Here is a 72,089-nt window from a genome sequence, read left to right on the forward strand (position 1 = left end):
GTTGTTCAGGTGAGTTGTTTGTGTGGCTAGCACATTTGACTGAAGATGTGGGCTTTATATTAGCATTCAGTTGAATGCAGTTTATCCTCTTCTCTTCTAGTCTCCCTGCAAACATCCAGTTTCCTTCCCTGTATTAGGTAGAGCAGATTTGCTCTCTAAAACCTATCCAACAACTGGCCCGTTTTGCCTCTTCAATGATGCTTTAAGGTGATCTTCTCAAACAAAGCTGTCATCTCTTCTCCCACGTGGAGCATTCATTCTCCACCTTCTCACCCCTGCACCTCTGCAAGCAGTCTGCCTGGAACAGTCTTTCCAGAACAGATTTGCCAGAGGTTTGGAAATCGCAGTCTTCCCCTCTCTTTATCCCACCTCATCCTCTGTGAGTAGAAGGGAATCGTGTCAATAAATTTCCCTGCTGATATTAATTATGACATCACGACCATCTCTACCCCTGAAGTGGCCATAGTTGGCTTTTAAATGACACTTTTTTTTTTTGCATTCCACAAACATCTAGCAAGTGCTTACCTTGCCCTCCCACCCTCCCCACTTAGAGTTCTCTCCCTTCCCTGTGATGTGGAGGCACTTTATCTGGACCTCCCCTATGGGCTTGTATTATGGATATTTATTTACAGATCTATGACCATTACTGAACTGTAAACTCTGCAAAGGTGAGATCATCTTCCTTCCCTGAAATTCCAGCCTAGCCCAGTATCCGACACAGAATAGATTTTGAAAATATCTGATCTCTAACTGTGGATGAATGAATGAGTGTGAAGCTTTGGATGGCCCCTTAGTGATCCGGAGAGGCTGCCAGGGGAGGAACATTTGGTACCCCACCTCCCTGCTTCTGCTGAGTATGGGTTTCTGCTGGAATTAATAGGCAACCCCTTATTTACTGAAGACCTACTATGTGCAAGGCACAATGGGCGCTCCAGGACAGAGATCTTTTTACTCCATCTCCATCCCCACTCCAGCTTTTTGCCACACACACAAGTACCTTCCAGGGCACATCTTTCTATTTGTTTTTATAGAAAGGCTGGGACTTGGAGGAAAGTGATATCACTGGAAATACTCAGGGATGTCACGTCTACATCTGGGGTTTTGCACTGCCAATTCGCATTTTTGGAATGAGTTATTTCTGTGTACCTTCACAGCAGCCAGCACTGCAGTGTCTTGCATATATTATACACCCAACGAGTACTTGTCAATTGATTTTGTACAAGTATGTGACAGCATAAATATATTATGAAAAATGAGGAGTCTGAGCACCAAAAGAGTCAGGATTCCTTCTCCAAGAAAAACAAAACAAAAAACAAAACAAACAAAAAAACCCCACAGTGGTGGATGGAGCTTGGCTTAAAGTTCAAATGCTCCTGGACCCTGCCCTGCACTATCTCTAACCAGGGGAATTTGATAAGGTAGTTGAAGGGTGATATTACCTTTGCTCTCTCACTGTAATCAAAAGGACTCTTAGCTTTCAGGTGGACCCCACTGGCTACCTTGGTGCGGCGTTTTCAAGAGCACAGAATCATCCTTTTCACTATCGAAAGAATATGCTGTTTAATTTGAGGATCCTGTTGAACAAGGCAGCTCTTCGAAACGGTCACAGTTTCGCGGTTCGAAATTATCGGTAAGTGATGGCCAGAGATTTGAGTCTGACTTAGGAACCGTGGTGATAAATGAAACTCTATTCTGCAGAGAAGTGCAGCCTCCTAAGGCCTCTTTCTGCAGGGTATAGTGCCAGGTCCTACCCTTGTTGGAGACAGCTGTCTCTAATTCCAGCTGAGCTTTCATTTCTCAGTCCTCTGTAATCAGATTTCATGGGGTGCTGGGAGGTGACGGCGGGGTGGGGGGCGACTAACCGTGGCATGTATAACAGACTAAATGTTCTGGACATCTTCCAGTTGTGTACATTCTAAAGGAGCAACTGGCTGAAGGAAATGAGAGGAACTAATTTCCACAGGGCCTTCAGCTTGTATTTGGGTTTGCCTGAAAACAATATATCATTCTGGGGCATGGGGATTGATTCGATCTTTAAAAAAACCCCAAAAGAACGACTACATAAATATTTACAAAGCTGCATCCTCCTCACAGCCAATTGGCCATGCCTGCGGTCGAAGGTGGTGTGGAGTGTGTCCCTGGGGAAGAGGACAAGGGTGATGGGTTAATCGGGGAAGCAAGGCCATCAAATCTGGACATTGTTGCCAGAAAGCTTCTAGAGTAACTGCCTGTTAACAATCAGAATTTTCCCAGTGCCTCTTGACAACCGAAACCAACCTCAAAATGACCTCAATGACTCCTAAAGTTAGAAGCTTCTAGTCTGAAGTTTTCTCCCACTGTTAGGAAGTGGCCCTGTGATTGTGGCCCTGGGCCTCCCTTCTCTGGGTCGCCTGACAGCTCTGGACTCTCTGGGCTCTACCATTAGCACCACTCAGAAGCCAGAACAACATTGTAAATGATATTGTAAAGTTGGGACCTCAGAGCCACAGAATAATGCCTTCTCCTATTTTACAGATAAGGTAAATGAGGCCCAGAGAGATTATGGGGTTTACTAGTTAGTGCCAGAGTTAGACTATATAAACCAAGAATCTGGAGGAAAGCTCAGGTTTAGAGTCTAAAGAACTGGGTTCAAGGCCTGGCACTACCACTCGCTGGCTATATAACCTTGAGCAAGTCACTAAACTTTTCTGTGATGTTGCTTCACTTATAAAATGGGAGAAAGAGTAATACCTGTTCTGCCTACATCACAGGGTGGTTCAATCATTTATTTAATAAATACTTATTGAGCACCTACTTTGTGCCACGCCCTAAGCAAGGTGTTGGAGATACAGTGGTAAATAAGGTAAATAAGTTATTTCATTCCAGACACATGAAGTCACAGTCTAGCAATAATCAGTGAGATAATGTGTGTGAAAACTGTCAAGTGACAGGCAAATGTTCATTATTTTATCATTCCATCCCGCTGAGTTACATCAGATAAAAGTGCGATGAAATTTCATTCCACAGTTTTTAACAAAGACTCATCACTGAGCTGGAAATAATCAACTGAATGAATAACCAAAGCTTGGAGCTTAAACTTACACTCTTCTTTGAAAATCACAGTGATGACTGATTTTTTTTTTATCATTATTACAGGTTAAATTTTTGCAAGTAAAACCTCTTCTAAATATTTAGGCATTTTTTGGTATTTACTAAGATTCTATTTTCTCTATCCAGTAGCCAGACTATGATTCTGAAAATCCCGGCTAGCCATCTCTCACAGTGAATGGGGACTGAGGCAAAAGCATGGCTAAATCAGCCCAAATCCATACCTGCTATTTGAAAATATGAAAGCCTCGAATCACCCATGTCATTAGAAACTACAGAGCATGAGTCTCTGTTGAAAAATGGCATAACACTGAAATGGTGTCCTTTTCAGGTGGCGTGAGTATTTTTCTTTCCTGCTCTTTTCGTTAGCCACCCTAACCTGCCAGCTAGATGATTTCAGAATTGCTGATCTCCAATAAGACCTATAATCTTTGACGACCCCTTAACAATAGAGAAAATCTCCCCATTATCTCTGCCTGTATGGTACTTTTACTTTGATTTTCAGCTTTCTGCAGAGATTCAGATTCTTCTGCATCCCCCCACTCCCGCATTCCCCCCTCCCCACCCCTGTCTCTCTTGGGAAAGGCGGAGGGCGCTTGTTACATACCATGTGAGTGTAGCACTAGAGAGTAGTAGGAAATATGTGGTTAGGGTTTGGCAATGCCACAAAATAGGGACTGCACAGTTTTGAAGCGAGCAGCCATATCACATGGGCATGATAAAATGACTGCTCAAGTGAGGCTGAAGCCATCTACACAGGCTCCCGGATCAATCATTTTTAGTCAGTTTTTTTTCTTTTCTTTTTTTTTTTTTTTTTACAAAATCAATAGGACCAGACACCAAGACTGCCGAGAACACCCAATCCATAGGCTTTTCATCTCACAAACAAGGCTCTAGAGCCTGGCTGTGTTTGGATAATAGACAGTGTCCTATGATTTGTTCCTATTAAGGAAACCACTTATAGCTTTTAAAGAAACCACTAAAATAATATCTTTCTTTATCAGACAAGACCAATTTGTAAGTGCTGTTCAATTTCATCTCACAAATAGAAATTTCTTCAGAGAATACTGAGCTAAGCCACCCAATTCTGTGGAGGTTATGGATTGGAGCCGGAGGTGACTGGTTTTCAGGTATTTCATTCCAGGCCTCTCTAAGGGCTTACAGAACTCATTAAGTTCCCTTCATCCCACACACATGCCAATCTATACATACGTGGACATGCAGACGAAGCAATTACAGGCCACCCACGCTCTTGTGTAGAGGAGACAAAACAGTCCTCTTTGATTATTCACATTTTCCATCATAATTGAAAATGAGTGCCTTTTAAAAAACATATTTCTTGGGGCTTCCCTGGTGGCGCAGTGGTTAAGAATCCACCTGCCAATGCAAGGGACATGGGTTTGGGTCCTGGTCCGGGAAGATCCCACATGCCGCTGAGCAACTAAGCCCGTGCGCCACAACTACTGAGCCTGTGCTCTAGAGCCCGCGAGCCACAACTACTGAAGCCCACGTGCCACAACTACTGAAGCCCGCCCGCCTAGAGCCTGTGCTCCACAAGAGAAGCCACAGCAATGAGAAGCTCGCGCACCGCAACGAAGAGTAGCCACCGCTCGCCGCAACTAGAGAAAGCCCGTGCGCAGCAACGAAGACCCAACGCGGCCAAAAAAATAATTAATTAATTAAAACAAAACAACAACAACAACAAAACATATTTCTTCACTTCAGAAAACTATACAAGGCATGAGACCAGGAATGGAATGGGGTCATGATGTTTCCCTTGGCCAACAGTAGAATTGGGGTTTTATTTCTAGTTTGTTATTTTTAGTAATTTAGTAATTTAACTAAGATAAAAGAAGTAGAGGCGGCCACAGATTTTCGACAGTTTCACGTTTCCAGTCCTTTAATAGTAGGTCTGCACGAATCCTCATCCCACTCTTCAATTTTCAGATGAGGGCAAAGTTTCACAGTTTTAGAATATTGACTATCTAAGGTATCTTAGAAACCATCTAGTCACCCAGTTATCAACAGTAATTTATACCACATATGAGCACGTGGCAACGGTGACAAAGGTTGCAAGTATATTTTTATTAATAAATTATTATTATTGTTAATAATAGAGAAATTTGGAAATGATTTGTGCTTTTATTTTCCAAGTCAATAGGATCATATTCAAGGGTTTTGTGAAAAGAGTCACTCTCCCTGCCATGCGTTGCAATATACCTTTCTGAGATGGAAAGAAAGGGATGAAATTAAATTTAGGCCACTGAGAATTCAGATGGCTCCAGTATGGCCTGTGGGAAATCTTGTATTTATGAACTTCATGAGTGTTGTGGAAGACAAAGACATGAAGGATCACTGATTTGTAGTTCATTTTCTTACTTTTTCAGATGAGGAATTAATGCCAAAAATGGGAAATGATCTTCCCAAGGTCATAGTTGAACTAGGACTAGAATTTGAATATTTAAAACCACTGCTCTTTTCATTCCACTGCTTTGATGACTTCGATCCTTCCAAATTGATCAAATTGGCCAATCTACCCTTGCTCAATATCCCCCCATCCTCCCCCCCCCCTTTTTTTAAAAGATATAGCCAAAATATCTCAGTAAAGAAGAAAAAAAACACCAAGAAAATATGCCCTTTGTATCAGTCTGCAATGTTAAAGAAACACCAAAATCTCTGCCATAAGGCCCATTGGCCCTCTCTTATGCCTCTAGAAGCTAAAGCCTTGATCTCAAACTCTCCATGGGGATCAAAATATCATTTAACACTGAATTTTTTCCTACTCTGGCAAAGTCAGTTTCTGACTGACCACATTTTACTCGAATTAAGCATTTTCTCTTCCAACAAAATACAATTATACAAGGGAACACATCCAGGTCGCCCCCGCTACTCCAAACAATTTACTAGAGTTGGAAAATGCAGACTATAGCAATGAAAGGTTTCATTCTGCCAATAGAGAATACTCTTCCATTTTCTAGCTAGGAAGATATTTGGGTAAAGCTAACACAAGGGTCTACTATTACCTTGGCCTAACTTCTTAGCATTCAGTGAGTTGGGGTCAAGAAATCTCTGTAATTATTTTTTCAAGGGATAAAATTAATGTAACGAACGAGTCTTGCCTTTTTCAAAAGCTCTGGCTATAACCGACTGCCATGACAGTTTTGACAGAAAATCTGTATGTGGTTCCCATTGTTTTCTCCAATATTGTATTCTCCCCGTTATGTGTTGGCTGAAGGATGATAATGTGGTTTAGGTCTGGTTTACCAAGGAGACACACTTGAGTACAAAGAGACCGAGCATTTTATGGGAACACTAAAATAGTGATTCTGGCCTTGGTCTGACTCGTGAACTAGAGTAGGCTGCTTCCAACTGAAGCACTGGGTCTCTGTGAGAACTTAATAGCCCTTTAGGCCAGCGGTTTTACCTAGCTAACTCGCGAGTGAGTTTATCACCAGAAAGCAAGAAATGCTTGATACAGACAGAAAAAAAAGGGGTCTGTGGAGGAGGCATTTCAACATGGTACAATTGTGGAGGTTTTCTACTTTTCTCTAATTTTTAAGTAGCTTAGGAAAGAGGTGTGGCAACTCCATTTTGGAGCCAAGGGGAGGACTATGAGGAGACAGTAAACAGGATAGGAATTTAAACTGGAACCATTGTGTTTGCTTTCCTTCCAGTGATAAATTTTCCTGGTTAGCTCTTGATATCTATGAAAAACAACTCTTTTTCCCAAGACAACATTTCCTGCCCCGCCTCCTGGACAGAATTGAGAAAGGTGGTGGCTGCTCTAATGATTTTTCAATGGTGTAAACAGTACGACCCCCTTCACCAGGTGAGATACAGTTTTTTAAAAATTTTCCAGTTAATTACTCCAACCCTCACAGGCTAGTATGACAGATTTACAGGATCTACCTTTCCACTCTTTTTGTCCCCAAGAACCCAGGGGACTTACTCTGTCCAAAAGGGGTTCACGGAAAGAGGTAACCAAAATATTGGTATAGTTCATTATTAATGTACTTCGGATTTGGCCCTCATAGTGCTATGGGCAAAAACTTATCCCACCAGGTCCTCTCACCAGTTTTCCAGGTTTTTGCACTTGACACAGGCTGCTATACATAGGATCCAAGGTTATAATGCTTTTGTTTCACATGCATATGTCCAACCATTGTTCCTAGTAGTGCAAATACAATACTGGAGTGGTTGAGCCCTAGAGGATTTCAGCTTTAGCAACATACTAGACCACAGTCAAGTCTCCTCCATGACTCTTAGGTCTTGTGTTCAGCCTAGGCCACAGGCCATACTTGCTCTTGCCTCAACATTAATTCTGTTTGGGGGGGCTCTCGGTATCTTTTTTGTCTTCAGACTTTAGTCATGGCATTGAAAATCCATCATGGTGGATCTCTCTAAATTTATTCCCAGAAATCTGCTGAATTTCTTTTTTAAAAAAATTTATTTATTTATTTTATTTTTGGCTGCGTTGGGTCTTCGTTGCTGGGCACGGGCTTTTCTCTAGTTGCGGCGAGCGGGGGCTACTCTTCATTGCGGTGCGTGGGCTTCTCATTGTGGTGGCTTCTCTTGTTGCGGAGCATGGGCTCTAGGTGCACGGGCTTCAGTAGTTGTGGCACGAGGGCTCAGTAGTTGTGGCGCGCGGGCTCAGTAGTTGTGGCTCGCGGGCTCTAGAGCGCAGGCTCAGTAGTTGTGGTGTACGGGCTTAGTTGCTCCGCGGCATGTGGGATCTTCCTGGACCAGGGCTCGAACCCGTGTCCCCTGCACTGGCAGGTGGATTTTTAACCACTGTGCCACCAGGGAAGCCCTGCAGTACATTTCTTAAAGTTAAAAAAAAAATCATCATTATTACACATGCTTTTACTGAGACTCTTTGAGGGAATAAAATAAGCAGAGGACTTTTTTTCCCCTGAAAGTTAATAGAAAAGCCACAGGGTCCATTGTATCTGACCAGGGACAATAAAGAACAAATCTTCAAGAATAGATCTGAAGGGCAGTAGAGGGAAAAGAATGAAATTGTTTTCTATTGTAGGTACATAACAAATTGTTTGTACCACTGAATGATTTCAATGATAATAGCTAAAATTTATCAAATACTTATTATATGCCGGACACTGTCTGATTTCCATGTATTAAATCATTTCATCCTTACAACAACCCTATAAGATTATTATACTCATTTTCTAGGTGAGAAATTTAGGTACAGAGAGAGTTTAGGTAACTTGCCTAACTAATACATAACAAAGCCACTCATATGGTTATTTCCAGCAAAGAAGAATTCAGCCTCTTTCCTCAAGTTTTTCTTTTCTCTCAACATTCAGAATACTGGCTATCTAAAATGTAAACCACAGCCATATCAATTTTAAGGCATTAGCACTTTGCAGAGACACATGAGGCTACACATTTGCTATGTTGCTATGTGTTTGCTATGTTTTGTGTCAAGAATTAAACAATGAATTACCATAGGACATAGATTTTGTTTTCTTAAATATATAGTTCTTTTTCTTTTTTTCTTTTTTGTAGATGTGGACAACCACTACAAAATAAAGTACAGCTAAAGGGTCGTGACCTCCTCACTCTAAAGAACTTTACAGGAGAAGAAATTAAGTATATGCTATGGCTATCAGCAGATCTGAAATTCAGGATAAAACAGAAAGGAGAGGTATGTAGCATTTCCACATTACCTTCCACTGCTACCAATCAGCCTTTTTAAAGACAGCCTTTCCAGAGAAAGAGGGAAAAGAAAATACATTAAAATTCCTAAACAGTAGCTAAGTAATGAAACTACACAGGCAAGGTAATTGATTATCACTGAGTGTACAGGCATATAAAAAGCATAAAAATCAGTTATTCAATGACAAGTCATTGCATTTCTTTCATGTGGAATGTTGAAAGTCATTATTAACTGAATCAGAACCTAAGGAATCATTTCTCTGGAAAGATTTTATTTTTATACCTTCTTTCTTTTCTCTGTGTGTTTTCTATCAAATGAAAAATAAGGATGATACATTTTTTCTAGCAACAAATTTCAATTGTGGATGAATATCAGATATATCATCATTAGGATAATTTCAAAAAATTCAGGATGATGTGACAGTGTTAAAAAATTCAGATTAGCAAAGAAACAATTAAATGGTAACCAAGTAGGAGAAGAGATGGGATATGGTGCCTTGCTGGAAGCATTATTCTGCATTTTGAGCAATTTATGTTTGAAACACGCTTAATTAATACAGCAGCTTCATTTAGACTGCTTAATTGTGAAAGCGTTTTCGTATTCCAAGCTTGTTCAGAAGCATTTGAAAGAGCTGGTTTCAGGTTGAGAAAGTTTTACACAACCTTGATTTTCTTATCTAGTTCACTAGCTCTCCAAGTTCCTAAGAACGAACTGAAAATAGGAGTGACTCCAACTGCTATGGGTTCCTATAGAAGACCTTGAAATAAGGAGAAAATGTCCCCTGAGATCCCAGGCTTTTTGTTCTTCACACTTCGTGGTGAGAAAGGTTAGCTGGCAGGAATGTGTTTGTTCTAGAACTCATCCTATCAGGAAGTCCATCTACAGAAGAGGAAGGAGGTAGAGCTCCACCCCACACCCAAACTCTGCAGATTGTTTCCATATGACTTCTAGAAACAAAGTCTTTGCACTCTCACAAGGATGCATGATGAAAGTGTAGCTGAAACTCTGGAGCTTCATCTTTAGGAGTCTGAGTACCCCACGTTGTGACAGAGAAGCACATTCCTAGCTGAGAAAACACTTCTGAACCAAGCATCTTCAAGGTCATTGAACACTGGTAGAGGTTTCCACGGATTTAAGTAAGAAGATGGCTCCAGTATGAAATATTAATAAACTTTGGAACAAATGTTCAGGTTGAACCCAGAGCAACTAATACTACTTTCTCATTACGTGTCAGTAAGCTGTGGGAGTTCCTGTTCCCTTCCCCCATTTGTATACAACATGAAAAAAACACTTTAAATTCACTTTTTAAATAACATCTGAACACTTGTTTGGGAACAGTGTTAATTATTCTACATTTTCTGATAATGTAAAGAATAAGTATGAAACATAATCCTTGCTATTGGATATAAAATGTATATTTCATTTTAATTGTATTCTTGTCCTTGACTTTCAGTATTTGCCTTTACTGCAAGGAAAGTCCTTAGGCATGATTTTTGAAAAAAGGAGTACTCGAACAAGATTGTCCACAGAAACAGGTGAGTCCATAGACAAACTTGGACTTGTGTTGAAGAGGGGGCCAGAGGGTGAGGACCTGGGAGGAGTAGCCCAGTGGGGGGATTTGTTTGTCTCTCTGGCAACAACAAAGGGCAAACATTGTCACTGACAGTTAGCAGTGCAAGCCTCTGAATGCTTTCCAATTCTCATAGAAGCTGCAAGCAGAAGGATGAGTCTCATCTGTAGGGATTCCATGAGGACTTGGGTAGAAGTCCCAAATAATTCTTCATGTTCAGTACAGAATGTCAGTGGGCATCAATTCTCAGGCCTCCAACTCCTGTAAGCAAGAAATGTGTATTTTTCTAACATGTAAAGAACTTTTCCTTGTTTGTATCAATTTTGCTGGATGATGGAAACAATCTCTGCAACGCTAGGCAATCCTCAGTTGTTTAAGTGTTTACTGTGACAATTTAGGGTCTCTTCAACTTTTCCCCACAGTCATGGTTAAGTCCTGGAGAGTATCTCAATGTCCAGGCATCTAGAGCTATGGGGATCTGGTCACTGGTCATCAGGACATCATCATCACGTGTCTATGCTGAAATCTGCTGAGACTTCTGGACCTTGGACCAGACCTATTTGACCTTGACTGGCTCCCATTTACTGTGGAGTTTGCTTTACTTTGATCACAGGATCTGAGATATCTCTTGGTTTGGCTCTCTCAACCTCTTGGCAGCTCTGCACGCCACAGTGGGCACAGAGATATTGCAAGGCTCTCTCTACTCTATCGTTCCTTCCTCTTTCTGGGTGCTAGGGGGTTCTAGAACATTTGCTCCCTCCTAGAACGCTGTCTTAAAAGCAAGACACAGGTGTTCTCAGCTCTGGGGTTCCCCAAACTCATCTGAAATTTCCATCATGCTCCCCACCCTTCAGTCCTTGGCCTGGGGGACAGACGGCTGGGTACAGTGTCAAAAGTCCATCAATGTCTATTTCTGTTGCTTCTTCGCTCTTGCTCCTTTTCTTCCCCTTCTAGTTCCCAGGTGATAAAGCAAGAGGAAAAACTGGCTCTGACTATCCATGTATTCTTTCAAGTCTGTTGTTTGTGCCTGAAATCCTAAGCTGTTGAAACTCAAAATTTCTTTTTTCTCAAACTATGATCTCTGTAATGAGTTTCAAAAAGTCTGTTTTGAAACTCATAAGCCATACATCACCCCTTGTTTCTCTCTGCATTTCTGCTCCACCAGACCTCCCTTGAATCAATAATATGACTGCCCAAATGGGCAAATAGATAGGACTGAGGAAAAGGTACCACAAACAAAAACATGTTGGTTGATCCTTTGCATATCTTATCCTACTTACAAGCATCAGAGCTTTCTAGGGTTCAGAAGCAAACAACTACTTCATGTAATTCTTGCCTTGTAATGATCAGCAATGAGGTACCTCAAATACATAACAAAATGGAGTTCAGAGTGATCAAGTGACTTGCTAAGTTCATGCAATTAATACAAATTGGCACCAGGATTCAGATCTCAAGTTTACTGTTCTTACTAATGCACTCCCCTTGCCCTTTGAGAGAAGGAAGGAGGAAGAAGTGAAACATATAAGGTGTCATCTAATCTTTAAAGTCCTAGGAAGAAAACTGCTGAGAACATTTTGCTCTTTAAAGCTGGGTTCTTTAAAAGGTCACATTGACATCTGACGTTTAGTAAAGGAAAAATGAATATTGCATAAGCCAGTCAGTAATTCTGAAATTCTGCTCCTTTTCAACATTGGTTATCATCTTTTAAAATCATTAGTACTTAAGAGAGGTGTTCTTTTTTGAAGTCATCAAAAGAATCGATTAATATATAGAAATTTCTCAATTTTAAGTTTTTTTCAGATTATTTTTTCTTGGTTGTTAGTGTTGTCTACCACGTTTCTCTGTTCAAATGTTATTTTCGATTTAAACACCCCTGAATAAGTGATCAGTTTTACCATGCACATATCACGTGGTAGTTAAGCTACTAATAAAACTAAGAGTGAAGATTTAATAAGCTTTTGGGTACAGACCCTGTGCTAAGTGCTCTACATTAATTACATGGATTATTTCACTTAATCCTCATGACAACTCCATGAGGGTGAGACCACTGAGGAAAACAGGCTGAAATAGGTTCAGCAAAAGGCCCACAGACATATAGCTAATAAATGGCAGACCCAGGATTAGAAGCTATCATTAAATGTATTTCTTAAGTGTCTAATTTAATTCAGACATTTATTAGCCATGTTTTATTCCAATAAAGTTGTTTCTACGGGTGGCATTAAGCATTTTGTTAAATGATGGTTTTCTATAGAGAAATGCTCTGGGGCTTCCTTGGCGGTCCAGTGGTTAAGACTCCACGCTTCCACTGCAGGGGGCACAGGTCTGATCCCTGGTCGGGGGACTAAGATCCTGCATGCCGTGCGGCACAGCCAAAAAAAAAAAAATGCTCTGAAATCTGCACAAAATTACAAACTATAACAACAAATATACGAGAAAAGGAACATATGACCATAAAAAGTTATGGTTCACAGAGTATTCATCACTATCCTCAATAAATACCCATGGGTCTCATTGCATATGGCATCCTGCCAAACTCAACAGTAGGAGAATCAGTCAGAGTAAGCAGCTGATTTAAATGCGTACAGAAATGGTAAACCTCAACCCCCAACATGGCAGAGCATTTCTACTGTGTACATGTACATCTTAATGGTTGTCGGTTAGCACAATTTTTCATCAAAACCTGTTACCTTGGCATTTAGAATGAAAACAGGATGTAATTAAAACTGTCAATTGCTACCCCAGATTTGTGTCAGCCTCTGGGATGGGGTGATCCTCAGAGGACAGTCCTTGAGGCTTCCATCCCAAGCCTGAGTTGCAAAGATACAGCAGCATTTATACTTATCTCGGGGGACAAAATAAAATTCTCCACCCAATAAAATAGATAACTAATAAGAACCTACTGTATAGCATGGGGAACTCTACTCAATACTCTGTAATGACCTATATGGGAACAGAATCTAAAAAGGAGTGAATATACGTATATGTATAACTGATTCACTTTGCTGTAGAGCAGAAACTAACACAACATTGTAAATCAACTACACTCCAATAAAAATTAATTAAAAAAAATTCTTCACCCAAATCAAGCCATATTAATTGTCCATGTAATATTTTTATTAAAATGTAAGACACCTAAAGTGTGCAAATCATTAAGTGTACAGTTCAATGAATTATTACAGTAAACACATCCTTGTAACTAATACCCAGATAGAGAAACAGGATGTGAATAGCACCCAGAAGCCCTCCCTTGTATCTTCTTCCAGTTGCTACTGCCCCCGCCCAACCCCTGCTCTGCCCCAAAGGGTAACCATTATCCTGGCTTCTAACCTCACAGATTAGTTTTGCTGTTTTCAAACTTTATAGAAATGGAGTCATTCAGCATATGCTCTTTTGTGTCTGGCTTCTTTTGCTCAGCATTATGTTTGGGAGCTGTATCGATGTTGCTGTGTGTGTAGTTGTAGCTTATTCATTCCTCACCCACTCTTTGTGTATGCCTGCCTGCCAAGCTGCACAATTCTCCTGTGTGTCTACTGATGATTATACTCTTTTATTGCAAATTAATTGAGCAGATAGGTGGATACATTTATTAATCTTGGTAAGTGCAGTAGCTGATGGAAAAATGCACAGGGCATCCTACAAGATGGTTCTTTTCATTATTTAACACTGGTATTTGACTTTCAAGGTGAAATAGAAGCTAGTGCTTTCCAAGCTGTTTCAAATTCATCATCTTTACAGAGGTGGCAATATAAAAAACGTGATACTATGCTGCAAGAATGAAAGTGAAGCACAGAGAGGTTAATAGCTGCCTTAGTTCTACCAGCAAGAGCTCTCAGAGCCTTTACATTTCCAGAGCGTGAATTCTATTTATACCCCTTCTTCCAAAGCTTGCAGAGATCCGTGAGGAAAAGAAACAGTAAAATAAGATGTACTTTTATTTTCCCAGACAGAAATTAAGGTATTAACAGGTGAAATCCTTTGTTCAAAAATATCTGATGTGTACGCATAAACAAATGAAACAGATAAAAACAAACTCCTCTGGATGAAGAGTGAAGAGAGAGGAGAGACCCGTCCAGCTGTCCTCCTTTCCTCAGCAATGGCAGCTCCTGGTGGCTTCTCAGAACCTCTGACACCTTCCAGAACCACTTAATGCCATCCACGTCTGATAAACTGGTGAATGCTTGACCTGTACTTTTGGACTGGGGTCTGAGGCTTCTTTTCGATCGGTGACCAAAAATTGCAGAGGCAATTCCTTCTTAGAAGCAATGTCCTCCCGTTTAACCTCCTTCAAGAACTGCTGAAGGCTTTGTCGACTGAAAAAAATTGCACAACCTAAAAGTTGAGAATTCTGTTTTATTTGGTGGACTTGCTGAGGACTTAAGCCCGGGAGGCAGCCTCTCAGGTAGCTCTGAGGGACTGTTCTGAAGAGGTGAGGGAGGAACCAGGATATATAGGAGTGTTTGCAACAAAATCCAGGTAGTCAGAACATCAAAAAATTACCGTTAATGAAAGAAAACCAGACATCTCAAGTTACTGAGTTTAGCACTTTTCTATGTATGGGAAGAAGCAAGAATCTGGGCTCATGGAAATCATTCCTTTGATATGCACCTTAACTATCTAGGGCCAGTATCCCGTTCTTTCCCATCCTGAGTCCCCTCAGGGTGCACTGCTGGGGTGGCTGTAGTGACTGAGGGCTTGGCAGTGGGCAGCCCTTTTGTCTCCATCCGGAGTTCCCTCAGGACTCACCCTCGGGGCGGTGGTAGTGGCTGATGATAGCCCACAGCATCATTTGTGTGCTGATAGGGTAGGCAACATTTTTCATTCACAGCTTGACTGCTATTTCTTAACACTTTCTGTAACCTCTCTTCCTACCCCTACCTCATTAAGTCCAGGCTTGACGTGAATCTTCGTTATAGCACAAAGAGAAAAATGAAAAGGCAACAGACAAATTCTGGGTTGTCACAGCAAAATGACTTCTAGTCAAAGTAAGAGTATGACTTCAAGCAGACTTGCCAGGAGGCCTTAAACTTTCTCTGAAATCTTCCTCCACAGTCCCCAACCCTCAATGGCATTCATCCCTGTGCCAGGCACATAGTAGGTGCACCGTAAATACTTTCTTGATGAATGTGCAGTATTCATTTTTGTTTAGGTGACTTTCCCTGTTTAGAAATAGATTAAGGGCTCAAGAGTGATTAGTGATTATAATCGTCACTAAATCGCATTAGCTCACTTCACACGTAATAGAAAATTCCATTAACAAAATTAGGAGATGTTTGCAAGTGAAAAGAATGGGCCCTCTCTCCAGAGTCAAAATCCTTCCTGCATTTGTTCAGTAAGTATTTGTTGAATACTTACTACGTACCAGTATTTATTCTAGGTTCCTGAGATTGATATATCAGTGAAAAAAAGAGAGGTAAATCCCTGCCTTCATGGAGCTGACATTCTAGTTGGTACACAGACAATAAACAATAGACATAATACATTTTAAGTGGATGATATATCACGTTGGAAGGTGATAAGCGCTCTCAGCAAGGAGAAGACTGCCTGGAAGTGAGGGAGAAACATGTACTCCATTATTTGGACTTTGCCTTTTACTCTGAGTACAATAGGGAAATCTTTGGAGGGTTTTGAACAGAGGAGGAATGTGATCTAACTTGCATTTTAAATGGATCTCTCTGACTGCTCTGTTGAAAATAAACTTCGGGGCTGGGGGTGCAGATGAGATAGAAGCAGGGAAAGCTGTCACTAGGTAGCTATAGTACATAGAGGCTGGGGCCAGGGTGGTGGCAGAAGAAGGGGTAGGAGGGCCAGATTCAGGATATGTTTCGAAGGGAGAGCCAACAAGATTCCTGATGTATCAGGTAAGAGAGAGGCATCAAGGATGACTTCAAGGTTTCTGTCTGAGCAACTGTGAGCAGGATGGAGCAGGAAAGAGCAGGTCAGGCAGGATGGAGGGGAAAATCAAGAGTCCAGTTTTGGAAGTATTGAGTTTGAGATGTCTTTTAGACACACAAGCAAAGATGCTGAAGAGGCAGCTGGATACTAGTTTGGAGTAGGGGAGTGAAATTTGACCTAGAATACTTGGGAGTCGTCAGCATACAGATGGTATTTAAGGCTATGGGACCAGATACAATTATAAAGGAAATGAGTGTAGATGGAGAGAAGAGGACCAAGGACTAGCCCTGGGGAACATCGACATTAAGAGGCAAAGGAAAAGAGAAAGAACCAGCAACGGCGATTGAGAAGGAGCAACTACCAAGGTAGACGTAAAAGCAAGAGTGTGTGGTGTCCTGGATGGTGTGCGAAGAAAGTTTATCAAGGACAAGGCGGTGAACAACTTTGTTAATTGCTCCAAGGTCAAGAAAAATAAGAACTGAAATGGCCACTAGATGCAGCAATGTGAAAGTCATTGGTAACCTTGGTGAGGGGAGTTTTGGTGCCATGTTGGGGGGCCAAAGACTTATGGGAATAGATTTGAAGGAAATGAGACAAGAGGAACTGGAGAAAGAAAGAAAAAACAAGAGTTTGGCTGCAAAGAGAGCAAAGAATTAAATGGATACCGGCAGGGGAAATAGGGACAAGAGAAAGTTTGCATTTTTTAAATTACTGAGTGAAAAAATTAGAATAGCCTATTCAAGATGCAGGTAATGTAAGAGAGAAAGGGAAGAGTTGGTAGAGCAACATGCTTGAGTAGGTGAGGGGGCGTGGCTTCTAGTTCATACATGGGGTATGGAAAGTTCATCTATGCTGAAGAGGAAGGGAAGCAGAATATATGGGTACAGATGCTGACAAGTATGGAAATGGGGTGATGGAATCTGGAAGTTCTCTGTTACCATTTTTTTCATTGAGGTGGGAAGTAAGGTTATCAACTGAGTGCTGGCTCTACTTTCAAAATATATCAAGAATCCAATCACTTTCTCATTGCTTCAGTGGTTACTATGCTGGTCCAAGCTATCAATTCTCAGCCAGATTTTTGCAAGTCTCCTGACTGGTCTCCCTGCTCCTGCCCTTGCCCCACTATGGATGTTCTATTAAAACATACGTCCAATCATGTCATCCTCTGCTCCAACCCTCTGATGGCTTCCCATCTTACTCAGACAAAAGTCAAAGCTGTTGCTTCCTCCCCACCTTCCTTCTGCAGCCTCACCAACTATTACTCTCCTCCTCACACACGCTATACCTTCCACACCAACTTTGTTGTTGTGTCGTGAATCCACCAGTCATGACCCTTCCTCAGGACCTCAAGACATGCTCTTCCCACTGTCTTGTATGTTTCAATGCGGCTTCCTTGACCACGTTAAAATTATAACTCCTATTCCTTACATTCCCTATCCTCCCTCCCTGCTCTATTTTTCATGTAGCACTTGTCAACATCTAACATACAAGATATTTAATTAATTTACTCATTCAGTTTATTATCTATCTCTCCCCCATTAGAATGAAAGTTCCAAGTAGGCAGGGACTTGTACCTTGTTGTTTACAATGCTTTTCACAGTGCCTAGAACAGCACCAGGCACATACTTTTAGAATGAATGAATAAATTTTAGAACCATGCCATGAGGCTAGGACCTGTTGTGGTCACTCCACAGAGACAAGATGTGCCTCCCACCAAAATTTGGTTTGATTGTTGACAGTGAGGATAACATACTTGTACCAAGAGGGTATGAAAAGGTTTATTATTCACATAATGTGGTTTTCTGGGGAGAGTAGGGCTAGCTCCAAAATTGGTCCCAAAGTGGCATTAGAGAGCAGGAAAATTATATGGCTTGTGCTTTTATTGTGGTTGTGGGGTGAGGCTGGGGTGAAGATGCCCGTGCACAGGGCAGGAGGAGAAGGGAGAGTGATGGTGGGTAGCAATCAAACATCATAAATTGAGTCAGATTCTTTATTACAAGGCTCATAGCAAGTAGGACTGTTTGTGTGTTTCATGTTCTCTCATTCTACCTGGGATGTAGCACATCAGATCTGCAAGGGATCTTAGGGCTCTAGGCAAACTGCCTGATTTTCAGATGAAGACTGAATCCAGTTCCACTATGTTGTCCTGTCTCTGTAGATCTCAATGTAAGTTGGCTTAGGGGCTGGCTCTCCTAGGAGAAAGCTCTAGGTTCTTAAAAACAATCTTGAACAAGTTTTTGGACTCTTTGACTCTCAAAACTCCTGTCTATAAAATTCTTATAATAATATCTAATATGCTCTTTGTCAGAGTGAAGGATTCAATGGAAGAAAGTTTCTGAAGTGCCAGCACCTGGTAGTGCTCTGTGACTAGTCATTGCTAGAGTCAGAACATAGTGGCCTGTAGCTAAAAAACCATTTGGTCAGGGCATTTTTAAGAGAATACTTTTAAGTATGAAATAGGTAGAATATAATTATTTTTTAAATGTAGTAACAGAAATGAGAACAATTGTTTTGTCGTGGATTTTTTGTTGTTGTTTTACTTAGGAAAGTTTTCAAATGAACAGAAAGTAGAAAGATTAGCATAATGAGCACCCCAATACCCCTTACATCAATCAACTGTTAATATGTTGCCTTCTTTATCTGTTCATTTTTGTTAGTGAAATTTTTTTTTTTTTTGGCCACGCAGCGTGGCATGCGGGATCTTAGTTCCCCAACCTGGGATCGAACCCGTGCCCCCTGCAGTGGAAGCGTGGAGTCTTAATCACTGGACTGCCAGAGAAGTCCCAGTTAGTGAAATACTTTAAAGTAAATTAAAGCTACAATGAAATTTTACCTCAAAATATATCAGTATGCATATTTCAAATAAATAAGAATATTTTCTGTATAGCTACAATATCATTATCACACCTAATAAAAATGATTTGTTAATATCATTTGTTAATATCACCTATCCATATTCAAACTGCATTATTCAAATTGCATTAAGCTTTCAGTGGGCTGTTTCATGAGACTTTGGGTCAAATTCCCCTTCATGAGTCTAAAACTCTTTGTCCCCCAACTCACCATGAGATTAATGATTTCCTCCTTTCTCATGGGAAACAAGTAGGATTAGAAAATTGTGACTGTCGCATATTTCCCAAAAGACAAAGTAGGTATATTACAATAAGGAGGAAAAAAGTAATGTTTGCAAAATTCCTCAGACAAGTCTCTATCTTGTAATTATACTTATTTGCCTTTACATTGTATATCTAAGAAAGCCTGCCTATTGAACCTGTCTCAAATGAGAAAGTAAAGTTCTGATTGGATGTCACCATTTCCCATAATTTTGCCTCAGGGTATGTGGTAAAAGGGCTCTCCTTGTTACCACAGAGTTTAGCTATGGCTTGGGGCAGGCCCCTCTCTGTGTCATCCTCCCCAGACCAATGGAATGTGCTATGAGGGTGGGGAAGGAGCCATCCTCATCTGCTCAGATGTCTGCAATAATCTCACATCCCACGGAGGGTTGAAAAGTGGTGAGGGCAATATGTGAGTGGTGCTTAGCCCTGTCTTGGTTGGAGGATAAATACAACAGTTGAATGACCTTCTGATCTTGCTGACTTTTAGTGACCTGAAATTGCCATTTCAATACTCACTTTATTTTCAATTTTTAAAAAATTAAGGGCTTGGGCTTCCCTGGTGGTGCAGTGGTTAAGAATCTGCCTGCCAATGCAGGGGACACGGGTTCAAGCCCTGGTCTGGGAAGATCCCACATGCCACGGAGCAGCTAAGCCCGTGCGCCACAACTACTGAGCCTGCGCTCTAGAGCCCACGAGCCACAACTACTGAGCCCACGTGCCACAAGTACTGAAGCCCGCGCACCTAGAGCCTGTGCTCCGCAACAAGAGAAGTCACTGCAATGAGAAGCCCATGCACCGCAATGAAGAGAAGCCCCCGCTCGCCACAACTAGAGAAAGCCCGCGCACAGCAACGAAGACCCAATGCAGCCAAAAATAAATAAATAAAATTAATTTATTAAAAAAAATTAACCTATAATCTATATACAGGAAGATGCACAGATCTTAAGTGTACAGTTCAATAAGTGTTGAAGAATACACATACTCACGTATATGGGTATGTAACGTACAAACTCTGTCAAGGTATAAAGTATTCCTGTAACCCCAGAAAGTTCACCAATGCTCCTTCCCAGCCAATCAGCCTCTCCAGAAGCAACTAGTGTTTTAATTTCAGCCACTCTATGTTAGTTTTGCCCATTCTAGAACTTCATATAAATGGAATTATACATTATGTACTCTTTTGTGTCTAGCTTCTTTCATTCAGCATAATGTTTGTGAGATTCATCCATGTTGTGTGTATAGTAGTGCATTCCTTTTTATTACTGAATAGTATTCCATTGTAATCCATGATATCCCATACTACAGTTTATTTTCCCATTTTCCTGGTGGACATCATTATATATTTTAAAGAATAAAAATGAGGTATAGTCTCCAAATGAGAACATGCCGCATATTGCCCAGATCTGAACAAGAGGGTGGAGAAATGGGCACACATCTGAAGGAGAGTTAAGTGCTGGTACAGAAAATTTCATCTACTTCTCTCCGTTCCTCATTATGCTTTCCCTGGGAATTCCCTATCAGAGAGGCTGGTGAGATTGAAAGATTTTGACTTTTCAGTTGAGACGGTGCTGATTGCTCATAATTTTGTTTGCTACTTTCTTTTTTTCAAAATGCCTTTTTCCTCTCTCTTTTACTGTAGGCTTTGCACTTCTGGGAGGACACCCTTGTTTTCTTACCACACAAGATATTCATTTGGGTGTGAATGAAAGTCTCATGGACACAGCACGGTTTGTAAATCTTCTCTTTGAAGCTTATTTCAGAATTGATGGATAAATGTCAAAAAGAAAATATGCTTCTCTTTAAATAGTGGTTTTCCCTCTCGGCATCCTTTGGACTGTTCTTTGTTTTCCTTCTTTCCCTCTTTACCTGATGTCCTGAATGCCTCTCCCTCAACCTCTGGCCACTTTCCATGGGTTAAGATAATTTTTTTTCTTAGCAATTTGAAGAGGTTTCTGATTATAAAATTTCAAACTTTGGGAAATTTGGTCATCAAGCATGACATTTTTAAAAATTAATCAATCATTTATTTATTTTTGGCTGTGTTGGGTCTTCGTTGCTGCACGCAGGCTTTCTCTAGTTGCGGTGAGCGGGGGTTACTCTTCGTTGCGGTGTGCGGGCTTCTCATTGCGGTGGTTTCTCTTGATGCGGAGCACGAGCTCTAGGCGCGCAGGCTTCAGTAGTTGTGGCATGTGGGCTCAGTAGTTGTGGCTCGCGGGCTCTAGAGCGCAGGCTCAGTAGTTGTAGTGCACGGGCTTAGTTGCTCCGCGGCATGTGGGATCTTCCCGGACCAGGGCTCGAACCCGTGTCCCCTGTGTTGGCAGGCAGATTCTTAACCACTGCGCCATCAGGGAAGTCCAAGCATGACTCTTACGTTTTACAGCTGAAGAAATGGAGGTCCAGGGAAACTGACATGTTCAATGACCCATAACCTGCTAGCATCAGAGCAGGTAGTGATATTAATAGCTAACATTTATTGAACATTTATTCTGTGTCAGGCATTGTTCTCACTCATTTAATCCTTATAACAACCCAAATATATTGGCATAAAGAAGTGAAACAACTTAATTAGGGACATACTAGCTTCTATAACACAAAAATCTCAAAATGTCAATGGCTTAACATAGTGCAAATGTTCCTGATTGATAAGACGGAAGGACTGATTATTTGTGTGGTCATTCAGGAACTCTGGATGAGAATGGCTCTACCATCTTCAACATGTGGCCTCCAAGGTTATCCTGGGTGTCAGCATCCAGCCAGGAGCTAGGGGAAGAGAGCATGGAGACAGGATGCTTGCTTTAAAGCCACATTAGCAGGGAAGTGGCACAATCACTTCCACTCACATTCTATCGGCAAGTACTATTAGCTCAGCCCTACCTAGATGAAAGTGGAGGTGGGAAAAGGCTCTTAACCACTAAACTATAGTTAGAGACTGAAACATAGGCCCCCTGACTCCCCATGCAGTGCCCTCACTATTGTATCATGTCTGATTGAGAAATATAGAGCAAATGTCTATTTAAATATTTCGCCTTTGATATCTAAGACTAATGATTATTTTCTGAAAACGATGTGCCATAAAGCAACTCCTTGCAGACACTGGCTGCTTTTTATGGCAGCTACCCTAGTATATACTAAAGAATCCACCTCATTTGAATTGCTGAAGAGATTTGAAATAACTCATCTTTAAACCTTTTAGTTATGTTATTTCAGATGGGACAATGTTAGTATTAAGAAGTGTTGTGTTCATCTTCTGGATGCAAGGGACAAAAAGAATAAATAAACATAAATGAGTTTTTCTTCCAAATATGCTGCCACTGACTGGAATTATATTTGCCTAATAACTGTTTCCACAAAAGTGAAATATATTTTATTCAAGAGCAAATATTACAAGCTGGTTAGGGGTTGAAGCCAGGGCCACAGCCAGGAAAGAAGTTTCAGTGGGGATCCTCTATATAGGACCAAGTGAATGATGGTGAATGAGTCATGTGTGAACTCGTGGTTGGAAGAAGGTACAGCTGGAGGAACAGATGAACATCCAACAAAGAGCTAAGGAGTGCGCATTGGCAGCCAGAAAGAGGTCAGGGCCCAGAAATCAGTGGAGTAGGCAGGACCCCAAAAGCAAGAGACGAATAGCCAAGCATGGGTTGAAAGCCGAGGATGAGTAAAAACATATTCTTTTCCATGCTTGCTCTCCACACAATTCGTACTGCAAGTCCTTAGTTAGAGGAGCTCTACACAGATCCTAGGAAAAATAATCTGCTCACAAGTCCCAATATGATTGGGACTTTTTAGTCCATATAATTAATTCCATTGCTACATGGATACATAAAATTGGATCCATAGAATTCCTTCTGGTCATTCCATCTTATCCAAAAGACTCGAAGGAAAATAATCATAGCTCCTTCTTAAAGGGTGTATACTATGGACCTCTTGTACTATTATCACTAAATCTTTGTAAAAACCTTACAAGGGACTTCCCTGGCGGTCCAGAGGTTAAGATTCTGCGCTTCCACTGCAGGGGGCACAGGCTCAACCCCTGGTAGGGGAACTAAGATCCCACAAGCCATGCAGCGCAGCCAAAAAAAAAAGAAAACTTACAAAGCAAGTATTATTGGCCCAATTATTTTATAGATGATGAAACCATGACTCAGAGAAGTAATGGAGCTTAGTGGCTAAGTCAGCATTTAAATCATGCTGTTTTTTTAAGGCCATGCTGTTTTGGTTTACCCCTACTGTCTCTTTTATACAGTCAATGAGAGTGGCAGTGAAATGAGTTATGGAAAACATTGGCTTGTGTGCTGCAAGGTCCCCAAGATCACCCCCATGTTTGATGATTCACTAGGACGGTTCACAGGACTCAGCATATAGTCAGACTCGTGGCTATGATTCATTACAGTGAAAGTATACGAAGCACAATCAACAAAGGGAAAAGGCACGTGAGGAGAAATTTGAAGGAAACCAGGTACAAGCTCCCAAGAGTCCTCTCCCAGTGGAGTCACTCAGGATGCACTTAATTCCCTTAGTAAGGAGTTGTGACAACATGTGTAAAATGTTATCCATCAGGGATGCTCCTTAGCGACTCAGTACCCAGGCTTTTTATTGGGGGATGGTCACATAGCATGCTCTGTTTGACACGTACCCAAATTCCAGACTCCCAGAAGGAAAGCAGGTGTTCATTTTAAACCATATTGTTTACAAAAAACATTTTAGGCACAGGGAGTTACTCTTATCAGTCCTGGGAATGGTGGAAACCCTCCCCAAACTGAAGCTCCCAGACGCCATCCAAGGGCCAATCTTACGCTCAGGCCTTTCAAAGGACAGCGGACAGGACTGCTATGTTAACTCTTTTCTGCATGGCTTGGAAATCAAAAGACTTGAGATCTAGTCCAAGCTTTGCCACTTACCTACTCTGTGACCTCCATGGGTGAAAATTTCTCTGGATCTTAGTTTCCTTTTCTATAAAATGAGGGAGTTCCGAGGTCGAAGGTCCACTTTATACTCTCAAATGTAAGCAAACGTATTAAAGTCATAGTCCTTAAACAGAGGTGTGTCCCAGTGTAAACTATGTGTAGACAGATGCAGAGTAATTTGGATCTGGGTAGAGATAGGAGGTAGAGAGAGAATTCCAAGCGTTCTAAAGTTAGTTTGAGAATTATGTTGGGGAACCTGTTAAAATGCAAAATTCTATGCCCCACACTCAGGAATTCTAAGTTTGCAGGTTAGGGTTCAGTTGGTGTCTGGGAATCTATATTTTAACAAGCTCCTCAAGTGATTCTGCTGCAAGGGGGGCTGGACCACACTTTGAGAGACCCCGAATTGGGAGGTTGTGTAGTAATCCTGGCTGTTGTGCTGTCAATCTATGCTAGTGTGTTAGTAAAGAAGGGACAGCTAGTAAGATATGTATATGGTTTCATGCTAACTGAATGTGAAGGGTACACTGATAGTGCAGGCAGAATGGTTTCAGATTTGTTATTCTTAAAATATATATGTCTATATTAGCAGGAGCAGGAAAATGAAAGGAGTTTCTGCTTCGGGAAGAAGGTGATAGACTAGGTATTGGACATATTGCATTAAACGTTGAACCTCCATGTACAAATGTCCACGAGCCACTGGAGATAAAGAATTTGGGTAAAGTTGATAGCTGGAGAAATAGAAGTATAAACTCAGTGGTAGAAAATGACCTGCAGAGTCTCACTGTGTGAGAATTCCAGAAGGCTGAACCTTGAGGACAGGTGCAGTTAGGGAGGGACAGGAGGAAATCGTTAGGGTACAAGGTAAATAAGGTTAGTACAATATCAGAAGAGGCTGGAATGGTAGATGGGGATGTCAGAAAAGGGGTTAGAGTAGCTATTGTGGAAACATGACTTTCTTTTGTGCATCCCATTCCTGCTTAATCTGCCAAAATCTGACAAACAAGATATGGCTGAGATTCAGAAATTCAGTAAATCTAAACTGAAGAAGACAAGAGAAATCCACTGCCTTGCACAGAAGTAATTGAACAGGAGAAGCAAGGAAGTGAATCTTAATGACATCTACTCTGCCGATATGTACGGTACAATCCATAGCAATTGCCTCCTTGCTTTTTGTAGACCTTAAACTCTGTAAGATGCAAAGAGATTGGATGATGTTTAAATGATAGTGCTGGCCCTTTTGAATCAAGAGAAAAGTGCACACTTGACACTGATTGACGGCGTTGCTTCTCTGTCTGCCTGTCTCGCTGCTTTGGGGGCCTGGTGGAAAAAAAAAAGTGACTACCCAAGGCTTCCCTGGTGGTCCAGTGGTTAAGATGCCGTGCTTCCAATGCAGGGGGCACGGGTTCAATCCCTGGTTGGGGAACTAAGATCTCACATGCTGCGTGGCATTGCCAAAACAAACAAATAAATAAATAAATTATTTTAAAAAGTGACTACCCATTGGTGAAAAAAGAACCGGATGGGGAATACACTGAATGTGGCAAAAGAAAAAAAAAAAAAAAGCAAATTGGGCCATTCTCCTGAAACCTGTTAAATGCAGTTTCCAAAATGTCACTTATTTAGTCAAATGACTTAATTATTCATTTATTCAAAAATATTTACTGAATGCCTAGTTTTTCTTCCAGAATTTTAGCACTGAGAATAAAACGCTGATCAAATCAAACAAAATACTTTTTCAAGTGGAAATTATATTCTAGAGGGAGGAGACTTTGACTAAACAAAAAATAAAGCATGAATACAATAGGAGGTTGAAATAAGTGCTATGATGAAGTCAAAGCAGGGTGATCTGTGGGTGGAGTTGGGGGCGCCTTTAGATTGGGTGGTCAGGGAAGGCCTCTCTGAGGAGGTGACAGTGAAGTGGAGAGCTCACTGAAAAGACAGAGCCAGGGATGCCAAGCTGTGGGAAAAGCATCTCAGACAAAAACAGCTGCTGGTACAAAAGCTTAAGGTGGGCTTCCCCAGTGGCGCAGTGGTTAAGAATCGGCCTGCCAATGCAGGGGACACTGGTTCGAGCCCTGGTCCAGGAAGATCCCACATGCCACGAAGCAACTAAGCCCGTGTGTCACAACTACTGAGCCTGTGCTCTAGAGCCCATGAGCCACAACTACTGAACCCATGTGCCACAACTACTGAAGCCCGTGCGCCTAGAGCCCATGCTCCGCAACAAGAGAAGCCACCGCAGTGAGAGGTCCGTGCACCGCAACGAAGAGTAGCCCCCGCTCGCCGCAACTAGAGAAATCCCGCACGCAGCAATGAAGACCCAACACAGCCAAAAATAAAAAATAAATAAAATAAAATAAATTTATTAAAAAAAAAAAAAGCTTAAGGCAAGAACAAACTTGATGCACTCAGGAACAGAAGGACAGCCGGCAATGTTTTTACATCTGCAAAGAAACATACTTTAAACTTGCAAATTAAAAAAAAAATGTACCCTTACAAGTTGGTACTGTCTTAGCCACCAAAGGAAGAAAAAACCAGATCAAGGAGTAAAAGACCTAAATACACATTCAAAATAAAAGGTATTTCGCTTTTCTTACTTGATTACAATAATAAAACCTGTTCACTCTTCAAAATATAGTAGGGGAATTCTCCTTAGCTAAGTCTCAGTTGAGTATCATGTAATCTGAGGGTACTGGTGGGGAGTGAAGGGGAGCACTGAGATGGAGCTGTCGACTGATGTTGTGGAGGAGTTGGTATGTCAGGGCCCCCAAGACCACCCCCGGGTTCAATGATTCATTAGGAGGATTCACAGGACTCAGCATATGGTCATGGCTAAGATTCATCATAAAAAAGGATACAAAGCAAAACCAGCAAAGAGAAAAGGCACATGGGGCCAAGTCCAGGGGAGACCAGGCACAAGCTTGCAAGGGGCTTCTCCCTGTGGGATCACACAGGACATGCTTAATTCCTCCAGCAATCAGTTGTGGCAACATGTGTGAAATGTTGTCTTCCAGGGAAGCCCATTAGAGACTCAGTGCATAAGATTTTTACTGGGAGCTGCTCACACAGGCACACTCTGCCTAGCGTGAAGCCAAATTCTAGGCTCCCAGAAGGAAAGCGGGTGTTCAGCAGAATCCGTAGTGTTTATACAAACAGTTTAGGTAGTGAGCCATCCTTATTATTTCTAGGAGTGGTGGAGACCCTCCCAAAGTCCAAGTGCCAGCTAAGGGCCAACCTTGTAAGCAGGCCTTTTGAAGATAGCCATCTCAGGACTACTATGTTAGCTCTTTTTTTGCACAACTGGGCTATCATCTCTCTTCTGGATTTTGCTAGATATAATGTAACTAGTAAGGGAGTGTATCCTACACTCATGGGAAGACAGCCCTAAGATTTGAATTGTTTCCTCAGTTCACTGTGGATCCCTGTAGGGCCAGGCTCCCATTGGAGAAAATGAACCATTGCTCGCTTTCCTCTTTAGAAAAGTCTCTCTCGGCGACTCTTTTCCACCCCCTAACATATCAGAAGACACAAAAGACATACATATATATTCAGTTAAATTTACTTCAGATTTGAGGGTGTTTTCAGATTTTGTCAATTCTCCGGTGCTCTACTGGGGTTAAGAGTTGGATAGTCTATTTTTTTCCTCACTCTGGGCTTGTCTTTTTAGATGTGACACCAGAAGTGACAGTTTAGCATGACTCAGATCACTTATTCTTTGGAAGTTTAAAAACGGATGTATGCTAACACATATATATGGAATCTAAAAAAAAAAAAATGGTCATGAAGAACCTACGGGCAAGGCGGGAATAAAGACACAGACCTACTAGAGAATGGACTTGAGGATACGGGGAGGGGGAACGGTAAGCTGGGACAAAGTGAGAGAGTGGCATGGACATATATACACTACCAAATGTAAAATAGATAGCTAGTGGGAACCAGCCGCATAGCACAGGGAGATCAGCTCTGTGCTTTGTGACCACCTAGAGGGGTGGGATAGGGAGGGTGGGAGGGAGGGAGGGAGACGCAAGAGGGAGGGGATATGGGGATATATGTATACATATAGCTGATTCACTTTGTTATAAAGCAGAAACTACACACCATTGTAAAGCAATTATACTCCAATAAAGATGTAAAAAAAAAAAAGTATTACCATTAAAAAAAAAAAAAAAGGATGAAACTTAGCAACAGTAGTGGGGCATTTTCACTCCAGTTTCAAGGCTTTCTGTTTCTTCCATAATGACAGCTGTTCATGCCTAATGCTCTGAGTCCACTATTGAAAGGTGCATAATAGCTTCACAGTCATTTTCACTTTAATACAGTACTTAGTAAAACAGCTTCAGGAACCATGTGCATGAAAGGCACCATATAAAACCAAATAATGTAACATTGTTCTACTCTAATTACGTCCCCTATAGATGTAACTTACTTATGGTACTGATCGCTGAAGTGTTTTCCGCCAGTGTAAAACCAGTAGAAAGGAAAATCAGCATAAACCACTGTGTTAGTTTCCTAGGGCTGCCATACATATTACCACAAACTTGGTAGCTTAAAAACAACACAGATCTATTCTCTCAAAGTTCTGGAGGCTAGAAGCCCCAAATCCATGTGTCAGCAAGGCCATGCTCTCCCTGAAGGCTCTAGGAAAGAATCCTTCCTTGCTCCTTCCTAGCTTCTGGTGGCTCTCAGCAATCTTTGGCACTCCTTGGTTTGTAGCTGCATCACTCCAATCTCTGCCTCCACCTTTACCTTCTCTGTATATCTCTGTGTATCCTCTCCTTTTCTAAGAAGAACAACAGTCATTGGATTAGGGGCCCACCCTACTCCAGTATGACCTCATCTTAACTAATTACATCTACAAAGACCCTACTTCCAAACAAGGCCTCATTCTGAGTTTCCCGGTAGATAAGAATTTGGGGGACACCATTCAACCCACTACACAAGCACATATCCACATGCCCCTGCAGCAACATGGAAGGGTTTCAAATCATTGTCATTCTGATAGCTCAAATAATGGAAGTTATAAAGGGATTTTTGGATGAGACACAGTTCTTAAGAGTAGCAGTGGGGAAAAAAAAAAGACTAGGAGTGAACTATTGTTATATTGAAAGGAATGTTTTGAAAAGCTGGAATACTGTTCTTAAGATAGTTATACCAATGATATTAAGACCAAAAAAGGTAATCTTACTTAGGTTTCTTGGTAAAATGTTGTAAAATATTGGCACCTAATGGTAAATACATACCTGATTAGGTACTAATAAATTTGTATCTAATAGGAAATACGATATCTCCAAGAATCTTTACAGAGGCCACCAAGAAACTAGCAGCATGGCAGTTGTAGGTCCTTGGGTAAATGGTAACAAAAGCCAGTTGTTCACAACATGAAATATGATATAGTCATAGTTCAGAGGCAGTTTGCCACAGCGTAAAGAGTAGGGGCTTTGAAGCAGGGTTGGGCTTCAGTTCAAGTCACAGCTCATACCACATTGGCCCTGTGGTTTGGACCAGTTGCTTCTGAAACTTAGGTTTCTCAGTTGTAAAATGGAGATACAAATACGTATCTCAATGAGTTTATATGAGGATAAATCAGATAGTGCTTTTAAAGGACAGGCCCACAGAAGAAATTCAAGTAATGTTGGTTGAATCAAGTTATGGCCTAACTCAATCTCAGGACAAGCTCTGATTCAATTCGGGCCATCTTTGTGATCTCCTAGTCAGCTTATGCTGACCCAACACTGAAATTCATATGGCACGTTTTGAGGAGGTCATTCTGAATGCCATTATGCCCTACCCATTTATCTCTGAGGTCTTCAAAACTAGGAACTAACATATAAGTCCAAAGGCTTCTGCCTTCCTAAATAACTTGCATGTGGCAATTTCATTCAACATCCCTGGGCTTCTTCCAACCTTAGCCCATTTGAGAGGAGCCCACCTAGGTGTGCTGAAGGTATTATCTTGTTTCCTCATCATTCTTATATTGATTTAACTAAAATTATAACCTGTGTAGAGATATCAGAGCACTGGAATATTCTCCCTCCCAGAGGGAGACTCAGCCAGCAAGTTTATTCCTTGGCCAATTTACATTGGGGATAAAGTCTATGTCTCCTCTAGGGCCTTGGCCTGCTTCCATAAAAAGTAAAAATAGGAAATGCCCATTTTTAAATGATTACAGGGTTCTCAATTGTGTCGTTGTGCACAACCAGAAATTCCTCCCACTGTTTGCCAATTAGCTATTCAACTGGTTGGAGATGTCATTGATAACCAACTGGAATTTAGGGGGCACACAGTGATTCAAGGCAGGATGGGGACAAAAGGAAGAATGAATGGGAGGACTCTCTGAGAATACAACTTCTGTTTGCTTTTGGCTTTTGCAACACATCTACCATGTTCCAATATTTTAGGAACTACTCAACTCTTTCTAAGATTATCAGGATTGTTTTGTGATTGCCCATCTCATCAATATCCATGTTTGCTCTTAAGATCTGGCCCAGCACACTATTGGGGTTTGGGGTTTTGGGTTTTGTTTGTTTCTTTGTTTTTAGTATCTGTTTACCCAGCCACAGACTCTGCATCAGACCTTCCTGGAGCCATGGGAGACTTTGTTTATGGTATTTATTGTTATGTTTTGCTTTGTTTTCTTTTGGCTTTCTGGGTGTTTTAGTTAATTCCTAAACAAGTTGTGATTTCATACCAAAGGGCAAAAATATTAAAGAATAATAGAAACTTGAGGTTTGAAAAATCTTTATGAGCTATTTAGATCAACCATCCTTTTCATGCCTCTTCCACACCATTCCTTCAAAATCATTCTTGAGCCTGCATGAAAATATCCAGTATCAGGGTGCTGTTTATATACAGAGCTATCTTGTTCCATTTTTTTTTAACATCTTTATTAGAGTATAATTGCTTTACAATGGTATGTTAGTTTCTGCTGTATAACAAAGTGAATCAGCTATACATAAACATATATCCCCATATCTCCTTCCTCTTGCGTCTCCCTCCCACCCCTCTAGGTGGACACAAAGCACCGAGCTGATCTCCCTGTGCTATGTGGCTGCTTCCCACTAGCTATCCATTTTACATTTGGTAGTGTATATATGTCCATGCCGCTCTCTCACTTCGTCCCAGCTTCCCCTTCCCCTTCCCCGTGTCCTCAAGTCCATTCTCTAAAACGTCTGTGTTTTTCTTCCTGTCCTGCCCCTAGGTTCTTAAGAACCATTTTTTTTTTTAGATTCCATATATATGTGTTAGCATATGGTATTTGTTTTTCTCTTTCTGACTTACTTCACTCTGTATGACAGTCTCTAGGTCCATCCACCTCACTACAAATAACTCAATTTCATTTCTTTTTATGCCTGAGTAATATTCCATTGTATGTTCATTGCAGTTCTTGTTCCATTTTTATACAGTCTGACTTTTCTGACCAGAGTTCATAGAAACTGACTGAAAGTTCTCTTTTAAATTGAGTGAAAATTGATCTTGCTATGACTCTTCTCAATGTCCCTCTGTTTTTTAGTATCTTCATAAACTCATGCATTTTAATATATTTGAAGGTTTCAATTCATTGCAGTTATTACTCTTATTGGTGCTCAAATTGTCCCATATTTGGCCAATGTGATCTGTCTTCAAGTTGGCTACTGGGTCATTTTGACATAACTCTATTAGTCTTTATAACTCCATTGCTTTTTGATATGGCAAGATGTTCCAGGCTCATCTTGCACATTTCTTCATTAAGGCCAAGAATTAGCCATTACTCTAAGAAGCCCTATTTCATTTTCAATTACTTTCCAAATCATGTTTGGGAGAAATTTCCTTTTTTGAATGATATGTTTTTTTCTGGTTATTACAGTCATATTCCTTTTGGTAGAAAATACTAAAGAGATTTAAAAAATAGCTAGAATCACCAATACTGCCATCATTCAGAAATAATCAGTGTTAACATTTTATCTCTTGAACTATCTTTCCATTTAAAGTCCTACGTCATGCTTCTCCTTTTTCTAAACAGTAGGAAAAGAGATGATGGGGGAAAAATAGATGACATTTTAAACACTTAGGCAAAATCAAGTTGAATAAATATTTTAACTTGTTAACTATTTTTTTTAAATCCTCATATTGGTAATTAAACATCCAGAGCAAATTGATATGTGTGAGAAACTTTAAATTTGGATACTTTGGATTTTGCAAAAGCTGTTTTGCTACCATTGTTGACAGATGCCTAAGATTGTCTGCAAAGCTGCAGGAATCCACCGGAAGGCAAACAGAACTCTATATATTCAATGGAAATGAAAAGAGACCAAAATGAAAAGTCATTACAGAGCCAGAGAGTATTTTTAACTTGTCAACCTTTCATTTGTAACACATATAACACAGCTCTTACAATGTTTAAAGCTGGGATGTCAAATTGCTGGAGAGCTATAGAAAGCCCAGATTACTGTTAATGGGCCTGTAAGTCCAGCCCGAGTTACAGGTCTGTCATTGTTTCTAGTGAAAAGTCGTTGTTTTTTAAGATCTTTAGTAGACTGGAAGAAGAAAAATAAGAATGGTGATTTCTCTATGACTTATAAACATAAAGCAGAAAGCAACATTATTGACAAAATAATATTGTCTATTTAAAGGTCTTTAATATCTTTGCTTCCCCAAGTGATTCCAATGTGAAAACAGCTTAGGAGTTGTTCCTTCCCCCATATCGATTCATTTCACCTGCAGCTTCTATGGCTGAACGACTGAAGTGACATTTTCTATCAGGCTTTGTCATACTCCCCTTTGCTCATAGATGCTTTAATGTCCAAGAGGCTTTTTGTGCTATAGAAATACTCCCTACTCGTACTTTGTTTACAGTCTAATATCTTAATCTTATGAATTTAGTATTTCTATAAACATAAAAGAGCAAACATAAAAAAAAAAAGAGCAAACATTCCTCAGTGGTTCTCAAAGTGTGGTCCCCAAATCAGCAGCATAAGCAGTACCCGACAGCTTGTTAGAAATGCAAATTCTTCTGGGCCCCAACCCAGACCTACTGAATCCGAAACACAACTGGCTGTGTTCTAATAAGCCCTCCTGGTGATTCTGATGCGTGTTTAAGTTTCAGAACGATTGCTTTAAACATTCACACACTACTTATACAACCACTAAATCAAATACATATTAAATGAACAAAACAAGTCTCGTCAACCATTTAAACATTGATTGCAATTTAATCAAATGCTTTAAAACACTTAACTTAATCACAAGCCTAGCATTTCAGATTTTCTTGAATGCTCTAAATATTTTAAAAAGGAAAATATATACATAAAACACCACACTGATTAGAGAGCTGATTAATATTTTAACAATAAAACTGAGCACAATGCTATTAATATCATAGATTTAATTTTGTTTACATTCTTACCCCTACTTTTATTCTTATCCTTACATGGTCCTGGAATTTAAATGTGTGTGTGTGTAATTTTAGCAGACTGGAAAGAAGAAAAATCATCTCAAGAGGCTAGGAATGTAGGTTTAATGGATTGCTGACCACTTAATTTTGGTTGGGTTTGGGAACTGCTTGCTAAGTTCAAGATGAATTAAATTCAAGCTGCCATCCACTAACTTGAATATATTTTTATAACCTAGTTTTCACTTTTAATCACGGGATCTGATATTGGTTTCCTATTGCTGCTTTAACAAATTACCATAAATTTAGTGACTTAAAACAACACAAATTTATTATCTTACACTTCTGCAAGTCAGAGGTCTAAAATGAGCCCATAGAGCTGTGCCCCTTCTGGAGGCTCCAGGGAAGAGTCCAACTCCTTGGCCTTTCCAGCCTCCAGAGGCTGCCTACATCCTTTGGCACATGGTTCCCTTCCTCCATCTTCAAAGCCAGGAACATAGCCAGCATCTTCTCTCACTTCTGACCTGCCTCACTCGCTCTTTTTTTTTTTTTTTGGCCGCACCGCACGGCTTGTGAGATCTTAGTTCCCTGACCAAGGATTGAACCCGTGCCCCCTTCAGTGGAAGCACGAAGCCCTAACCACTAGACCACCAGGGAATCCCCCCTCCTGCGGCTCTCTTGTAAGGATCCTCTCTCTTAGATTGGACCCAGCTCAGGATAATCTCCCCATCTCAAGATCCTTAATTTAATCACATCTGCAAAATTTCCTTCACAATGTAAGGTAACATATACACAGGTTTTGGATATTAGGACATGAACATCCTTGGGGGAGGGGCATTATTCTGTCTACCATAGGATCCTTGTTTCTGTTTTTCATATGGATTTTGATTTATTAAAGAAGTTAAAAGATGGGGTATCCTTCAATTTTTATTTGTTTTCAATCTCTGGCAGTACATGACCCATTGCAATATGTTTATGATATATTAACCTGGCCTGGTTTCCATATTTTGAAATATATGCCTTTCTGATTGGCATTGTTTTATAATAAGTTGGGTCACCAAGAGGTTTCACTACTAGAGCGACAGGAACGTGAGTTTGAAAATTTAGATTTCTTCTTCAGGACAGTTAACTTATTGTTTTAGAATAAATGGTTGTATCATCTTTCTAATTGGAAATTGTGTGTGGCAACGGGTGCTAGTTAGCTGCAGGATTCCTCTTCTACTTCACTTTACATACGACCACAAATGCTGATGGGGCCTGTCCATTCATGTTATAGTTTCTACTATTTCTAGGTCTATTTGGTATCTAAGTTGTGTTAATTATTTGTGGCTTACACACATTAAAAATGGCACATATCTATACTTTATGAACAGAAATACACTTAACAAAAACCCACGAAATATCTATCTGTATCTATAGAGTTATATATAAGCACTTTCCTACTTAAGTAAATAAATTTAAATGTACATGGTAATATTCATCCTTCTTTGATATTACAATTATATTTTTGTACATTTTCTTTATATTAACTCTTTTCTTATGAGCATCATGGCCTTTTATAAGCACAACATGTTTTACTTAATGATTTTTACTATAAATGATCACAACTTGACAAATGGTTAAGCTAGTTCTTTTTCCTTTTAGCACTGCCCCTACTATTTTTAAAATCATTTTTGCTTCCTAGCAACAACAGGGTGTTACAGACCTATACTGATTTTATCCTGCCCAAGGACATGGAATTAACTATCCTCTAATAGTTTCTGGTTCCTTTTTTAGGTATAGAACAATATTAAGACCAAAATTTGGGCACTAGGGATGCTTACAAGTGTTGAGGGGAGAGAAGATTATAGCTACTGCTGCTGCCACAGGACTGCTCTTGGTAGCGACTGAGCTGAAAGGAAAATACAGTTGACCCTTGAACAACACAGGGGTTAATCCACATATAACTTACAATCCACCCTCCGTATCTGCAGTTCCTCAGCATCCATGGATTCAACCAACCATGGAGCATGTAGTCCTGCAGTATTTACTACTGAAATATTATCCACGTTTAGGTGGACCTGTGCAGTTCAAATCCACATTGTTCACGGGTCAACTGTACTTCTTTTAGAAGTGTATGAAATCTTGTTCTTTCCAGTACAACATATCGTGTTGTTATCCCTCACTTTGCCTATAGTATGAGATTTCAGCAACTACTAAGACTTTCCTCCTCTACACTGATCTATTGTTCCACCCAGCAGCAGAGTATCCCACTCTCCTCCCACCTCCTCACTCTATTTTCTAGGATAATAGTTCTCAGCCTTGTCTTCAGATTGAAATAACCTGGGGAGCTTTAAAAATATTGATGTGATCACTAATTATTAGAGAAATGCAAATCAAAACTACAAAGAGATATCACCTCACACCAGTCAGAATGGCTATCATCAAAAAATCCACAAACAATAAATGCTGGAGAGGATGTGGAGAGAAGGGAACCCTCCTACACTGTTGGTGGAAATGTAAATTGGTACAGCCACTGTGGAGAACAGTATGGAGGCTCCTTAAAAACTAAAAAGAGCTACCATATGATCCTGCAACCCCACTCCTGGGCATATATCCAGAGAAAAACATGGTCTGAAAGGATACATGTACCCCAATGTTCATTGCAGCACTGTTTGCAATAGCCAGGACATGTAAGCAACCTAAGTGTCCATCGATAGATGAATGGATAAAGAAGATGTGGTACATATATACAATGGAATATTACTAAGCCACTAAAAAGAATGAACTAATGCCATTTTCAGCAACATGGATGGACCTAGAGATTATCATACTGAGTGAAGTAAGTCAGACAAAGAGAAATATCGTATGCTATCACTTGTATGCAGAATCTAAAAAAAATGTTACAAATGAACTTATTTACAAAACAGAAACAGACTCACGGACTTAGAGAATGAACTTACGGTTACCAGCGGGGAAGGGTGGTGGGGAGGGATAGTTAGGAAGTCTGGGACTGACATGTACACACTGCTATATTTAAAATGGATAACCAACAAGGACCTACTGGGTACAGCGCAGGGAACTCTGCTCAATATTATGTAACAACCTAAATGGGAAAAGAATTTGAAAAAAGAATAGATACATGTATATGTAAAAAAAAAAAGTATGTATACTTAACCTTTAATATTATTGTGATGATTAAATCTTATAAAGTATATAAAGCAATTATAAAAAAATATTGATGTGACTCCCCCACCATAGCTTCTAATTTAAACTTCCAAAGGGCAGAATATGGCAACAGGGTTTTTACAGCTTCATAGGTGATACTAATGTGCAGCCAAGGTCAAGAACCTCTGTTCTAGGAGGTGTTGGGCAACCTCAGTAAAGCAGACCAGTCACTATTCCATGAGATTATACCATAGAGGTTCCAGGGATACCAACTCCACATTATAAACAGGGCAAGTAAATGCATGCTTGCCTTTTGGCTGCTTTGTTCCAGAGCTCTTGGGATTGTTCAAGGGAGGGAATGACGACAACTGCCCTTTTTCAATATTCTTGAAAAACTCAAGTGTATCGGGCATTGACTTCTCCAGTTGTTCTCCTAGTGTCTCCCTCTTTCAGCCTCATCCTTCTTTATTCTTTCCTAACCTTGCTCTAATTACTTCAAGGCTTTCAAAAGCCTTGGTTTTCTCATCTATGAGGTTAAGATAACATTTATCTGTGACACACATAGCAAAACTTAACAACACATTGTAAAGTTCATAAAAACCATAACAGGTTGGCAGCCCATGGTCCTAGCTCCCTAAAATTATTTGAGAGGCTACAACTGAAGTCAGATCTGTTTTTCTGACTGGGAGATTCCAGAAAGTCAACTGTAATGGTTAATCCAGATTTTTTTTTTATTCTATCTCTACACACTGTAAGAAGTGATGCATATTTAAAGAAATCCTTTGGGGTCAAACACCCCTCTACCTCTCTCTCTTTCATAGGATTTTAGGTATCATAAAATTATCCAATTCATCCGAAATAGGAAATTGATTATAATTATAGATCTTACTGGGATATCTACCGTCATCTAAATAACTTTCTCAAGGTGGAGTTAAAAGCCTGCATTCTGTAGTATGAAACATCAGTATATCTGTACGGTGAAGGGAATCTGTATTGTGATTTTGAAAAAAGGGGAGAAGATCTAAAATTCTTTTGACATAATAGCCTATGTCTAAGGACAGTGGTTCTCAAATTTTGGAAGGTTATCTGAGTTATTTGGGAAACTTGGTAAAAGTACAAAGACCCAGTCTACCCTATTTCAGGAGCTTGGACCTCTGTTGTTTATTAGTTATTCACTTAGTTCTGATATACACCCAAGTTTGGGACCCATTGCCTTAGGACATCAGATAGGTCAGGCTAGCTGGTTACTGTAAAGATGCGGGCCTTAATGGAAGGGAGTAAATTATTCCTTTTTCAGGATTTGAGATGCTTTTTTCTTTCAACTGAACTAGAAAGCACTCCTTGCCAACGAGACTGTGGACAAAGTCCTCTGTCTTTGTGGGCTGCCATCTCTTGATCGCTTGATTTTTGCGGGGGAGGGGAGGGGGGCTGGTTAGGTTTTGAAGAAAAGAATGGATGATACTTTCAAAAATATGGTGGCGTCAATTTTCACTTTATTAGGAGTCTCAAACTTTAATATGCAAATAAATCACCTGGAAACCTTGTCAAAATACAGATTCTGATTCAGTAAATCTGGGTGGGGCCTGTGATTCTGCAGTTCTAATAAGCTCCCAGGTGATGCTGATGCTGTTGATTTGAGAAGTGAGGTTCTAGCTTTGGTTCTCAACCTTGGCTGCACATTGGAATTTCCTGGAAAGTTTTTTAAAATGTTGATCTCTAGGTCGCACCCCTAGAGATTCTATTTTCCTGATGAAATTGATAGAGATTATGGCCTGGACCTCAAGAGTTTTAAAAATTCTCCAGGTGACTTTCATATGCAGCAAAAATTGAAAACCCCGGTCTTAGTCAACCATCAAACGTCACCTGTTTTACAAGAGAAACTCTAAAGTGGCTCTTTTATTCACCTCTTTCAGACTACAATGTACAATGTGCTTAGACAGTTCAGAGCACTGGTTTCCAAATCTTGACCCCTCCACTGATGCCCTGCCATGGGAGGTTTTCATCAGAAGTTGTAAAATAAGAAAAATAAAGACAATATAGTGAATTTCATAAAGCTAAATTAATTCAAGGATCATTTTTGAGATTAGGTCATTCACACCTTTTTTGTTGTTAAAATGTCCTCTCTTACTAAATGAAGATACTAACATATTATATGTGTTTATTTGCTTGTTTCTCATGCCCTTAATCTTCTAACCAAAAAGTTAGGAATCATATGTTGATCTCCATATGTTTTTAGAAATTTTGCTGATCCATGAAATCTGAAAATCTAGGAACTATGGGTATGAGAAATCTGTGAAAATTTGAAAAAAAACCTGAGTCTAGAAAATATTGTTACAGGAATATGGTTTTCAATCTTTGATTCTCTAATCCCTGGGAGCAAGGAATTTTTTTAGTGGTCGTTGAATTTTATAAGCAGCAACAGTTTTCTACAGACTGAGTAAATAATGTCTCAGACATATAAGAAGGACTAATTTTCCAAATATATGATGATTAAAATACAAATCTATGAAAACCTTACTAAATACTAGCTTTAGTTTTTATACATTTTCTTTTGACATGGTAATATCATCTATTACTTTTTGATCTTTTACTATGAACAAGGCATCATACTATGCATCTTATATAGGTTATCTCATGAATCCTCACAATAATGCAATGGGATAGATATTGTTATTATGGTTTTACAGATGAAGAAACTAAGTCATAGAGAAATTAAATAACATGTCCAAGGTCACACAGCTAGTAAGTTACAGAACCAAAATTACAAAGGCTAACTGGATACCTTATAATAATGACTCTATATATTTAATATAACTACTATTATGGGAGGCTTTCCAATCTTTTTTTTTTTTTGCCATTAAAAAGAGTTCCTTAAAACTAAAATGGTTAGAAGCCTCTGCTGTGCGGTTTCCCTTTAAATAAGAAGAAACCAAGATTTTAAACAAAAGGCCATCCCTGTTATTTTTGTAAGGCTGAAGCTTTAGCTGAGGGACCACCATCACTCTGACACATAGAGAGAGCTTAAAATCTGGATCCCAGTTTCTCATTCCAGGTTTTTATCATCTGCAAATTTGAGGCAATGTGTTGTAATGGTAAGAACGTGGACTTTTGAGTTAAACTGACTTTGGTTTGAATATGAGCTCCTCCAACTTACTTAGCTGTGTGATCTGGGGCAAGTTACTAAACTTCTTTGTGTCTCAGGTCCTTCAGCTATAAAATGAGAATAGTTATATCCATCTTTGCTGCCCATCAGAGACGTCCCGTGTCAGGCAGGATGGCCCAGCTCTGGGACCCTCCCGTGCTCCGTCCTTGGTGGGAACAGCCTGGGGAGGGTGTGGCCTCAGTAGGAATGCTGCAGCAGACTCCAAAGGTACAGCAGCTGGGGGCTGTCAGCTAATAGCACTCCTTCCAGAAGGTTCTCTCTTGCAAAACAATCTTTGTGTGCACCTCTTTGGCTGCCACACTGCTACCTTCAATTTTACAGTGAAAGTGTATATTTGTGGGATGATGTCCCCCTCACAAAATGCCACAATCCAGTTCATTAATTTTTCTCTGTATATCTTGTTTTTGGTCTTGTCTCTTTTAACTTTACCAACTGCCACATATCAATTATAATTCATTATCACAACTGCTAGGCTCACAATTGGTTTCTTATCTCCGTAAAAAATAGTAAAATCAACGGTCATTGGCTAAGACATCAGTGGAACAACATCTGGCTTCTGGAATGATTACATGTTTATTATTAGCTTCTAAATCCGTCATGTTGATAGGTAGTTTTAACAGTAAAAATTCTAATGTATTAGCATTTCTTATTACTGTCTAAGACCCTATATTCAGAAGGAATTATTAAGCATAATCAACTTAGATGATTTTTTCTTGGTTTGTCACAGTGTGTTGTCTAGCATGACAGATGCAGTGTTGGCGCGAGTGTATAAACAATCAGATCTGGACATCCTGGCTAAAGAAGCATCCATCCCAATCATCAATGGGCTGTCAGATTTGTACCATCCTATCCAGATCCTGGCTGATTACCTCACTCTCCAGGTTGGCTTATTTCTTTGCCTCACACAAGAGCAAAATCAATAATTCCTAACTAGCTCTAAACGGAAGCATTTAAATTGTGGTACTGGTGTTTTGTTTTCAAATAATATCTTGGCAAAGAATTATAGCATATGTGTACAACTAGATATCCAAGGAAGACAGGGCATTGCTAAAAACGGATTATAGATACTTCTGTTCTCAAACCTTTGCTTTTCTGGTGCCATATTTAACACAGTGGATGAATAGGGAATGCTGGAGCACAGAAAATAGAAAAATCATTATGTAATCCATATACATCAGGCTCTGTGACTTGGCAGTGAAGACTGGGGGAGTGTGCTTTGAACATTCAAAATGGTCAATTACTAAATGACTTTCTGAGAAGGAGGCCATTTTCTATCATTTTAATAAATTGCTTAAGACTGGAGTTAAGAGCATGCAGAATTTATAGAATTGAGGCTCAGATTTAGCCATGTCCCTTCAAATTAAAAACTTGAATAACTTTGAAAGATTCATCCCATTGGGTTTGCCGCAGCCAATCTACACAGTCTTGCCACTGGGAATCCTAACAACCATGGTTTCTGCGTCTATGGACTATTCTGGGGAGACAGGGCAAACTGGATAGGTAGGTCTATCTTCCTCCTCATTTGAATAAGCTACACACATGTACATGTGAGGTTAAACTCAAAATGAAACTCTTTGGTGATGAAGGTAAGATTAATGCAGAGAGGATGACACAACGATGTTAGATACCAAGTGGCTGTTTGTAGTTGTGGCTTTACATATACGCCAGATAATTTAATGCTTCCCCTTGGGGCTTTATCATTACTAGATTATACATTCATCAGGGATAGTGAAATGTTCTATTCATCATACTGTCCCCTGCAGGACCTGGTGCAATGCCTTCATCAAGGAAATTCTCAAAGTAGGAGCTGAATGAATAAATAGCAGCTTATTAAGGGCGTGGAATCTAAATCAGATGAACCTGGATTTACATCCAAGCTTAGCCACCCAGTAGTTCTGTGATCTTCAAATTAGTTAGCCTTTCTCTTTTTAAAATCTTATCTTTATAAATATATAAACGTATAAAATATATGAAACCTACAGACACTTCAAGGAAAGTAAAACAAATATCCATGTGCCCATTACACAGTTTTGTCAAATCTTACTTTAGAATTTTTTGTTGTTTTTAAATAAAATATTACAGATAGAGTTGAAGTCCACTGTGTAACTCTTCCTGATCCCATTTCCTCCAACCCCGCAAAGAAATTTTTATCCTGGTGTTTGTATTTATAATTTCCAAGCATGTTTTTATATTTTAACTGTACATGTCAATATCTATAAACAACCAAATGTATTAATGGTTTTTAAACTTTATATAAACGGGAACTTACTCAACTACCATGCTACACTGTTCTAGGTGCATTGTATTTCCCCTTTCTTATACCAACAAGTGTAAGATTCATAAGGGCAGTGATTTTTGTCTCCTTTGTTCATTGTTATATCTCCAGGGCCAAGGACAGTGTCTGGACATTGATGGTTCTCAATTTGTTGAATGAAAGAATAAATACAACAAAGATTCAGATTTGAAATATATGAAAATGAGTCTCCATATGAGTTCATATGATATCTTGGCTTAAGATATTAGGACATATTGCTATTCTTTTGTGATTGTACCTTCATGTTATTGAATTGCTCTGTATAATGCAAAAAAAAAATTAGTAGCTTATTCTTTCCAAGAAACCATTTAAAATTGAGATGTAGAATGTTTCCTTTATTGTAACCCTAATAATTGTTTCACATAAGTGGATTTCCTCCCAGATGTAATCTCCTCCATCTCTTGCCTTTCAGGAACACTACGGCTCTCTGAAAGGCCTTACCCTCAGCTGGATTGGGGATGGGAATAACATCCTGCACTCCATCATGATGAGTGCAGCGAAATTCGGGATGCACCTTCAGGTGGCTACTCCAAAGGTAGGGAAACTTTCTGCCTTGAAACTAACCCCCTTTGAAATCATTCCCAGATGCAATTACCTAGTGAAAAACAAACTTCTCTTCCATTCAAGGAGAGGACAGGTGAGGCCACAAAATTTAGGTTATGTTACTAGCCCTACTATTATAGCTACCCGGCCTCTTGAGTTTCCAATTTCCCATCTCTACAAAAAGAGATAGTCTTGCCTGATGCCTTTCACCCTGTAAGTCTGTGTTAAAAGCATGTCTGAATTATCCCTTTGAGTACCCTGAAACCAGCCATTATGATGACTGGCATTCTTGTGCATTGCTACCACAAAGGCTGAAGAAAGTAATGAAATCCAGACAGCGTAGAAATCCCAAAAGGCATGGGGAAGATGCTGTCATTTTTTGAGTACTACGATTTGGTAAAAAAAAAAAAAAAAAAAAAAAAAAAAAAAATTCACTCTAATGTGAAGGACACAGCAATGGCATGTATACCAGCTTAGTGTTTCAAAACTCAAATCCAGGGGCCCTTCAGCCTTTTAAATATGAGTCCTGGCTGTGAAGCTACCCCCACTTACTTCCTACCGTGCTATTAATCTCTCACAGGATGTATGGGAAGCGTGACTTCTTTTATAGGTCCAAAGTAACCCTTTTGATACACGAGAAACTGGTAATAATTGTTGTCTGTGAGAAGTGAAACTGGGAGATTCAAGGATAGAGGTAGGAGGGAGACTTTATTTCCACAGTATATCCTTTTATGTGGTTTGAATTTCTTAACATGTAAATGTTCTACCTACATATTAAGTCCGTAAATAAATACACCAAAATAAAAAAGTGCAGATCCCCCTAGGAGAAGCCCTATGTTAAGATACTCCCAGCCTCGAGTTTGGGATTAACAGATGCAAACTATTATATATAGGATGGATAAACAACAAGGTCCTACTGTATAGCACAGGGAACTATATTCAATATCCTGTGATAAACTATAAGGGAAAAGAATATGAAAAAGAATGTATCAATATATATGTATAACTGAGTCACTTTGCTGTACAGCTGAAATTAACACAACATTGTAAATCAACTATACTTCAATAAAATTTAAAACAAAAAGATACTCCCAGCCTCATACAAAATAAGTAGGCCTTTTAGAGGATAAAAACTAATTCTACAAGAGACTCATACACAAATCAGTCCTGAAGGATCTCCACCGAAACTTTTACATACCCCCTCTCTACTGAATTCTTTTCACCATTATGTTTCTCATTAGTTACAACTTCCTATCAGGAGCCTTTTGAAGGGAAAGCTCCCCTAAATAGAAGCCATTTCAGAAATGAAGTAAAAGATAGAACTGATCTTCTCATTAAGGGATGATGATTCACAAAACTGTCCACCAGTGTTTCTGCCTGAGCATGTGTTTGCTGTTATCTCAGTAGTCGCTGCTGTGGTTCACTCTGATAAGCTAAGACATTCAGAGGTGAATATGTGAGGCCTAAAAATTCCTCCTTGCTTCTGCTTCTTGAGTTTAAGAGGGACCCAGGGCTTTCTGGGGACATGGGACTATCAGTGCTAAAACTGGGAGGGTCCCAGGCAAGCTGGGGTGATTTGGTCACCCAAGTGCCATGTCAGGCACTGTCCCACAGAAGGGGGCTTCAGCCTGATCCAACAAGTGAGCTCTGGAGTGTAGGTTATACCCCAGAGTTGTCCCAACCCAAGGCAAGGAAGATGGGCTTTTATCCTTGGAACCAGTCATTGGCCAAGGGCAGCGTGGGAGGTAGGGTGGTGAATCCCCTGGGACGTTTGGCAGGAAAAGCAGTCGGTGGCCAGAGGGCCATCTTCTGAAGAAGAGCTGTGACTGTTAGGTGTTAAAAGCACACTGAGGGGCTTCCCTGGTGGCACAGTGGTTGAGAGTCTGCCTGCCAATGCAGGGGATGAGGGTTCGAGCCCTGGTCTGGGAGGATCCCACATGCCGCAGAGCAACAGGGCCCGTGAGCCACAATTACTGAGCCTGCGCGTCTGGAGCCTGTGCTCCGCAACAAGAGAGGCCGCGATAATGAGAGGCCCGCGCACCGCAATGAAGAGTGTCCCCCACTTGCCACACCTAGAGAAAGCCCTCGCACAGAAACGAAGACCCAACACGGCCATAAATAAATAAATAAATAAATAAATAAATAAATAAATAAATAAATAAATAAAATTAAATTAAATTAAATTAAATTTTAAAAAGCACACTGAAATGGGGAGGGGGGCAAAAGATGTAAAACGGGGTCCTCTGAGGGCATCTGGGTAGAGCACCAGCATTGCTGCATCCTGCCAAAACCAAATAAAACAAATAAGACAAAACAAAACGCTTTTCCCTAGTGTTCTTGCTGAACCAGTTTGAGTCAATGCACCCTGCTGCCTTAGTTTCCCAGGACTGCCATAACAAATTCCTACAAACTGGGTGGCTTAAAACAACAGAAATGTATTATCCCACAGCTCTGGAGACTAGAAGTCCAAAGTCAAGGTGCTGGCAAGGCCATACCCCCTCCAAAGCCTCTAGGGGAGGATCCGTCCTTGTCTCTTCCTACTTCTGGTCGCCCCAGGCATTCCTTGGCTTGTGGCGGCATCACTCCAATCTCTGCCTCCATCTTCTTCCCTTTATGTCCGTGTTTCTTGTCCAAATGTTCTTCTTATGAGGATAGCAGTCATATTAAATTTAGGCCAACCCTAATCCAGTATGACCTCCTTTTAACTAATTACATCTGCAAAAACCCTACTTCTAAAAAAGGTCACATTCTGAGGTTCTGGTGGGGAAGGAATTTTTGGAGGACACTATTCTACCTAATACACTTGCCATAGAAGAAATGTCAGGCATAGGCAGCAGCATATATTGGAAGCCACCCTATTATAGTAAACTTTGGGGATGCAGAGAGCTAACCCTTACAACAGATAATCCTCTTTCATTCAGCATGAACTGGAATAAAGGGTCGGATCTGACATGTGAATAAGGTAGTTCTTCATTTTATGGGAAGAGTTAGCACACTCTCACTACAAATCTAGCTTGAAGAAGGGCTCTATATTAATGCAAACTATTACTGCATTTGGGTTTTACAGATAAAACATACATTAACAATAGTTGTTCCCTGCTATAAGGTGTTTTTGGAAAGGTTTTATTCTGTTGGAGAAATACAGGATTTAAACATTTTATTGCATGTCAAAGATGTTTTATTAACATCAAAGGAAAAAATCCCAATATTACAGAGTAATTTCAGTATTATTCTTATGCAGAAACTCATTTAAATGATAAAGAGTACTAAAACCTGGTTAAATTGTGGTGGGAGTAACAGTTTTAAAAAGTCTTCTGGAAAGTCTGAAGTGTAGAAGTTGTTCCATCAATTTATAAGTAGACCTATTTCCTTTAAAGATAAAGCTAGGAGACTTAGTGTAAACTTAAGAAGCACTGAAAAGTTTCCAAGGCCATAGTTAATCTATTTCCCCATTCTTCAACCAAGAATAACTTACATGTTCAAGAAAACATAATTTTGTCCTTGATTGTAAAATTGTTCCATAAACTATTGATGGTAATGATTTTAACATTGTTCTAAGTGAATATTTAGACTGAACTGGGTCTGTTAATCACCTTCTTCGTCTGGTTTTAAGATTTATGTAAAAGCCAATGAGTGATTTAGTATTGAAAGCTGAGCTGTGAGTAAAGAATTCCTCTTTGTATTCTCAGTCATGGCCCAGCGCATGCAAGGTTGGGTGATTTTCTAATTTCCAAACCTCTCTGTTGGTTCTCTAAGTGCTTATTGATTCCTTCTCTAAGAATGATTATACTTAGGGAGTATAAAACCTGCTTTCCAGAGGGAAAGCTAAATTTTCAGGGCAGGAGGCACATGGGGTAATAGCCAAGACTCTGCATTTATGTTTACCAGTATGAATGGTCACAACATTAGTTACTAAATTAGCAAGCCTTATTAAATTAAATACCTTCCCCAAACCTCAGTAAACAAAGCTCCAGAATTTATGGCTATTTGAGGATGATAAAGCTGCTAAAATGTCTGCAGGTATCATCATCATCTGATAGTTTCTTTCCTCAAGAATTTTTTAATGAGAGAAGGAACTATTATAGATAATTATGTGCAAATAAACACAATTTCAAGTGAATAAATCTGAACATGCCTGTTGTGGGTTGAGTTTCCTGGGAAGCAGATTCTGAGAGTTTGGCATGCAGGATGTGCAGGATGTTTATGACAGCGTGCCCTTGAGAAGGGAGGGGAAGGAAGCAGGAGTGGGCAGAGGGAGAAACCGAACTGTGATGCAGGCCCAAGAGCAACCTCAGCTGACCTTATGGAGAATTCTAGATCTGAGATGGCCATTTAGGGCTGTCCCAAGTTGGGAGGATGGAGTCAGGTTTTTATGCCCTCCTGTCAATCAGTCACTGGATGCAGGTGGCCTCGGAAGGGTACGTGACCCTGGGTGAGTGGGCTTCTCTGCAGCTGAGGCAGTGCCCGAAGAGGGCTGACAGCTGAAAGCCATCTTCCGGCGCACACGCAGCAGCTGGGACAGTAAGTCTTTTATTCATGAAGGGGGATCTGGGTGACACATCACAGCACCCATCGCAATGTCCTACTGAGAATTTATAAAACCGAGTCAAAAATAAATTTTAAGAATTCAGAAAAACAAGAAGGATGATGATGAGAATAATTATGGTGTTTGGACTGACAAGCCTTCCACATGGAGGGTCCAGAGGTGAGGCTGGCCTAGAGTTTTGATAAAGGAGGAGTTGACATGTTCCAGTGAAGACACCCAGAAGGGGACAAAGGGGGAGATGTGCAACGGTGAAAGGCTGTGATGGCAGAAAAGGGCAAGACGTGTACAAGGATGACAATGAGATTGGCTTTCCTGCAGCAAGATGTTGAGCAAAATTAAAAGAGACAGAAGCAGGAGATGTCGGCGGGGAGCCTTGATACTCTTAATTGGCTTCGACTTAAGAAACAAGTAGTAAACATTGAAGGCTTCGGAGAAAACAATTCTTTCTGCTGCGTATAGAGCAGATTGGAGGGTGAGGATGGAGGCAGAGGGGTTACCTGTGGGGTCTGGAATAGCTTGGGGGACTTTAGCTGTTCCCACAGTGTCGCCCCCCACCTAGGATTCAGACCAGAGTGAGCAAGCGAGGTACCTAGGGTGCAAAATTTGTGTTTGCACGACTGACAGTGAGCGCTTGCCTCACCCAAGTCCCAACCCTGCCCTCACCAAACCAACCCAAATGAATATATTTCAACAAAAACAGTATACTTGCTGTGTAAAGGCCATTTCAAAGCAAGCTCCCTGCACACAGAACCCTGGCCGGTGAGCGCACAAGAGTAAGATGTGTGCATGTGGGCTCTGAGTATTTAGCTCACGTGGTGAGGGAAGGTTTCTCTGAGGAGGAAACATTTGAGCTGAGACCCGAAAGCATTATCCACGTGGCGTGGGTGGGAAAAAGCATTTCAGACAAAAAAAAAAAAAGCATTAAAAAAAAAAAGAGCTTGTGGAGAGACTCTGCAACAAAAATGCATTAAGTTGTAGAATTATGTATATAATCCTCTTAAACTATTAGAGGACAAGAAGAGGTGCTACCAAGAGCTGGAAAGTACCACACCCCATTTGTCTTTATGACGAACGAGGTCAAAGATAATAAAAGACAAATGGGGCAATTGATTACCTTTTTAAATTCCCAAAAGCACCATTAAGGTTTGAAATTCTAGATGTCAACATCATATTCTACTGAACATGGTTGAGCTACAACTTAGAGCAAAAACAGGAAGGAGAGCAGGGATATTGTTGAAAGGAAAATAATGCATGTATAGAAGGCATTTATAAGAAAACTACCTAAATAACTGTTCATTCTTCCCCCTGCAGGGTTATGAGCCTGATCCCAGCATAACCAAGTTGGCAGAGCAGTATGCCAAGGAGGTATGCTCCTTATATGTAAAGGTGTAATTGTCTTTCCCTGTCCCGTGAAGTTCTTTAACCGGCTTGCTCGTGTATGCCAGAACGGTACCAAGCTGTCACTGATGAATGATCCATTGGAAGCGGCTCGTGGAGGCAATGCATTAATTACAGACACTTGGATAAGTATGGGGCAAGAAGAGGAGAAGAAAAAGCGGCTCCAGGCTTTCCAGGGTTACCAGGTTACAATGAAGGTACAAACTGATGCCTCTCTGAAGGTTCATTAATTCCATTCATAAAGGCCAGAATCATCTAATCACTCATTCACTTTGGGGAGAACAGACTGTCCCTTCATTCCCTATAAAGGACTCGTTGACTGTATCCCCCAGTGATTTCTCTCCTCCTGAAGATTAGCTCTGTCCTTTGGAAAGACACTTTTGTCTGGGATGAAGGAATTGAAACCCAGGCAGAAGAGAGAAGCAAGCTTTTCCCTCTCACCATGGTGGAGGCATCAGAATTCTTTGCCCTTTGTGTCTCTTTGCAGACCTTTTCTGTGTATTTACATAGTCCTACACACACACACACACACACACACACACACACACACACCTCCACCCCTAATGATTTATCATAAATGGTAGATTAGACATATTATTGTGACTTATTTTTTCCACCTAACAAATCTTAGATTTTCTTGTCCATTCATTCAGATATTTTTCATTCTTTTTAATGGCTGCATAGAATTCCAAAGTATGAGTGGAACATACTTTACCTAAAATGTTTCCTGTTGAAAAATTAGGCTATTTCCAATTATCCCAATTACAAACAATGCTGCAATGAAGATCATTTCATATATATTTCTTTGTGCAGGTATTACTAGAGAATAGAATTCTTCTAGGGAGAAGCATTTCTGGGTGAAGTCGTATATACTTTTGAAAATATGAGAAATGCTGCCCATCCAAAAAGGATTGACAATTTATACCCCCTCCACACTCTCTCCGTTCTTAGTTGCAATTTACATTTTTAATTTTTAAAAATCTGTATCTCATGCTTTTTAAAATTTGTATTTCTCTGATTACTAATGAAGTTAAACATCTTTTCATGTTTATTGGTCATTTCCATATCTTTTCCTATAAACTATAATATTCTTTCATATTCTATCATATTATCCTTTGCCTATTTTCTAATGTTTTTTTAAATAAAAACAAAAACAATTTAGTACAAAGGCAGTAATTTTGAGGTAATAATTTATGAGGGAATGTAGTTTTGAATCTGTAAGTGAACGATGAAAATGGATGGGAAAATGTAATTTTCAGGAATTAACTGTTAGAGAAAATTAAACTTAATAGGACATTTGCATGAAGAATGAACCACCTACTGCATAGTGCCCGTCATCCTGTTTAATGCACTCCTAACTCAGAGCTCTTTTTCAAAATTGTTTTAACTAGTAATGAAGTATGCTTCAAGTGCTAAAGACCATAATTTGGAGATAAGCTAAAAATATAACACTATCACGTAAAGGCAACCTTTAAAATACATTGGGGTATAACTGGTGACTTTTGCTATCAGCCACATATTACCCTAGTAGAGTTCTTTACTGAAGTGTCCATTATCTCACTAGACAAGAGTACCAGAAAACTGAGTTAGTGGTTTAATTTGGAGTGGTGATCTCCCAAATCAAAAAAAATGACTAGAAAGTTCCATAAGTTGAAAGTACCATACACATTTCTGCTGGGTGCCTTGAGCTTAAACCCTCACTCTGCCCCTTTATCTCTCCCTTTGCATTGACCTTTGACCCCGGGTCAGAGTCAGAGACTCTGACTGTGAAGAAGACAAATGTGATAGCCACATACAAGAGTCAAAACACAGTCTTAACCCCATCTCTTCTTTAGACGGCTAAAGTTGCTGCTTCTGACTGGACATTTTTACACTGCTTGCCCAGAAAGCCAGAAGAAGTGGACGATGAAGTGTTTTATTCTCCACGATCACTTGTATTCCCAGAGGCCGAAAACAGAAAGTGGACAATCATGGTAAGCAAGAAATGGGGACTGGAGGATAGGGAATTCTCTGTGTGGCCCCTACTTGGCCATTCATGCCTTTTGGTAAATAATAAGCGGCTGGGATTACCCACATACATTACTTGCTCAGATGGCATCTACTTTTTTTCAGCAAGTTCATAATAGATTATTATTGCTTAAAGCATTTATAGTGTATTTTCAATGGAGTAAAACTGACCCCCATCGAAATATATCTATTTTAGTCAAAATTCTTATTGTTCTCGATCCGTGTGAGCACCAGCCACCATTGCCTGCCAACCATAAGTTGTATAATTCTTATACAATAATTTTAAAATCCCCTTGTTAATACTTATAGAAGCCCCTAATTCAGTGCCTGGCACAAAGTGGGCATTCAAAGAAATCTTATTTCCTTTCTCCTCTCTTTCTTCCTTTCATTCCTTGCCTAGATAATTGTTTTGGTTCTCTATTGGCTTTAGCCCCACAGACACGTTTGTTTTTAGGTATAGAACATTTCCAAAATTGCAGCAAGACTAATCTTAAAAATTATTAGTCCCTTTAACAAAATGCCACTAGTTTCATCTTCATCACCACTATTCTAGGAAATATTAACCTCACATCTCTGCTTTACAATATCCCAAACACCACTGTCTTTTCTGGAAAATGGAATACTCCAGTGCCATAATTTAGTACCACCATCTTTTACCTTTTAGTGATTTAATTGATCTCAATTACTATACCAGCCAGGGTCTTACTGGCAAACAATAGAGTCCCCTTCAGGTAGAGAAATAAAAAGGAATTTGTTAAAAGACATTAGGCACCTCCCAGAATCTCTGGGGAAAGAGGGTGCAGCGAATCATTCTTGTATACCACATATTCAGAAACAACACAGGCAGGAAAATTGCCCAGCAACACTGTGGTTCTTTTGTAACCAAAACACCACTGACACAGCCACCCATAGCCTGGTACCTAATGCCCTGGAAACTAAATGCCAGATAGTCCATTATAGTTTCCCCCACCTGCATATGAACCAGAAGATCCAATCTCCCAGAGGTGGCTTCCACTGCATGTTGTTCACTTATGGCTGCAAGATGCAGCTGAGTGGCATGCCTGCACCCCAGCTACAAGGGAGTCTGGGAAATGTAGTTTATAGCTTTCAGTATACGGAGTTGATAAAAACAAGCTGGAAAGGACTATCTGCTAATTATTTATGTAATCTATAAATGGATATAGATAGGGTTATTGTGAGCATTAAATAATGCATGTAAAACATTTAATATGTTATCTAATGCACTGTAAATATTGTTATTACAATTATCATCACCATTATCATCTTCATTGTTGATCTAATGCAGTGACCAGCAGAGATTTGAGCTCTACTATAGCTGACTGGAAGACAATCATGACTCCCTTTGCAATGAAAAGTTGTGTATCAGGCCTAAATTTGTCATATCTAACAAGAGGGATGATTTTTTTTTTTTTTTTTTTTTTTTTTTTTACTGTACCTTCCAGCTTGCCACCTCAGGACACTAACTTTGGCCAAAATGGCAATTGTCATGTCATTTAGACCAGTGCCTCTGAAGCTTTAATGTCCATTTGAATCACCTAGGGATCTTGTTAAAGTGCAGATTTGGATTTGGTCTGAGATGGGGCCCAAGATTCAGCATTTCTAACAAGCAACCAGGTAATGCAGATGCTGCTGTCCTGTGGACCACATTTTGAGGAGCAAAGATCCAGATGACGAAAAAGGAAATGTGAGCTCTCCAACCATATACCTCAGGAAGAAACATAGCAAAGAATTTTCCTCAGGCTCTATTCTTTATCAGAAGATGACTGAAGTTACAAAGATAAATTTTTTTCAACCCAAATCTGTTAAAATAGGTCCTTTGTCGAAATTCAGAGGGGGAAACTAAAAGTAAGCTTTCTAAAATATCATTTACGAAGATTCTCTGCACATCTGAATTTTTAAAGAGCTTATTATGCACAACTTTCAATTGAATTTACTTAAAAAATTAAGTACTTAATGCATTCACATAGTTGAAATGTTTACAAGGGTGTATATATTATACATACACACAGTGAAATCTTATGCCCACCCATTTTCCACCATCTAAGTCCTACCACCATCTCTCCATCTCCCATCTTCCTTTCCCTAATGGGAAAATATATTTTAAGGAAAACAAGAGGCATAGTCATATTAAAATGAAAGTAGAGAATCTAAAATAGAAAGAATACTCGACTGGGAGTGAGGAGACTTGAATTCTATAACTGCCTTTGATGTCACAACTGTCAGCTGTGTCATCTTGGATAAGTGTTATCTCTCTGGGTCCCAGTTTCCTCACATATGAAATAAGCAGATCAAGCCATATAGATGGCAAATGATTTTTAATCTTAGGTCCTCAATCTCATTAACAGGCTACTTAGAGTCCTATGTTCAGAAGGTTCTAAGCCTGCCTGTGGTCTTGGAAGGAAAGAGTGGCATAACTGACTAGTGAGACCTGACATGGATTCTGGAAGGGGGTTGGTGACACACATGCTGTCCTCTTTATGTCTCTGAGCCAGATGATTTGGCAGTCCCATTGAATTAAGTTCATTTCAGCAGGCATATACTGAGCATCTACTGTGTGCCAGGCCCTCTGGCAGGCACTGGAGATAAAAAAATGAATACTGTGCAGTCCCCACATAGCCTGTACAATTCATAGAAGCATGGCATTTTCAAGAGGGATGAGACCTTAGAGATTGGCTAGTCTAAATTCCTATTTCATAGGCAAAGAAATTATTCTTAGACAGCTTATTTAGAATGGCATTTAGGCTCAGCATTGCTGTGATAGTGTCTTCTGGGATGTTCTAAAGGCACAATACTTGTTTTCCTCTAGAATTTCCCTATCCAATACAGTAGCCACTAGGCGCATGTGGCTATTTAATTTTTTTTTTGTTGGCTGTGCCGTGCAGCATGTGTGATCTTGGTTCCCTGACCAGGGATCGAACCGGCGCCCCCTGCAGTGGAAGCGTGGAGTCTTAACCACTGGACCGCCAGGGTAGTCCCTAAATTTAGACTTAAGCTAATTAAAAGATAATAAAATATAAGATTCAATTCCTCAGACATACTAACCACATTTTAAGTGCTCAAAAGCCACATATGGCTGGTGTCTACACTATTTGTATTGGACAGCACAGACATAGAACATTTCCATCATGGCAGAAAGTCCTATTGGATAGCACTACTGTCTAGAGAATGATTTCCACACACACAATTTCATTTACAATCAGGATAGAAGAGGGAAGGAAAGATACAATCTATCCTCAAGTTCTGAGGTGCCCATAATGACTAATGTAATAACTAAGTAAGGTGAAGGGCTTGTTCTAAAAGCATATAACATTTTTAAAGCAAAAGTGTACTCTTTCAGCACTCACAGTAGCTTTTTAAGGCCTTCATGCTGGGTGATTTCCAGCAGTGCTGTTCAGAACACTCCAGTAATCACATCATTCTCTCCATAGGGCACAGGCCTTTTGATCTCTTTGTTTAAAACACACACACACACACACACACACACACACACACACACACACGGACATGCACCCTCTCCTTCCCACAAAGCTACCTTTTGTATTTTGTATTTTTCAATAATTACTAAGGTTGTAGGACTCATGAAGAGTCAGGTAGGTTTCTTCCTCTGTCTACAAATTTTACTGTGGAGCTGAAGTAACCTAAAGGGATCCTGCAAAAAATCTGCCACTTCAAAGCACTGCTATCGTGATGACCCTTAGATACACAACACTATTGCGAACGTAGTTCATAGTATTTTATCGTCTCTTCTCTCCAAGTTAGGGGTGCCAGATAAAATACAGGATACCCAGCTAAATTGGAGTTTCAAATAAACAATAAATAATTGTTTAGTATAGATGTGTCCCATGCAATATTTGGAACATATTTATAGTTTAAGAAAAATTGTTGTTTATCTGAAATGCCTATTTATTTATGTATGTATATATGTATGTATGTGTCTAACTAAATCTGGCAACTCCATTCCTAACTGACTTTCTAAGATTTAATATTTGAAAATAAATTTGACATATGCAGTGACCATTAAAAACAAAACCAAACCTGAGATGTGATCCCAGGAACCCATAAAAAAGCTTAAAATATTTTCCTGGAACATGTTCTTATCCCAGTGTTTGACCTATCTATTTTCTCCTTGTCATTCAGATCTCAACTTAAATGTCATTCTTTAACAAGATCTTCCCTGGCCACCCTCTCTTAAATGGTTCCCCAGCCTCCTTTATCCTGTTTTTTATTTTCTAATGACATTTATCACTCCTTGATATTTTCTTTTTTGTTTCTTGCCTGTCCCCTCCCTATAATGAAAACTCCTTCATAAGAGCATTGATCTTGTCTGTAATGTCCTTCATTATACCTAGAAGGGTACCTGACAAATACCCTAAATATGTGCTCAATACATTTTTGTAGCCTGAAGGCAATACAGAGTACTGGTTGGCTCTAGAACATAGGCTTTGGAAATCAGGTTAATATTCTGGCTCTATGTGTGATCTTGGGAAAGTACCATAACTCCTCTAAGCCCAGTTTATTCATATGAAAATGGTGGTCAATGTCCAGGACAGGCAAGTCCAGATCCACCCCTTACTACCACCACTCAGGAAAATACCTATGCTTCAGTTTCCTCATCTGTATTTTATATCTCTTCCTACCTCACATAGTAGGAATGGATAATAAATAGTACGATGCACATAAAGCAGTCAGCACAGGGCCCAGCACATAGTAACTCTTCAATAAATACTTTCAATGGGCACATTTGAAAGACAAGACCTGCTCTTGCTTGGTCAAAAAGCAAGAGCAAGTACCTGAAAGGCAGTAAAACTGCCTCTTAAGAGTGGAGTCAGAGAAACCTGGGTCCAAACCCAATTCTGTACTCTGTGTTGTTTCCAGGATTGAGTTTCTCATCTATAAGTGATAATAACACAAGCTGCCTTAGAAGGTTGTTAGGTTACATGAGATAATGCACAAACAGTTCTCTCTACCTCACTGTAGCACCTAGCACAGTGCCTGGCAAATACTTCTTAACCGACTAACACATGATGAGGCACTTAGTCTGGTACATAGTAAGCACTCAATCAACATTTGTCATCACTGTTTCTGATTTTATTACTATTGTCATTATTGTGGAAGTTGGGAAGAGTAAAAGTGAAAATTCCCATTTGTAGCTGGCAGCCTAATGGGAAGCTGTACTCTTGGTTATAAATACTCTTTCATGAGGACCCAGATTCGGAAAGACATTATTCATTAACCTAAATGATTTACCTTAACTACTCTACATCTGATTTATTCTAAACTTCTCTAGGTTACAAGTAGCCAAACCACAGTGTAAACACAAGGATGGGAGGGATTCTATTTCTCTAAAACCAGCCAATACCTAGGTTTCACTTATGACTAGAAAGTCCAATCATGGCTTCCACCTTGGAATCTCACTTCAGCTCTCTCCCCCACTAGTCCTGGAATGAGGCCTAAATAAGCATGGTGTTTGTGTATGTATCTGGGTCACCCTGATCCCTCCTGACCTCCCTTTATCCAAATAAAAATAAATATTAGTTCAGAACCGTCCCCTTATCATTTCCTCGGGAAAACACATTTCAACCATAGGCCTTCAAAGCTGCAACCTGGATCCTCTTCCGTAGGTCCCTAAACAGACTCTTGCTAATGTTTACCCATTTCTTTCTTTCTCTTTCTCTGTGTGTCATCCCAGGCTGTCATGGTGTCCCTGCTGACAGATTACTCGCCTCAGCTCCAGAAGCCAAAGTTTTAATGCCGTGATGCTTCTCAAGAGAGAAACCATGTTCTTCAGTAACAGAATGAGTCAGTTTATGAGGGAAGGAGAAGAGAATCTAAGAAATAAACAAATCTTGATACAGGGTATAGGTGAATGGTATATTGCTTTGCCATTGTGAAACCTTCCTGAAGCCCTTAATTTAAGTGCTGATGCACTGTAACACGTGGCTTAACTTGGTTTAAACTTTCTAATTCACAATTTCTGAGTTACATTTGGGTACCATATTCATAATCATATACATTTGCTTCAACTAAACATAAAATACTGTGTTCATAACACATAATGCCTAAGCCATTAAATGTAATCTATGCTTATTACCTTAATAAATTATCACCCACACTAATTTATAAGTAAACACTTACCAGACAGTCAGCTGCTGGTAGATTTGTGGGCTGTGCCCATATCCCCTAGGACCAACAAGGGAGCCAGATGATCCATCTTGCTTATGTAATACAATTTTCAGGCAAATGAGGTAGACAGACATTCACTTACGGAGGCAAATGATGAAATTCTTAGAAAAACAGCTATAATTATGTCCAAACTCTGGAGTTTTTTCTAGTCATTTGTGGAAGGAGGGTCCTTCAAGAGCACACATCTCTTTTCTGTAATAAATACTTAATGTTACAAGCCTACAGAAGCCTTTGGGAACAAGTGGTAAAACCATGAATACCTAGCTAGGAATATAACATCCATTAGTGACATTTCTGTAGGTTCAAATTCTCCAGCAGGACCAATTTAATTTTTTCATGTTTGTGCCTGTCATGCATCTAATCACACCACACACTGGGTAGTTCCATAAATCTACTACTTGCTACATTTTAGTCCATTTTTTTCCTCTAATTTTTCTTCAAGATAATAAAATTTTTCATTACTGGATTATTATGTAATTAAAGCTAGATGTCTCTTGTGGGTGAACACAATGTGTATTGTTGAATTATTATGATATAATTTGAAATCTTTAGTTCAAATGTTAAATAACTGAAACTTTAAAAAAGTAACATATTTTACAGAGGACAAGAAAAGTAATTACCTTTATATTCCATTTCTACTATTGGAAGAATACTTCCAGGCTGGTTGACTGATAGTCTTCAGCAGATAGCTATGACTTAAATGAGGGAGTATGAGATGAATTACAAATCAGATGTGCAATGAAGATGCAATAAAACATATTTAGTAGGGAGATGGGGGAAGGCTCATAATATTACAGGAAAAAAATCAATTTTTCTAGTAAATATCAAAGGTGACTTTCATGTTTATGGTAATTTATTGGGAGCACTTAAGAAAGAAAGAGTGGGGCTTCCCTGGTGGCGCAGTGGTTGAGAGTCTGCCTGCCAATGCAGGGGACACGGGTTCGAGCCCTGGTCTGGGAAGATCCCACATGCCGCGGAGCAACTAGGCCCGTGAGCCACAACTACTGACCCTGCACGTCTGGAGCCTGTGCTCCCAACAAGAGAGGCCGCGATAGTGAGAGGCCTGCGCACCACGATGAAGAGTGGCCCCCGCTTGCCGCAACTAGAGAAAGCCCTCGCACAGAAACGAAAACCCAACACAGCCAAAAATAAATAAATTTATTAATTTAAGAAAAAAAAGAAAGAAAGAGTGGAGTTTCATGAACTATCTTCTTTCAGCAGAGGGTATAAGAACAATTTAACTAGGAGGTGCCATGTGTCTACACACAAAGGACATAATCCTGAGTATCACTCCACTTTCTAAATAGTCTCCTATGGTAATGAGCTCTCATCTCTTTACTGGCTATTCTCTAAACCAAATAGAAGGTATAATCTTCTTCCCTCAATCAGAAAGAACTTGTATCATTTTCTTGCCAAAATGTAGTCACCTTACCTCAAAACGCCCCAAAGCTTTCTTGTTTATGAACACACAAATTAACACTGTTCTCAACCTAAGCCTGTAGGAATTTGCTTTCTTAACTTTTCATCTTTTTTTTTATGTATTGTTTCAGCATTTTACCTATTTTATTTATTTATTTATTTATTTATGTTTTATTTATGGCCGTGTTGGGTCTTCGTTTCTGTGCGAGGGCTTTCTCTAGTTGCGGCAAGCGGGTGACACTCTTAATTGCAGTGCGCGGGCCTTTCACTGTCGCAGCCTCTCTTGTTGCGGAGCACAGGCTCCAGACGCGCAGGCTCAGTAATTGTGGCTCACGGGCCCAGTTGCTCCGCGGCATGTGGGATCTTCCCAGACCAGGGCTCGAACCCGTGTCCCCTGCAGTGGCAGGCAGATTCTCAACCACTGCGCCACCAGGGAAGCCCCCAACTTTTCATCTTAAGAAGACATTATTTATATTGTCAGGAATAAAGAAAACAGGGAAGGAAGATTTAGTATTGATATTAATTTTTCCAAAGCTATTTTATCTCGTTTCTTTTTACCCTTTCCTCCCTCACTCCCTTTCCTATGTAACTACTGTAATGACAGAGATTAACAAAAACTCCAGCAATGACCCTTGGGTTGCTGGTGTAGTAGATCCTATCGACTTAATTAATATAACTAGTCAAAGAGTTCCTTTCTTCCAGGCTTTCTCCACTGTAACACTGGAAGTAAAAACACCATGTGATTACACTGCAATGATTTCCATGTAGGGGAAGAATTATCAGTTGTTTTCTTTTTTTCTGCAGTGATGTTTCTAGGAACTTTAGAAAAATAATTCAATGTCAGATATTTCGAACAAATATTGTGCTAACAATTTGACTATTGTAACACCCCCAGGCAGAAAGATCTGCATAGATTAGCATGGCAATGCCACATTAGAGCTCCTACACAAATAAGTGACCCTAGAACTTCAGTTAAAATGGTGAGGGCCTCTTGGTCCAATGCCAAAGTTCCAAGGCAAATCTTCTCATATGATAAAAAGGAATGAAGAATACATACAGAGAGGGTGTCCAGAACACATTCATTTTTGGGCATTTTTGTCTTGGACAATTCTCATCAATGGAGATGAGCTGCAGCATGTCTTCAGACATGGTGCTACTCAGCAATTTTGCAGGATTGATGACAAATATGAAAGGTCATATCAAAGAATGGAAAACCGGTCAAGTCACAACGATTGGACACCTACAACCAGGAACACTATATACTGACATGCAAGTTGTACTCTGTGCAAAGGTCTCAGGTAAAAGGTGTGAGTAAGGGTTAAAACCTGGTCTGCACTTCAGATACCAAGGCTTGTGCCTCCTTATAGGCCTTACAGCCAGAGGGAAGGAATGACATTTTTGTAAGTTGTCCAGCAAGAGGGGATGCTTTTCAGTGTTTTATAGACCTGAATAGGTGCTTTGTTTTAAGTCACACAAAGGGCCAGTATCTGGTAGGGGTAGACCTACTTTCAGTTATTTACATCAGGAATTTTTTTCAATATCAGCTTGTACTTGATTAAAAGGAGACACATAGGGACACTTCAGTGATACTTTTGCAGTTTTGCCTCAGTTTCTGCCACAGTTTCAATGATATATTGCTTTGCCATTGTGAAACCTTCCTGAAGCCCTTAACTTAAGTGCTGATGCACTGTAATATTGGGAATGGAAATGAAAGTATCTGCACTTTTGTGTGGCAAACACATGACACAGATCACTGAGGCAGGAATTTGCAATCAACTCTGCAGTTCTTTAATATTTTAAAGTAATTCATCCCTAATAATTATCCAGTAAATTTAATATCAATTATTGATAAAAGAATCGTGGTCAGAACAAATGGAAGTGCATTCCTTTATATGGACTAAATCTTTTCACAGTTTGAACAGTGCCTGAATTGTATCAATGACACTGGACTTAGTTTCTAATCGATGTTTTTGTGAAACTCATTCCCAGAGACAATGCAAGTACAACAGCTGCCTTCTGGAGCAAAATCGTTAGGCAAGTGAATTCTTAAACTGGAATGAGGCTTAGAAATGATCCAGATCATCCCTTCATTTTACAAAAGAAGTAAACAGGAAATAACAACAAAATGTTCCTAGGATAGAAAGATATTCTACAGGGAGGGATAATACATGTGTTCAACACCCCTCTGCAAACTATCTGGGATCCTACAAATGTAGCCACTTGATTTGATTTACTTCAATGGCTGAATGGGGAATAGGAAACTGGCTGGTCCAGGACTTGGATTCTATGAGGCCAACAGATGAGAGGAGAGTTCACACCTAAGCAGAGATCGATACAGATTTCAGGGATGTGAACAGTGACCCAAAAAGCATTCATGTAGTAGACGCTGTTGGTGTCTCATCCAGATGTCTATTAACCGGGGTTCGCCCACCCCCCAGCTGCTGTCAGGGTTGGATACTAATGGCTCACAGCTGCCCCTTTTGCTACCCTCAGCCATCAGGAACCACTTAGCCCAGGAGGTTACACTCTCAACCCTCATCCCACACTACTGGCAGTCTACAGTCAATGAGTAACTGATAGAGAGGTGTACAAAAACTTGGCTCTCATCCCTCTAGGCAGGACCAACCCTGTGGTGAAATTCATGCTCCAGAGTTTCCCTGGGGATTAGGCTGAAGCCAGTATCTGTTTGAGACCACATCCTTGGTTAGCTTCCCCTGATGCTTAACCTCCTTCCCTCGCTTCTCTTCTCCTGAGAGTGTTTCCTCAGTAAATCATTTGCACAGGAATCCCCAACTCAGGCTCTGCTTCTAGGGAATCTGATCTAAGAAGATCCATGAATAAGATTTTTCAGAGGTCTATACTGTACTGCTGATTCTTCAGGCACCAAGGGAGGAGTAGGAAGATAAGAGGCCATTAGACGAATGGTGGAGAGCTCGTGCTTAAGCAAGCAAAAACTTTTCTGGTTACCAGGATCAGTCTTCCTTAAGAAGGAAGCAGAACATTATAAATAACAAACATTATTTTCCTGTCACATGTTGAAATTCATAATGAGGAATTTATTAGCTGCATGGAATAGGAGACCAATTTGCTTTCCCCAGAGAAGAGTACACCTGAGTTAACTGACAATATTGCGGGTTTATTTCCGTCACAGTTAAACACCTTTATAGGTCGGCAACTCTGGCAGCTGGTCTGCCCTTTGCATTGCCTTCCTCACTTCCCCCAAAGCTTCTTATTCAGCAGGTCTGGACTGGGGCCTGGGAATCTGCATTTTTAACATGTTCCCACGGATGCCAATGCTGCCAGCCCAGGGACCACACTCGGAGAATCATTGGTATGAGGTAATTCTAAAGAATTATTTGAGGTGTCTTTATCCCCACATCCATAAAGCACCACCATAAAGCATTTGACATAACCCAGATCCTCTGACTATTAATCTGTCTTTGGAGCTGCTGAGGCCTGGGTTTTATCCCTCCTCTGCTATATAACAGCCATCTAATCCTACTTTCCTTATCTGTAAAATGAGGATAATAATGCCCATCTCATAGTGTTGCTGAAAGGATTAAATGAATTAACATACATAAGAGTATTTGGCTTAAAGCAAGTGCTAAATAAATATTAGCCCCCTTTTATTTGATTGATTGTTTCTAATACTTTATATTTTTTCTTTGGCCCTTTATAACAAAATTATATCCCGCCATCAGAAACACTGAGTAGAATAGCTGGTGTCCAAAAAAGGGCAAAGAATGAGTTTGTCTTCTGAAGTTGGCAGAACCCAGCAGCTGATGCTTCAGTTGAGCCATCTCTTTCTAGAAGCCGCTTTGTGAATACCTATGCTACCCAGGTGAGTGGCCTGGCTCCTTGCCAAACCGAATCATGGAAGCAAACAAGTACAAAAATCTAATCAAAGTGACAACTCCGTTTTTTTCAAATTTAATTTTATTTATTTATTTTTTATACAGCAGGTTTATTTTTTAAGTTTATTTATTTTTGGCTGCATTGGGTCTTTGTTGCTGCACGCAGGCTTTCTCTAGTTGTGGTGAGCAGGGGCTACTCTTCGTTGTGGTGCGCGGGCTTCTCATTCGGGTGGCTTCTCTTGTTGCGGAGCACGGGCTCTAGGCGCGCGGGCTTCAGTAGTTGTGGCACATGGGCTCAGTAGTTGTGGCTTGCGGGCTCTAGAACGCGGGCTCAGTGTTGTGACGCACGGGCTTAGTTACTCTGCGGCATGTGGGATCTTCCCGGACCTGGGCTCGAACCCGTGTCCCCTGCATTGGCAGGTGGATTCTTTTTTTTTTTTTTTTTTTTTTTTTAAATTTTGATTTTGCAGTTTTTTTTTGTGTTGTTGTTTTTTTTTATTTTTTTTATTTTTTTTAATTTTTTTTTAAACATCTTTATTGGAGTATAATTGCTTTACAATGGTGTGTTAGTTTCTGCTTTATAACAAAGTGAATCAGTTATACATATACATATGTTCCCATATCTCATCCCTCTTGCATCTCCCTCCCTCCCACCCTCCCTATCCCACCCCTCTAGGTGGTCACAAAGCACCGAGCTGATCTCCCTGTGCTATGCGGCTGCTTCCCACTAGCTATCTATTTCACATTTGGTAGTGTATATATGTCCATGACACTCTCTCACCCTGTCACATCTCACCCCTCCCCCTCCCCATATCCTCAAGTCCATTCTCTAGTAGGTCTGTGTCTTTATTCCCATCTTGCCACTAGGTTCTTCATGACCTTTTTTTTTTAATTTTTTTTTTTCCTTAGATTCCATATATATGTGGCAGGCGGATTCTTAACCACTGCGCCACCACGGAAGTCCCTGTAGGTTCTTATTAGTTATCTATTTTACACATATTACTGTATATATGTCAATCCCAATCTCCCAATTCATCTCCCCCCTCCCCCTACCCCTTTCCCCCCTTGGTGTCCATACGTTTGTTCTCTTCATCTGTGTCTCTATATCTGCCTTGCAAACCGGTTCATCTGTACCATTTTTCTAGATTCTACATATATGCATTAATATACGATATTTGTTTTTCTCTTTCTGACTTACCTCACTCTGTATGACAGTCTCTACAAATGACCCAATTTGTTCCTTTTTATGGCTGAGTAATATTCCATGGTATATATATGTACCACATCTTCTTTATCCATTTGTCTGCTGATGGGCATTTAGGTTGCTTCCATGACCTGGCTATTGTAAATAGTGCTGCAATGAACATTGGGGTGCATGTGTCTTTTTGAATTATGGTTTTCTCTGGGTATATGCCCAGTAGCGGGATTGCTGGGTCATATGGTAATTCTACTTTGAGTTTTTTCAGGAACCTCCATACTGTTCTCCATAGTGGCCGTATCAATTTACATTCACACCAGCAGTGCAAGAGGGTTCCCTTTTCTCCACACCCTCTCCAGAATTTGTTGTTTGTAGATTTTCTGATGATGCCCATTCTAACTGGTGTGAGGTGATACTTCATTGTAGTTTTTTTTTTTAATTCAATCATTTTATTTTATTTTATTTTTTTAACATCTTTACTGGAGTATAATCGCTTTACAACGTTGTGTTAGTTTCTGCTGTATGACAAAGTGAATCAGCTATGCGTATACATATATCCCCATATCCCCCCCCTCTTGCGTCTCCCTCCCACCCTCCCTATCCCACCCCTCTAGGTGGACACAAAGCACCAAGCTGATCTCCCTGTGCTATGCAGCTGCTTCCCACTAGCTATCTATTTTACATTTGGTAGTGTATATATGTCCATGCCACTCTCTCACTTCGTCCCAGCTTACCCTTCCCCCTCCCCATGTCCTCAAGTCCATTCTCTACATCCGCGTCTTTATTCCTGTCCTGCCCCTAGGTTCTTCAGAACCATTTTTTTCTTTTTTAGATTCCATATATATGTGTTAGCATACGCTATTTGTTTTTCTCTTTCTGACTTACTTCACTCTGTATGACAGTCTCTAGGTCCATCCACCTCACTACAAATAACTCACTTTCGTTTCTTTTTATGCCTGAGTAATATTCCATTGTATATATGTGCCACATCTTCTTTATCCATTCATCTGTCAATGGACACTTTGGTTGCTCCCATGTCCTGGCTATTGTAAATAGTGCTGCAATGAACATTGTGGTACATGACTCGTTTTGAATTATGGTTTTCTCAGGGTATATGCCCAGTAGTGGGATTGCTTGGTTTTATGGTAGTTCTATTTTTAGTTTTTTAGGGAACCTCCATACTGTTCTCCATAGTGGCTGTATCCATTTACATTTCCACCAACAGTGCAAGAGGGTTTCCTTTTCTCCACACCCTCTCCAGCATTTACTGTTTGTAGATTCTTTGATGATGGCCATTCTGACCAGTGTGAGGTGATACCTCATTGTAGTTTTGATTTGCATTTCTCTAATAATTAGTGATGTTGAGTAGCTTTTCATGTGTCTCTTGGTCATCTGTGTGTGTTCTTTGGAGAGATGTCTATTTAGGTCTTCTGCCCATTTTTTGATTGGGTTGTTTGTTATTTTCATATTGAGCTGCATGAGCTGTTTATATATTTTGGAGATTACTCCTTTGTCTGTTGATTTGTTTGCAAATATTTTCTCCCATTCTGAGAGTTGTCTTTACGTCTTGTTTGTAGTTTCCTTTGCTGTGCAAAAGCTTTTAAGTTTCATTAGGTCCCATGTGTTTATTTCTGTTTTTATTTCCATTACTCTAGGAGGTGGGTCAAAAAAGATCTTGCTGTGATTTATGTCAAAGAGTGTTCTTCCCATGTTTTCCTCTAAGAGTTTTATAGTGTCTGGTCTTACATTTAGGTCTTTAATCCATTTTGAGTTTATTTTTGTGTATGGTGTTAGGGAGTGTTCTAATTTCATCCTTTTACATGTAGCTGTCCAGTTTTCCCAGCACCACTTACTGAAGAGACTGTCTTTTCTCCATTGTATATCCTTGCCTCCTTTGTCATAGATTAGTTGACCATAGGTCTGTGGGTTTATCTCTGGGCTTTCTATCCTGTTCCATTGATCTATATTTCTGTTTTTGTGCCAGTACCATATTGTCTTCATTACTGTAGCTTTGTAGTATAGTCTGAAGTCAGGGAGTCTGATTCCTCCAGCTCCGTTTTTTTCCGTCAAGATTGCTTTGGCTATTTGGGGCCTTTTGTGTCTCCATACAAATTTTAAGATTTTTTGTTTTAGTTCTGTTAAAAAACGTCATTGGCTATTTGATAGGAATTGCATTGAATCTGTAGATTGCTTTGGATAGTATAGTCACTTTCACAATATTGATTCTTCTAATCCACAAACATGGTATATCTCTCCATCTGTTTGTGTCATATTTGATTTCTTTCATCAGTGTCTTATAGTTTTCTGAGTACAGGTCTTTTACCTCCTTAGGTAGGTTTATCCCTAGGTGTTTTATTCTTTTTGTTGCAATGGTGAATGGGATTGTTTCCTTAATTTCTCTTTCGGATCTTTCATTGTCAGTGTATAGGAATGCAAGAGATTTCTGTGCATTAATTTTGTATCCTGCAACTTTACCAGATTCACTGATTAGCTCTAGTAGTTTTCTGGTGGCATCTTTAGGATTATCTATGTATGGTATCATGTCATCTGCAAACAGTGACAGTTTTACTTCTTCTTTTCCAATTTGTATTCCTTTTATTTCTTTTTCTTCTCTGATTGCTGTGGCAAGGATTTCAAAACTATGTTGAATAATAGTGGCGACAGTGGACATCCTTGTCTTATTCCTGATCTTAGAGGAAATGCTTTCAGTTTTTCACCATTGAGAATGATGTTTGCTGTGGTTTTGTCGTATATGGCCTTTATTATGTTGAGGTAGGTTCCCTCTATGCCCACTTTCTGTAGAGTTTTTATCATAAATGGGTGTTGAATTCTGTCAAAAGCTTTTTCTGCATCTACTGAGATGATCATAAGGTTTTTATTCTTCAATTTGTTAATATGGTGTATCACATTAATTGATTTGCATATATTGAAGAATCCTTGCATCCCTAAAGTGACAACTCTTTTGCTTAGGAAAGCATGACATGGATGTACATTTATGTGAAATAAATCTGAGGCACTTGGCAATTGTCAGACTTGGGGTCTAGCTGATAAAAGGAGAAAGGGATTAGGAAGAACCCATCAGGGTTTATTTATCTTTGAGGCTAGAACTGCTTAAAGGAAGAAAATTTCAAATTGTTCTTAAGGCAGCAGTTCTTAAATGTTTTGTTCTCAGGACCTCTTTATACTCTCATAAATTATAAAGATCTCAAAGATATTTGTTTATATGGTATATATCTATCAGTATATATCACATTAGAAATTAAAATGAGAAATTTTCAAAATATTTATATATTATTTAAAGCTAACAATAGTAAACCTATAATATTTTATGAAAATAACTATATTTTCCAAAACAAAGTTAATGAATAGAGTGGATGACATTGATTTGTATTTTTGCATGCCTGCCTTAATAGAAGACAGCTGTGTTCTCATATCTGTTTCTGCTTTCCATCCGTGGTACTATGTTGGTTTGAAGTATAGGAAGATTATACAGCCTCACAGATATAAGTAGTTAAAAAGGGAAGGAGCTTTTTCAAATAATCATGAATATTCTTGGATGTTACACTGAAACTCTACAAGTGATAGCTCCTTAAAGATTAGTTGCAGTGTGGAATCCGAAACCACATCAAGAACTTTTCTACACTGTTACATAAAACTTCACTTTGAATAAATCTTTTGCCCATGTGTGATTCTACATTGGTCATTTGGAAAATATTAGTTCACTGAATTATGCAGATCTTCCAAATGATGGCACATTACATTATGCAAAATTTAAAAATTGCATTTGTTAATACCACCACTGCTATGGTCTGAGTGTTTGTGTGCCCCCAAAATGCGTATGTTAAAATCCTAGCACCCAAAGATTATGGTATTAGGACATGGGATCTTTGGTAAGCACTTAAGTCATGAGGGTAAGCACTTAAGTCATGAATGAGATTAGTGTCTTATAAAAGGGACTGCCCAGAGTTCCCTAGCCCCTTGCACCAGGTAAGGACACAGCTAGAAGGCGCTATGAACCAGGAATAGGGTCCTCACCAGAACACAACTGTACTGGCACCTTTATCTTGAACTTCCCAACCTCCAGGACTGTGGGAAGTAAATGTCTGCTGTTTATAAGTCATCCAGTCTATGGTATTTTGTTTACGGCAGCCCGAATGGGCTAAGACAACCACCTATCTCATTAGAAAAATCTTTAAGTATTGCCAAGAAGATAAAAATTTTACACAATTCTAATTTTCTCTTGAAAGCTCAAATTTTATCTTTGGCAACAAATTCTGTCAGTTAACTTTGCTTGAAGTGAAAGGTTCACCTCGTTCATTTTCAAGATGTCTGCCAAATACCCAAGTCCAAATGACCATAGTTTGTCAGTTTTTTTAAAATTAAAACTTGTGTACCATGCAAGGGGCTTCCCTGGTGGTGCAGTGGTTAAGAATCCGCCTGCCAATGCAGGGGACACAGGTTTGAGCCCTGGTCCGGGAAGATCCCACATGCCGCGGAGCAACTAAGCCTGTGCGCCAAAATTACTGAGCCTGTACTCTAGAGCCCGCGAGCCACAACTACTGAGCCCACGTGCTGCAGCTACTGAAGCCCGCGTGCCTAGAGCCCATGCTCCACAAGAGAAGCCACCGCAATGAGAAGCCTGTGCACTGCAACTAAGAGTAGCTCCCACTCGCCTCAACTAGAGAAAGACCACGCAGCAACGAAGACCCAACACAGCCAAAAATAAATAAAATAAATAAATGTAAACAAGCAAACAAACAAAAAACTTGTGTACCATGCAAAAGGCAGCTAGTTCAACACACAACTGAAAGAACTGCATATGTTCTTATTTTCAACATATCTTATCATCATATTTTGTTATCCAACAGAAAGGCTTAATGCTTACTTCTCATGTCATCACACAGAATATTAAAGAGACATGTACTCAAGGGTTGAAATTTAATATTAATAATTTTTACTGCTTCATCAAGGACATTAATAAGTGAATCTGGCTTTTTTAAAAAAACTGCCTGCATGTGACAGTGAAGAATAAAATGACTTTTGGTTCTACTGCCTTGATTTGTGCTATGGTGTCAGCAGTCTTACCCACCATTCCTTTCGTACCATTTGCTGATGCTGCTGGTCCAGGGACCACCCATTGTGAAGCAAGGTCCTATACTGCCTTCAGGGATACAAGCGAGGCCAAGTGGGAAGAACTCTGGAACATCCATTCCTGATTTAACCAGAACAGCTGACTCTATTCTGATTTTATCTGTAATATTTAGTAGCATCCCCCCAAAAGATTCTCATGAAAAATAAAAAGTTTATGACTCACTTCTATAAAGCAAGTCTTGGGTGCACTATGAACAAAAATCCATTTCATTCATCCTATGCATACTGAGCCATCTATTGTTTTGACCCCCAGTTTTGTGCCAGGCACTGTGTTGTATGCTGGGGATATAGTAATTGACAAGACATGATCCCTGCCCTCATGGTGTTTATAGTCTAGTAGGGGAGACAGACAACCACATGGAAATAGATATTGTGATAGGAGCTGGGAGGGAAACAAACAGGACGCTCTAATAGAGAATAAAGGGACAAAAGGAAGAGTACACATTTGGATCAGTAGTTCTCAAACTTCAGTGAGTATCAGAATCACCTGGAGAGCTAATAAAGAATACAGAGGCCCTGGCTTACGGAAATAGGGAGGGGCCGGGTATCTGTAGTTTTACCAAGTGATTTTCCAAAATTTAAGTAGTGCTGCTATAAATACAGTGCCCAGAGAAAGCCTTTCTGAGAAGGTGACCTTAAAACTGAATCCTAAGTGATGAGAATAACTGGGGGGGCCCAGGCTTTTCATTGGATTTGGAGCAGATTTGTCTGAGGTGATGGCAGTTCTTCTACAGCTATAGGTTGAGCCATAGGGCTGGTAAGTTCATTTACTGCTTAAGTGAGCCCATTCCATTTATTATTACCAAATTATTTTATCCCTGAAGTGAATAACTACAAGTTCCTATAACAAACCTGTTTTATGAGCAGAAGTGATTACAGTAGACATTTTGTGTTTACAAGTCTTATCATAGAACATCTCTCTGAAGATCTCATCTCACTAACAAGGAACAGAGCACATATCTTAATGTTTAAAAACTTACGTTCTTACTGGCTATTTTTCCAACAGTGCCTTTTCACATGGTCACTAGAATTTAAATGTCCTCTGAGTTCTCTTAGTTATCTTACTGAGAGTTGTACAAATATGACATTTTGAATTAATTCTCAAAGTGCTATGCTAATAAGATTAGCTCCCCTCAAGACTTTTCATTAAATATAACTGTAAAAATTACATTTCTTTAACTAAGGTTAGTAAAAGAAATTAAGGTATTTAATTTCTGATCCCCATATAATTAAGTGAAGAATGGAGAAGATTATTCCAGCTAGAGGGAGTAGCGTACAGGTTGGTCCTGAGGTGAAAAAGTGCTTGGCTTCTTCAAGGAACTGGAAGAAGGTGAGTATAGCTAGAGTTTAGTGAGCAAGGGAGAGAGGAGCACAAGACAAGTCTGGAAAGTTCAACAGGGGTTAGCTCATGTAGGCCTTTGAGGCCAAAGCAAGAATTTTGGGTTTTATTCTAAGCACAATGGGAAGCCATTGATAGGACATATCCATTAGGAGTGTTCTGTGAAGACAGCTATGAGTCGACTGTATTGTAAAATAGTGTCATTGTACATGAATATACTGTTAGCTGGTTTATTCATCAATCTCTTAGATATTTGGTTGATATGAGTTCGTCCTCAAAGTCTTTGCAACTGCTGACAAACCAGTAAAATGGCATTTCCACAGCTTTAAAGCTGAGAACCAAATGGCTGACTGAATTTGAGCCATTTAAGAATCTACAAATCTTCAACTTGTTTATAAAAGGAGGACCCTGGAAGACAAATGTTGACAGAGCTAGCTCCAGATTCCTGAGCTCCATTTTATTGGCTCATGTTTCAGTCCATCTTTTTATTTCTCTTTTGTTAATTCTTGCCCTCCTCTGTTTCTCTGTATTCACCTTCCTACTAGTCTTCCAATGTCTTACATTCCCTCAATCTCCCTGTCTTCTTCCTGGAGCAAGTGGAACTTGAGATCACATCTTAAGTGCACTATACCCTAAGGGATAAGATGTTAAAAAAAAAAAAAAAAAGAATATGGGCGATTCAAATGTTCCCTCTCCCCTTATTAGTTGGATGATCTTGGCTACGTCCTATAACATATCTGAGCCTCAGACTCCTCAACAGTAAATGGAGGATAATAACAGTGCCTACTTATAGAAATAAATGTGCAAGTCCAGGGAAAATAGTGCATGGCCTACTACATAGAACATGCTCAGAAATGCTACTAACGTATCTTTAAGTTCCTAATTAAATTTTCCATTTATATTGTCATCTCACATTTTGAGCTCTTTCAGTTCAAGGAGTATATAATTTATTTTCAAATCTACCATGCCACTTTTCATCCTGTTGTTAACTCTATAGGTAATTTGCTGTCTCCTTAATACAACTATGAAATGCCACAGGAGTTCAGAGAAGGGAGAAAATACCTGATAAGGGAACCCCTCAGGTCAGTGGATGGATGTCTATCATAGAAGGCTTGGCAACATTTGATTAGGCAAAGAAAAAGGAGAAGGGCATTCAGGTTGGCAGGTCTGTGAGCAAATGTGTGAGATTGGAATTCTTATTTGATGGTCAGTAAGTAGTCTGTACTGTTTGAAATGGAGGATTTGTGTGTGAAAGTATTTGGAAAAGTATGTTGGTGTAAAACTGAGGAGCGCCTTCACCAAAAAGCTACTAAGTTTGGAATTTTCCCTGCAGGCTTTGGGGAGCCATTGAATAGTGTGGCAGGAGAGAGGAACATAATGAAAGCAATGTTTCATCAAGATTGATATGGTGATACTGTGTAGATTTATTTGGGAAACCAGTCTTGTGGCTATTCTGTTCCCTGAACAAGAGCAGCAGTTGTGGAAATGGAAGCCTTCATCCAAGAGAGAACTGACAGGACTTGGCAACTTGAATCTAAAAGTGAAAGAAAGAGAATAAACTCTTTGAACTTGAAATTATAATGAAACATACAAAAGCAGGTCATTTCACCTCTTTGCCTTAATAGTTTTATCTTTAAAGCAGTGTTAATAAAATATAATCTCTTAGCTTCACAGGGGTGAGAAGAACTTAAGCAAGATACTTGGTGTGAAGCATAAATGATAATAGATGCAAGGACCCATAGCCATTTACCTAGCACAAGGAAAGCAATTAATAAACATTTGTTCATTTTTAATTATTGTGAATTAAAATAATTTAGAAATAGAGCCCCACAGACAAATCAAGGCAGTTTTATAGGGTAAGAATAGTTAAGGGAAAGGATTAAAGGAGATGATGGAGCTATAATTCTTGTCTTCAAATCCTGATTTACAGATTAAAAGATCAAACAGACATATTTCCTGTTCATGGATCTGAGAGTAGAATAAAGTAGGGCAACTACTGAGTTATAATTATTAATGGCTTTCTTGTCCTTCCTCTTTCATCAGTAAAAGCCCCAAAACAGCAGAACCTTATCAATGTAAACATCGCTGTTTCTCTGACCTAACAAAGTCCAAGTTGTTTGATAATTAAATTATTAATCCTTTAAGTACCACTGAGAAGTTATACACATTTAAGTAAGAATGGACAGTTAT

General features: G+C 39.8%; 1 protein-coding gene and 1 pseudogene across 1 annotated transcript; both read left to right on the top strand.

The window, feature by feature from the left end:
- The first annotated feature begins 1,553 nt into the window (after positions 1-1,553).
- OTC (ornithine transcarbamylase) lies at positions 1,554-56,504 on the top strand. Its single transcript, XM_061178722.1, has 10 exons — positions 1,554-1,630; positions 8,614-8,752; positions 10,218-10,299; positions 20,979-21,066; positions 40,654-40,807; positions 42,653-42,775; positions 48,641-48,694; positions 48,775-48,924; positions 50,563-50,700; positions 56,445-56,504. Exons 1-10 carry the CDS (start codon positions 1,554-1,556, stop codon positions 56,502-56,504), a joined length of 1,065 nt encoding a protein of 354 aa, XP_061034705.1.
- On the top strand, positions 25,247-25,362 carry LOC133082226 (thymosin beta-4-like; annotated as a pseudogene).
- Positions 56,505-72,089: the final 15,585 nt, after the last annotated feature.

Source organism: Eubalaena glacialis, chromosome X (genome assembly GCF_028564815.1).
Source record: "Eubalaena glacialis isolate mEubGla1 chromosome X, mEubGla1.1.hap2.+ XY, whole genome shotgun sequence".
Classification (NCBI taxonomy): domain Eukaryota; kingdom Metazoa; phylum Chordata; class Mammalia; order Artiodactyla; family Balaenidae; genus Eubalaena; species Eubalaena glacialis.

Bases quoted from the DNA above. Each gene is read 5' to 3' on its own strand.
- OTC (XM_061178722.1), top strand. From the start codon at position 1,554: ATGCTGTTTAATTTGAGGATCCTGTTGAACAAGGCAGCTCTTCGAAAC. The intron at 42,776-48,640 runs GTAGGGAAACTT...TTCCCCCTGCAG, and splicing joins TTCAGGTGGCTACTCCAAAG to GGTTATGAGCCTGATCCCAG. The intron at 48,925-50,562 runs GTACAAACTGAT...TCTCTTCTTTAG, and splicing joins GTTACCAGGTTACAATGAAG to ACGGCTAAAGTTGCTGCTTC.